The following is a 72089-nucleotide window of genomic DNA, read 5'->3' as shown; positions in this document are numbered from 1 at the left end:
TTCTCAGTGAATAATGTGTAAATCTTGATGGAAAAGATCTGGCATATTTCAGGGACTGATATCTACGATTGTTTGCAATTTGGTGCAGATCCAAATGGAAATCTGGATCTTGTGGATTTACATGTGGTTTCATAAGGAGAGTGTTGGCGGAGGTTTGCACTTTGCTGAGAACCATTCTAGTTAGTTGTATAATTGTAGAGTGTAGAAACCATTTATAGAACATTGCAGTAGTGAATTATTGATTTAGACTGTTAATGCTGCCGGCTGCAGAACTAGCTTCAGGCTCAGGGTCATTAAATCTCATGGATTTGTGTGTGTAAAGCATTTGTTTTCCAACACCGCAATATAGTTTCATAGGAGGATGCTGGTCTGTCCATGTTTTGAAATCATATTTCATGATTGATAAAAACAAACAAAACACTGAAACTAGAATAACACTTACCGTCGCCCAAGGACCAACAGATAATATCACCAAGCTCCATTAATTATTCACTGGAAAATTGAGAAATGTTGAGCATGTCTTGCAATGTTTAAGAGAATGAAAAAAGACTTAGAAAACTATGACAAAGATGTAATTTGGAACGACAACGAAATTTGAGCAAGAACAAAACACGTGATCTCCACAAAGGCATTTATTCGTTACGTCCTGCCCCCTGCTGTGAAACAGAATAAACTTTTAGACGTCCCCTAAGAATCGGCTATTTCTTGAATTGAAGCAGGATTCAGTGGATTGTTTGTTAAAGAGTCTCTGCTCATATTATTTTCCACTTGTGTTCATCGTCTCATTTTCTGGGAGCCTGCAGACAGCTGAGAAACTGTGGTGACACCTGTGCAGATCTCATCAAGATGTCCGGGCGAGGAAGCTGCTGACTCAGCGTTGACACCCGGGTCAAGCCCTGATGCTCTAAAGCCACAGCACTGCTGAGGACGTCTGAGGGAAGTTAGCATCCGGCACAGCTCCAGCTCTCGGGAGTCTACAGCCGAAGCTTTCCCGTCACGCCAAGATTGTTTTCTCATCATTGATCCCTGCTCGGGACCTCGTCTCATAAATCATCCCAAACTCCACGACTATCCGATGAAATTCTGGTGCAGTCGCTAATTTGAATTCCTTTCATTGTAGATTTCCTCGTAGTTTGTATTTCCCAAACACGATGTTTGGCCTGATGCGCACAGAGCGGCGCCAGGAAATGTGATCGTGGTCCTTCTCCACAGTAACGGTTTACAGAACTGCTCACTTTGTAAACTTTCATGACTTCATTTCCTCTCCTGGTGCATTGTCACTCAGCTGTAAATGTAATCAGTTGCTATTCCAATTACATTCAAGCGAGGCCTGTCAGTGTTGTTCGGAGGAACAGGGCCGCGGTTAGCCGGGACAGCGAGGAGACTCTTGGCTTGTTCGTCTTGTCAGCTGCTGCTTTTAATCGAACTATCTTCTGAACAGTATCCAGCCTGCGCCTGCACTCCCTCAACCAATCCTTTTATGTGTTGGCTGCCTGAGGCGCACGAGGAAAATCTCCTTGATACGCTCGAGCTTTCTCAACCTTTGCTCAAAATGTGGAGCGCAGATGGTCATTACTGGCTGTGAACCAGGTTTGTAGTTTTCTAACACTGCGGAAGGCCCAGAAGTTTAATTGAAATGCGAGAAGTTGGATGAATAAAAGAAAAGTGTGTAGGGGGGGGGGGGACTCAGCAGGATGTCTGCTCGTTTCATTAATTTATGTTGATTTGCTTAATCACTCTCACAGCCTGTCAGGCCCAGATCCCATCAAGATGTTTACAGCCGCCGCACTCAGCAAAGCGAGGTGTTATAGTCCTGAAGTCAGATAATTAAACCAGGGCTCTGATGTGTAATGGGGTTAAATTGGAAACAGGGAAGCACTGCAATCAATCCGGAATTGGCAGGTTGTGCCTCTGTCATCGATCCGAGCAGAGTCCTAAAGCCCAGCGTTTGGTGTTTGGCTGCGAGCGAGGACCTGAGGAAACCGGCGTCGCCCACTTCCTCATCAGGATCCCATTTAATATCGATTCAATTGATCGCTCCTTCCCGCGTTAATGCAGACATGCTCTCCTCCCATCCGCTCGTCATCTCCACTCACGATCGTCAATATAGCAGCGTGAGTGAGAAGCTGTTCTTCTACTACTCGCTGTAGAGAAGGGAAGGTATTTTTGGCGCGGCCCCCTGGGTCAGTTGCCAAGCATTGAAGGGTTTGTGTGGAGTCCTGAGCCCACAGGGGCTTCTGGTTCTTTCTCCTTGTGGCAAAAACCAGTAGAAGAACAGCAGCAAAGCCAAATAGAAAAGGAATTTCTTTTTTTCATCTCTGTGGAAATTTCCACAGAGGTTGTGGAGCCGACACTTAGAAGTGTATCACAGGAGCGCCTCCGGAGACAGATCGCCTTTAGTTTTCAGCAGTATAGGAGAATGTGTTATGGTTCAGCATCACACTGCTGCTGCTGCTGCACGTTCACTCTGATGTGAGGACTTCTTCTGAGCTACTACTCCAACACAAGAAACATCTGTGGTCTTGTCATGTTCCAGTTGATTTCTTGTTTCACAACAAATGTAATCTATAGAACGCTCAGCAGAAAAGATTTGTTGACAAATTTAAATCTGGCTCCAACCAGTGATTATTTTCTGTACCAATCATTCTCTTTCTTCTTTTTTGATAAATCAATTCCTTGTCAGAACAAACAGAATCAACACAACATCAATGCCCCAGATCGCAAGTTATTATTTCCTCTCAACAACAAAGTCCAAAGATATGAATATCACTGCCACATACAACCAAGACAATCAGTCTTAATATGATCAACAGATTTAACATGTAACTATTTTGATACGTGATTAATCATTTCAGGCATTTTGGATTTTTAAGTTTCTGTCATATCACTGTAAACTGAATATTTTAGGGGCTTTGAGCTGTAGTTTGCTGTGATTGGCATCTTCTTTTTTATTTTTGTTTGTTTATCTTTTACTTTTCCAAGACTGAATGATACAAAATAATTGGCAGATTGATTTAATACTGAAAATAATCATTAGCTGCCACCACATCTCCACGTGAAACAACAAAAGGCAGCTTCTCGGTTTAGAGTCTAGGTTTTTAATGTAATGTAATGAAAAACAAGAGGAAAATAAAATGTGAGTCTTAAAACCTTGTTGTACACTGGCACCCTGATTAAACATGAACTGATTTCCATGTCAACAAACGCAGCTACTTTTCCATGCACATTATTAGTTTTTAAAAAATAAATCTATAAAAATGATTTAAATATAAATATATAGCTATATAAAACATTTGATTTCATCATAGAGAAGAGACTGTAACCTTCCTCATATTTATACACATAATAAACGAGATCTCCACAAGGCCCTCGACAAATGTCACTGTATCTAATGACTAATTCTGACATCTGCATTTCCGCCCTGATTTACTCATAGGACATTAACAGAGTGATATAAGCGCGGCTGCTCCTCTTCTCGCTCCGAGCCAGGACATCGTGTCTCCGTCCAGCGATACGTCAGCTGGCAGCTCACAGCTCGATCACAGTTCTTTAATCTGATTAACTGCATCTTAGGAGAACATCTAAATGACTTTAAGGCAGATGACGTGGTTTAGTACAGATTTAATTGCTGTAACCTCAGTGACCCGGCCTATGGTAACTCCATGCTCGTTTGCTTGTAGCAGCTCAGCGGTGAGGCCGACTCCTCCGGCTCCACCTGCCAACTCTTTACTCCGTCTTTAACTTTGACCTTTGCTGTGTGTGGCTGTATCAACTTGAATGTTTTATGTGGATCTTTATGAGACGCTGCCTTTAAGAAAATGTCTGTCTGATGGTTGGTTGATCTTCACCTTGATCCAGAATAGAAAATAACTCAACTTCCATTGAATGGAGTTTTCTACAAACGCTCATGGTGCAAAGAGGATGAACCCCAATGACTCTGACCCCCTGACGTGTCCTCTAGCGCCACCAGCAGGTTGACATTGTTAGCTCTTAGTGAAATGTCTTGACAGTTACTGACATGGACAGCAATATTCCAACTGTTGATCTTACTACAAATACAATACCCCAGCTACAGCGATGTCAGACGTTAAAAGTGTTTACAGTTGTTTTGAGTGGCTGCCTTCGAGCCATGAGTGAACAGACAGCTGTCAAAGAGAGAAAGGAAAGGTGATGGTGTTTAAAGACGTTTCTGACTCTACACATTCTCAGACAGTCTCGCCGGGAAGACATTTGCTCTCGGCTGTCGAACATATAAAGTGCCACAAACAGCCTCTTCTTCCACAGCGCTCATCTGTGAATTTTAGAATAGCTCGTCTGCTCCACAGTATGAAGACTTCAGCTGCCAGAGCCACTTAAAAGCAGCCCGACCCTGGGTGAGGCGCAGCTCTTTGTGTGTCTCTCTTTGGATGAGAGAACTGTCTGTTGTTTGAGAGGCACTTCAGTCCGTCTCTCTAAAACATATTTGTGTGTGACGCTACAAAGAGCATGAGCCAGAATACGTACTCGTGTAGGTGCTAAAGCTCCACATCGTGACCCCTGAGAGGCTGTTGAGCACGTTTCCTCTCATCTGCTCGGGCCGGGAAGATGGAGCGGCTCGAGGAATTGCTCTGTCATTCACTAACAACCACTTGAACCTCGCTACCAAGGAGACCCAGGTACTCCCCAAATCCCAGTTAATGAGAGAAAGGCTTGAAGAGGCTCTTCTTGACTCTCGCTGTGACGGCTTAATTGTAATTTTGGTGAGGCCCCTCCGGCAACAATCTCTTGCACTTGACAGCTTTGTGCTCGTGTTGGAACCGACAGCCCTCCTTGCATATTCATTTAGTGACAACTGAATGCAGCGTAATGGTGGAACATGCGTCCACTGAGAGGATGCAGGCAGGCCACGCGGTTTTCAGGGAAGAAACCATTTTGTGTCTGTATTCAACACGCCTCCATAGTGGATGATTAGAGAGAATGAAGAGACATAAAAGTGATGCGTGCTTTTAAACCTGTTTATTTACGTATAAGATTTTTTATAGCCCAATAACAAGTCAGTTAGCATGTTATTGTCAATGTTATTAAACATATAAACTAATCTAATGTAAGGACAAATGATATCTGCATCCATGGATGTAAGCGGAAGCATTTTGTTAACCAATTAATCACTCCCACGTACTAACATCAATTTACTGATACATTTAATAATAATAATACATTTTATTTTCATAGTACTTTTAACACTTTAGCACTGTCTAAAAAGCAATTAAAAGGAAACACTAGAAATATAAAATGTACATCATTAATCACACATTTAAGGCACTAATGCTAGTATGCTAGCATTAGCAAGAAAAAAAAGTAGCTTTGAAAGCATTCTTGTCAAAATATTAATTTTAACCAATTAAAATTCAACCAGACAAACCTGATTCACAAACACATTTGTTTATTTAAAGTTATTTAAGTAACTGCATAATAATTATTTCGGACAGTGATCACACTGTTTAAGATTAAGATGCATTTATTCGTCCCAAAACATGCACAGACATGCAAAGGCACACTCATGCTGGTAGGGAAATTTAACCTCTGCATTTAACCCATCTGGTGCAGGACACACAGAGCAGTGAGCGACCATGTACGGAGCTCGGGGAGCAGATGTTGGGGGAGTAAGGTGCCTTGCTCAGGGGCACTAGACAGGGTAGGGAGACTCTTGGATTTTTGGACAGATCAATCCATGTTCGTCTTTTGTTGTCTCTCCGTGGAGTTGAACCAGAGTCGAACCAGAGACCTTTTCTGCCCATAGTCCAAGTTTCTGCCACTAGACCACCTGATGTGACTCAAATATAAAAATATCAAATTCTGTTTTTCAGTCCTCATCCAAATCCCTTTTTTTTTACCAAATTTGAAAACTTCGGAACCGAATGGTGGAAATAAACTGTAAAACATGGATCATTCATATGACGGCAAATAGATGATCCACTTGAAACGGCTCATTAGCTGATCTGCTGAATCAGCTCAGGAGCCACACACTGATTTATCTCAAGCTTTTACTGTATTGTACCATTATTTGTTCTTCTATTTGTGGTGTGACAGCTTATTAAAAAATAGCTTTTTTATTTCATTGCTTTTTAACAGCATAATATTCACTTTCACTGTGAAAGTAAAAACAGCAACTCGTAAAAATATATTGACGTGCAAAATAATCACATGAAACAAGAACAAATGCCCCCAGTGTGTAAAGACTGTAAAGATATAGAGTTCATCCCACAGTCGTTACTTGGGTTGTAAAGGCTTCTCATTGGGAGGTGGGATGAATGTTACGCTGTTGGATTGTGAAGCCACATGAATAGTTGTATTGTGTACTTAAATATGAATATGAGGATTTTGGCATATTCGTGTCAAATATTCATCTGAAGGAAAAAGACAGGACTTTAACTCAATCAAGTAAACATTTTATTATTGTTTGCAGTAGTGTAAATGTATAAGATCCTGACACCCTGCATTGTTTTATTCTTTATTACTGAACAACTACAACTCTGACATCAACATGTGACCAAAAACATGATTTGTGAGGCCATTGTGTCATTTGACCTCTGACAAACTAAATCTATATCATGTGCAACATCCTTGAACTCAAACCAGTGTAGATATACCATTATTATCAAACTGATGCATACATACCAGAATAGTTTTGACCCAGATTTGGCCCACACTGTCATTCGGCCCACACTAATGGCACCCGCTGTGCTCCTGTTGCCCAGATCTGTGCCACAAGTAAACCATAGCAATACCACGTATCGACCACAGGTGCCAAAGGTGGCCTGAATTAGTTTTGTGCTACTTTTTGTCGTATTCACCATTGACCACATGGGACACTCTAGGTTCACATCCAGATTTCAGTTTGCTCAGAGCCCCACACGTTTGCCAAGACAGCTCCAGATTTGTTGTGGGATATCTGGGCCATATTTGCTATTTTACAAGTGGGGCCACTTAAGGCTCACATCCATTTTGTCCGGGCCACAAGAAGGTCAGAAGTTCCGCCTCATTGCCTGAAGTGGCCCACATCCGACTGCTGTCTGGAGGAGCGAAAAAAAGCAGCAAAGTGCATGAACAGTTTTTAATGTTCATGGTAGAGTATTCTTCCTTGTATGAGTGCACTGGTTCTCACAGGATTCCTGCTCCTTATTAACATAATATTAGGTTTGACCCGACCGGAGCCAAATGCATTTCTCTGCATGAATAATGTAAGTGTGAGACATGTCGTGGTCCCCGTCTCTTTTCCACGCGGCTCTTCCCTAAAAGCCTTTCCTGCGAGACGGCAGTGAAGTGGACAGCACCGCAGAACAAACGGTTGTGTTGTTGAAAGAGGCAGAGTGGTGACAAATTATGAACAAGTCATTACACTGAGGTGGCACTTTGCAGAGCCGTGCAACACAATCAAACACAGAGGACAGATCTCCGGGGGACTTGTTGGAAGGTGCTAATAGCCCTCTGTCAATGACAAAATGAAATGCATTAAATTTCCCTTAAGACAAAAAATCTCATTAATACTTTACTGTGCTTCATGTTTTTGGATTATGTTTTTTTATGGTGATTCTGCGCCCTTAGATACTGTCCCTCACAACTTTAGAATAAAAATACTGAAGCTGAGAGATGAAATAAAAATATGTGTTTTTGTACTAAACCTGCCAAAAGTGACTTTTACATGCAACTTAGTAGTTTGTTTTTTTCTAATTCAAATGATATTATTTATTGTTATTATCTTTATTTAGTATTGTTACAAGTCTTCCTCAAAGTAATCAGTGTTTATGTCCTGCGTCCCACTTGTGGTTAGTCTCCTGAAACACTGACGATATGAACAGATCCTGGTTCTATTTTAATATTTAAAAACATGTTGTTTGTCTGGTCACTGCTCAAAATTTTATCAACACCACTCACACATCTGAGCCCCTATGGGTGAGTGGGGTTTAAAGTTTGTCGTTGTCCGGCATCCATCTGACAGTGAATACTAAACTCAACACAACTAGTTAACCTCAATAAAAAAAAAGAGCTGTCTGTATTTTTTTCTGCAATTTGTACAAAAGTAAAAAGTTTTAATGAATACAAAATAAGACATTTGCAAAATAAAGCCTCAACCATAACTTTTATTGTTGTATTTTGAATTGGTTGGTGTTAAGTTCCATGACATTCCTGATGTTCCTGATATAAAAAATCTTTGAGAGTGAAGATATGTCGGTGATGATGACAGAAAAGATGAAAACTATATTAATACATATTGCTTTAGGTGTTTCCTCACTTAATTTGCAGTTTGGATTATGTATTGTCACGGTGCTGTGGTGGTTGTGGTGTGAGACACTGTGGAGAGATGACCCCAGCGTAGAATAAGAATAAAAACCGTATAGTGGGGGAATGGTGACACGGGTTCCTCCTCTGCAGCGCTGTCATGGAGCTTAATCGTTTGCTTCTCAGTTTCCTCTTGCAGGGCTGTGGGGCGAAGCAGCGGAACCCTCCTCTCCAGCCTCTTGGATCGAGTTATCAGCTGTTGGGATGCGATGGTGTTAAAGAGAACCAGTGTGGCGGGCCAGCACATGTTTCCCTGGTGGCGTCATGAAATCCCTGCAGCTCGACTCCCCACTTTGCTTAATATCCCTTGTCAACAACTGCTCTGGGTTCAGTTCTGGCCTCTGGTATTCTAATCAGTCACTATTATGGGCTAAACAGCTACACTGGCCCTGAGGCTGGCTGCTGGGCATGTTTGGATATGTGCCTGCATTGCAGTGGCCTGCCAGTATGGGGGCAGCACACACACACACACACACACACACACACACTGTGGGTGAAAACCAATACACACTTCTTAACAACAAGAGGCCGCCTGGACAGGATTTAACTGTATTAATTTTATGTTGGCAGTAAATACATGACGAGTTGTGTTTGGTCAAACAGTGGCTGAAAACAAGCTCACGCTGCTTAAAGACCGACATTACAGGAGCTGATGTATGAGTTGAAAACTTGTGCCAACAGATAAAGGAGATGCCTCCTACTGAATTAACCTCCTGACTCACCGTAAATTACACCCAGCCCTTGGAACAAGGAGGAAGAAACACCCTGCGTCATGCCGCATGGCTAAGCACTTCACCCCGTGTTGACAGGTCACATCACACATGCTGCTGCTTCTTTAAAGACACGGTGCTGATTCAAGAGAGAAGATTCCAACGTTAAACCTGCAGATTCATAAGGATTTATTCAGACTGGTGTCTTCATCATTGTTTGATCATTTATTTATATTGATTCTCTGTTTCTCTAATGACACTTTCTTAGCTTTTTAAGGGAGACTATTATTGTACTATTGCACCCTCCGCCATTGGGGTTATGGTTTCACCCCTGAAAATTTTTGTGTTTATTTTCAGCAGGATTACGCAAAAAAGCTACTGAACGGATATCTTGGTGGGAGTTAGGGACATGGGCTCAGACAGAATCTGGACAAAGGTCTGGATCCAGTCATTTATCGTCACTTTCCTTAACATTATAGGATTTCTTGATGAAAAAAATCAGGCATTTTCAGGAGACTCACATCAATGAGTGTGTGCAATTTGGTGCAGATCAAAGTGAATCTACTGGATGTTAAATGTAACCTGTGACTACCACCAATGTGGAGCTGAGATAGTTTGGATTCAGTAGGATTCGATGTATCTTCCATCATTTTGAAAAGATGTAATAAATATCATATCAGGATTGGTGTGGAATTTTGAATGTTGGACCTCGTGGAGGTACGTGCTCTACTGTCGTTCTAGCGAATATAAACGTTGGAAATACATTTGCCATACCATCACCTTGATGCGGTGAATTTCGTGGCAAACATGCACTCACACATTCTGCAGGCGGAGAGCTGCATTATCATTCATTTGCAGTCGTGTTTCTGGACAACACTCGCTCTTCTTTCTTTTAGCTCCGGTCCACCAACTCCCGGTGGAAATATCCGACTGTTTAGCTGCTAAATGCTTCATCACATTCACCGGTGCGTCTTTAACTGTGTTTGTCTGCTGCCTGGTGCTGAGCAGACAGTGCACACTTCTACCTACGTGGCTCCGCGCTGCAGCTCTAAATGAGGCTGTGAGAGCGGTGAACAGTGTCTGTGCAGGAAACTAATCAATGAGCTCACACTGTCTAGCTGAGCTGCAGAATCAGGAGATAATTATCCGTAGGTTCATTGTTACACAAGACTCTTCACACTGTCACGTCTCCTTCATGTTGTTGTAATAAAAGGGACTATTCAAGATGACCAAAAAATAGTAGCACAATATTATAATCAGCTGATGAGACAAAAAAATATCATTACGAGATTTTGTTTGTGCCTGAATTGGAGACAGTGGATCACAACATCAGAGATTCATTCACACGAGCGAGTAGCTTCCTGCGTCTGAGCGACAGAGAGAGAGTGAACGACATGACGTGATGGGCAGTGGGCTGCGTGCCAGCCTCCGTGATAAGTGGACCACTGCAGAGTTATGAGTGTGTAGAAACCCGATAGCAGGATGGCAGCACTCAGCATGTTAGAGGTGAGGGAGGGCGGCACACTGACAACAGCATTACTTTTAAGTGCACACGGCTTGAAGATATTAACATGAGATGCTCCGTGTGTGTGTGTGTGTGTGTGTGTGTGTGTGTGTGTGTGTGTGTGTGTGTGTGTGTGTGTGTGTGATGAGTTACTGACACACAAAGCAATAGTCGTGCTGAGAGGAAATCGAAGTGGACCGGTGAGCGTTTTTGTTTTGAATCAGACAAAGACTCAGAACAGCCTGAACGTCAGCTGACTGCTGCCTTCACATGAGCAGTGCATTTATATCCCTGTGACGTCCTGTTCTCAGTTATAAACTAAAACTAGTTCCCACTCTCTTGTTAACAAACCGTAGATCGTATATGAAAATGGACGACGGGTCTCCACTTCCTCCTGTTGTACAAACGTATCGGTGACTGTGGAATCTCTTCAGTGTCAGCTGTCAGTCATGGTGTTTCAACCTGTTTTTAATTCATCAAATAACTAGTTAAAGCCAAACATACCAGAATAAAATGATCACAATGAACAGAAATCAGTGTGATACCTAAACATGATCTATGTCCCATCCACTAACATGGTGTAGATGGGATTTATAACTAAAAACACAACAGTAACTGAATGTTCGCACTATTCCACATCTCTCGATTGCGTATTTTTCTGATCAGTGATTCAGAGGTCGTGCTTGACACAGGAAGAATTCTTTTTTTGTTTTCCATTGCTGTTTGTTTCTTTGTGCAGAGAAGTTGTGGTGGTGTTGTTCGCGCCCTCTCTATGGCCTTGTGGCACCATTTCTGTTATTTAAAAACTACAACTAGAAATACTTTTAATTCCACAGGTCTGTATTTACTTATTTAACCATAATAAAAATGAGTGAATCAAGAAATCCAAAGTGTCCCTGTGAGAAAACAGCTGACATGAAGGCAATGTCTGGATGATGGGCGACAGAGAAACGAGTCTCCAGTCGGAACACGATGCTAAAACAAAATCTTCATAAAAATTCAGTTAACTTCAATGTGATTACATCAGTGATACTGTGCTTCCTCGTTCCAGCTTCTGGAACACAATATGAGAGGTTCTGAATTTATTGCAGCAGGCGGAGCAGAGTAATTAGAGCCATTGATCTGGCTAAACGATAGCCTTTGCCCAGGGCTGAAGGGCATGTGCTCAGCAAGCCCCAGTGTTATCTGATGACCCATGAAATCGATGACCTGGCTGCAATCTCCCAGGTGATTTACCTCATTCCATTTATCTCACAAGGCTGAGCGGGTCCACGTGCACCAAAACCAGCACACCAGGCCATGCACACGATTGCATACCCTCCATAAGCGAGCATATAAATACAACACAATTCCCCCCGAGGCAAACGTAGGGAAACACCTCATCTTACCTCCAGACCTGAGGCAGTGCATGTGGGGGCTTGTTCCCTTGGAAACCACAGTTTGTACTGGTCCATTATGAACTGGGTTATCTGGCAGCCTGAGGAGTGACTGATCAAAAGCAAGATCATTACATGGAGGAGACATTTGAAATGTCACCAGGATGTCAGGCTGCTCTCACATACTCACATTCCTGTTTTTCTGCTGAGGGACAAACTTCTGCCAATGAAGAACAACCTCTATTTCTTATAATGTAACAATTTAATCATGTTTGATGTTTTCTCAATTTAATCTTCTGAGATGAAGGAACAGATAATATCCAAACCACTATGTGAATTACAGAATAAAATATTAAAACTGAATCAGCTTCATCGGTGGAACAGATTTCATAGATTAACAGGTGAGAACACAGGGCAACAACTTTGTCCTCAGAATCAAGTCAGCTTTAGTGGCCAAGGATGTAAAAAAGCTCTAAATATGCTAACTTTTATTTTCACCTAAATTAAAATACATTTAAAGGAGAAACATGATGCTTTTTTTAAAGTCTGAAATTGTAATAGCTTATGTTAAAATTGATCCATGGTTTATTCATATAAGAACCACATTATCTCAACATAAGAGTCTGGTCACAATATGATAACAAATAGAAAATACACGTGTGCCCTCAGATGAACTGCTCTGCTCCTGTGGACCAAACCATGGCTCCTGCAAACTGTGGTTGAATACAACTGATCTGTAACAGCCTATATGTTTTAAAGGGATTATAATGCAGACCATATTGTGTTTTATTGAATTGTGTAACTAAATAATAGGATAATAATAATAATAAGGATGGAAATCATAATACTTTATTCATCTTTAAACTATGGAAAGGTTGTGGTCTGATTTAATATGGAAATGTCTGCGAGTAAGTTGATTCACAACACACAATGTAATTGTTACATTTAACTTAAACCACCATCCTTCCTTAACCTACACCAAAGTGCTTTTACTGCGTAAACCAAACCACAGACGGGATGGATGTGAACCCCGGTCTTTTGAGTCACATCCTGTGGTTTTCCCTCCGTCCAGTCACTCTGCGGCAGCACATCAATGTAGCGCTTCAGTCACTCAAAAGAATGTTGCCTGTTAATGTAATCCAGAGAGCGATTAGATTTGTCCGCACGACATAGTAGGGAAAACAGTACGGTAATGTAAAAAGGTCATTTCTCTGGGACAGGATTGTTAAACCAGACCCTCTCTTGTTTTCATCGGTGGTCGTAGCAGTGGTAGAAGTGGTGCTTGGCACCTCGCTGGATGTGTTATCAGTCACTTGGTAGAGTGGGTCTCACTGTCATCACTAGGTTCCCTTTCACTCTCCAGCTGAAGGACGGGATGAGGTCACAGTGTTGACCTGCCTTTTACAGCAGCCACTTGGATGGTAATCACAAAAAATAACACCAGCCCACTAAAGAGGCTCGCGCCGGGCTGGGCTGTGGACTCAGTCACAATGAGTGCTGACTAATGAGCTTATTAATCACAGACAGCACCAGAGGCAGAGTCATTCTGAATTCATTAATGCTCAGCAGAGCCGTCAGACAAAAGGCTCAATCCAGTTTTCAGTATCAACAACTGTGGACTCGTCTCCAATTGACACCGCGTCTACAACAAACACTCAAACTGCACGGGCGCTTAATATTATGTTCCAGGGCAGAAGGTCCATAGAACACAACAACACAACAATTAACCTGCATTTACAAATGAGCTTTTATTACAAAACTACAAAACAAAATTAAAAAAACACAATTTAATCAGAATTTTGTAATCACTTTAAAACGGTTTTTCAATAATTGATTTTTCAAGCCATAGATGGCGCGACAGTCGTGCTAATGAATACGTCTGAGCATCTGTAACCTGTGATGTGGAAGCTGGAAAAAAGTCTTTCAACTCAAAGTGTCAATGTCTCAAAGTTCTCACAAAGAGACGAGAACAAAAGCAAAATGTGTTGAGGCTCTTTGAGGAGCCTCCTGACTCGTCTCACTTCTTCCTCTTGTTTACCTTTAGCAAATTGCCCTGATAGACATCTGTGCTTTTTAAAAGCTCACTTGTCACTGGTTCTCTTAGCAGAGGATGTGCTCGCCTTTTAAAGAAGGATTACATCAAATCACCGGATAGGATTTTTAAACAAGAAATTCCTCAGGTCCTCCTCTCGGTGTTTGAAACACACGTATGTTATACCTCATAGCTTTTAGACATCTCACTCTGGCTGTGCTATTCTCTGCGGCCATTATAAAATGACGATAGCATCAGAGACTGCACATGTTCCTCTCCAAACATGCATCATGTTTCTATGTACATATATGCACACATACAGTAAACACACCAGAGAACAGGACAAACAAACACAGGGCCTCCAGCCACAAAAAGCCGTCACCTTTTTTGTTCCCTGCTCACGTCTGTGTTTGCCTGTTTTGATAAAGGCCCCTTTCAACTTGTTTGCATTGATCATTGATCACAGGCTGACGAGACACAGTAGCTTCTCCTGCACAGCCTGTTAAAGACAGGATGTTGTTCCCTTTTTTGTTGGTTCTGTATAAAAAGGGAGGTAAACAGGAGGCTGTTGTTGTTGTGCCTTTGTGCCGGGCCGGCCACAGAGCCGAGTGGATTCTGTGGTAAAGGACGAGCCGGAGGGACAGACGCTGACGCTGTTGTGTTACATGTCGCACCTCTGCTACTGGAACGTCAGCATGCCATGTAAAATCACACACTGCGGTGGCACTATGCCAGCGTGTTTGGATCAGTGTAAACAAGCAAAGAGGGCATAATGAGGGCTCTTCTTAACGGCAATATAGCGGGATCTGTGTATAAAAGGGGCTATTGATACACTTAGGGGCCCTATTCAAGTCCGCAGCCCCCGCGACACACACTGGGTCCATTGTGACGAGGAATGTTTCCTTTCATGGCCTGAACTCCCCTGTGAAAGCATGTCAATAATCCTGAGTCAGTGGGTGCTTCACAATACCGCTGTGACCAACCCACCAACCAGACCAGTATGGAAATAGGCCTCATTTTGTTCTGCACCCAAGGAGACGTAACTGGGACGGTTGAAAGTACGGACAGTTGAATAATTGAAGCAATAAATCTGATGGATGCTGATACATAAATAACTTCACAGAAAGAAAAAACTCTCATCAGTGTTAAGCTTTTGAAGAAGTATCCAATCCCTCTTCATTTATAAGTTCACATGCCACACCAGATATCTCCAGAACAGCTTTATGGCTTTGCACAGCCCCTCCTTGTTTTCACACCGCAGGTCTCCAAAAGGCGAGAGAACAGGGTTTCTCTTCTCAGGAAGGATCCAGATCCTTGAACACGGCAGAAGCAGGAACTAGCATCGGTTCACTCTCGGTACTGAGGGTTTGTTTGAGCAAAGAATGTGATACCATAAGCAGAGTAAATGGGATTTGAGTCTTTAGTGGCCACGAAGCTATTGAAAATATACATCAGTTCTATTTATTTTGGGGCTGGTGTGAGCTGGGTGGGGTGCGGTGGGTGGGGGGGAGGGGGGGGAGCATAGACTGCTGCAGGAATCCAGTGGACGAGCTCGCGCAGAGATGGGAGTGAAAAGAGCCAATCATTGCTCTGTGAAGAATTAAAACCACCTCTGCAAATAGCCCCAATATTTGTGCAGTGCCTCCGAGTGGGAGTTTCACAGCGTCTGGGTTTCCAGTGCAAATAAACAGTGCAGGGGTCTACAAGGGTAGAACCCCCCCCCCCCCTCGTCCCAGAGGTGAAGCCCACCCTTTGGTGCTCCCTGATCTAGGCCACTCACTATTGAGTAGGATGAAAAGTGGATCTGTGTGTGCGAGTGTTTACGTGCTAGTGTGTGAGTGTGAGTGACACATCCACAGTCCTCAGATGAAGCTGTATGATAATGTTTGTATGTGGTTCTTAAATCAGAGACGCGGGGGCCTGTGGAGACCACCGCTGTGTTTGCCAGTTCCCAGATAACCCACATCTTCACACTGCACCTACACATACCAGCGCCAGGCTCCTCAGCGAAGAGCAAACTGACAAATATCAGCACTGCTGACCAACAACTCTGCATAACCCAACAGGACCCACTCACTCCAGTGCATGATGAATAGAGGAGGATGTGTGAACGTGTGCGCCAAACTGAAATACAGTGTTCTGTCACTGCGGCGTAGAGGTCACAGAAACTTCATTCATCCTGAAGTTCACAGATTCACTGAGTTACTGCTTTAAAGAGCCAACCTGTCTTCAGCTGCCTTAAGATTTGCACTTAAGGGCTGTATGTGAGAAAGCAAATGGAAGAGCAATTTTTTCCAGGAACTCTAATGTCTCACTTTGTGTTTTTGGTTTGATGAGGGTTTGTTCTTGGGTCGTCTCAGTATCTATTCTGTCTATTCAGAGTGGGTCTGGCTGTCTCTTGGTCCCTTTCAGATTGGCTCCCGCTCTCTTTTTTGCAACATCAATTTATTTCTGACAGGTTGGGTTATTTTGGAGGGGGGGGGTTTCCACAAGCTAATCTCAGACAGGATCAGACAAGATCCGAAAGACGTTGCAGGGATGATTTTACTTGGCTGAGGATTGTGTGGTTCTTATTATGACATGAGAGATTATCTTAATTTTATTCCTTAATTTATTCTATTCCTTGTTTCTGAACAATATAAATCATTTTGTGTGAAGGCGACAGATAAAACGCTGTAAATACCTGAGTGAGACTCGTGTAAACAGTCAGTAAATATAAAACTAACAAACCATCTCAATGTCATTTTTAAGTACAGTGACATGGAAATGAGTCGGTTGAAATAGTGCCTTGGCAAATGACTCGCAACTTGTCATAAAATATTTAGTAAGCTGCTCTCACTGTAAACTTGGCAGAATCCCATATTTGAGGTGGAGGAAGAGGTTTTGAAGCATTGCCACTCTTCACGGACACTTCAGTCGTGCAAACTTTACAAAAAACACGGTGCTTGATTCTGTTTTTAAACAACCTTAAATCACACTTAGAGATTTAGTCATCCCAAGGGTCGCTGGGAATTTCTACACAACACACTGAAATGGAGAAGTTTGGTCCGTTTTAGTTTGAAAACTCCGGTGATGGTTTGACGCTGGATGTGCAGAAGATGTGATGTTTGGAAACGATGATGGAGACACACACACAGCAGCTTGCCTTGACTCACTGTGTCTTGTCTGTCATGACGTAGCACATGAACGTCTCCTGACCGAAAACAACTGGCTACTAAGACGGAACATGGAGATCTGGTTACAAGCGTTGCTGACCCTGTTGTCTTTGCCTACAGCTGTTGTGCAGTTAAATTCTACAACGACACAACCGCTGTCGTGTGTAGGAGGAAAAAACTCCTGTTTGGTCATGTGAGTGGTCATGAGATGTGTGTTTTCAGGCGTGTTAGTATGGACGGGGATTCAGAAATGATCCGGAGCCAAAATGCTTGTGTAGTCAGAGATCGTATTTGATTGAAAGAGCTGTTTTGGAATGAAAACCTTAGTAGTATCGATGAAGCCTAAGTCTGTCATGTCTCTGCAACATGAGTGAAACAAACCTGGATTCAATTAGTATGTTCTTCTCTTGTTCCGTGAACACGCAGCCTGAACTCATCCAACCGATCAACATTGTGTTCCAGGTCAAAGGTCAAACAACGGGGAGGCACAGAGGAAATTATTTCAGTCGCTTTTTTTCCTTTTACTGAAAGATGGTTGATAATTTGATTTTTTGTTCATAACCCCATATTGAACTTTTCAAACTTTTTTATTAAAAACTATCAAGTAAAGATGGGAAAATATCACCACATTATAACTTGGATTATGTTGTTAACCTTTGTGAAAACGTTCTGGTCTGATTCCATTGTTTTTGAACGGGTCTCTGAAGCCTCGTTGGTGAAGTTTATATTCCAGCACATCCTGAAACTCAACCTGTGACATGTCTGCAGAATGTCCTGGAAATCAAAAGTGCATCCTTGGTAAGGAGAGACGAAGTCAAAAGGTTGCGCACAAACATTTCATGCATTTTTGTGATTCCCCTGAGACATTTGGATGTATTTCAGCTTTATTTTGAGGCAACAAGGACATTTGAAAACACCTTTATTAGAACTGATGCCATAATGTGAAAGGTCAATGTGTGGAAGACGGATTTGTCAGTGTAACTCCGGGATTATTCGTTTTCTCAGCTGCCAGTAACAAAGTTCCCTGAAGAGGTGCAGCACAGAAAGTCTGATTACATTCAAACTACTATGATTATAACGAGGACTATAAGATAACTAATCATTACAAGTTCTGTGTGACAGACCTGTAAAGTCTCCCAGAGAGTGTGTAGCTTACTGACATGTCCTCAGAACATGAGTTATTATCCCAAATCATGTCGGAGCATCTGCAGGAGGGATCCATTTGTTGCTAGGCAACAGCTCAAGCTCGCAGCACGCTAGCTACACAGTGATGTTTAAAATTTGGCTTTTTGACTTTAGGGCAATTTATTCTGCTGTAGCTGTGGAATGTACTAAACATGATTTTTTTAGGTTTTTCTAGACACCAGACATTTCATCATATGTCACAATTAAACCTGATTAATTAAAGCAAAACCAAAGGTTAAAATCAAATGAGGAGACACAAACTGGTGTCAATACAACATATGTAACACAAGAAATGTTACAACCTAAAACCAAAATAGTTGCTCTGGCTAATGTCACTGACTTATTTAACATCCTGTATCATGTTATTCACAGGCCATTTTAGAATCTTCTTAACTTCCCTGTTTACATCTGACAATATGATATGCATGCAAATAAAAATACATCACGCTTAAATCCTTCTTAAGGTAAATACATTTTTAAGTCATAAAAAATACTAGTTAAATGATTGATCTCTTAACTTAAGGCGATATAACTACCGGGCCTAACATTTAACAACTCCCTACTAGATCAAGTAATAAAATGAAAAGGTCGTAGAAGCTAGTTTTAGTCTGGACGGGCAGAAACGGAGATGTTTTGAAACGATGACGGAGAAACTCAGCAGCTTGCTGATTGGCTCTTTCCGGTCATGACGTGGCCTTTGCTGATTCGTCAGGTTCATATCACATGACCCTCTTCCCGAAGAAAACAACCGGCGTTAGCCTCGGCTACCAGAGTTGAGCCCAAGTGAATAATCAGTTCGAAAAAAAAAGGAAATACTAAATGACTGATCTCTTACCGTAAGGCGATTTATCTACCGGCCCTAACATTTAACAACTTCCTAATAAATCAGGCAGTAAAATGATAATGTCTAGAAGCCGGTGAAACCCGGTGCACTTGTTCCTGGGAGAATCTGAATTTGAACGTGAACGGACACAAAACAAACCAACATATAGATTTTTCAGATGAAGATGTGGACAGATGAGTGAAACCATGTTTGATGGAGGTAGAGGCTTTGTTTTGCAGCACATGTTTTCATGGGGGAGGGTTTGGGGGAGGGGGGGGGGGGGGGTCAAACTGATATTTAGCCCCTGCTGGCTCTTTCTCTTTTTTCCTTTTGTTTTATGCACGGCTCTTTTTACCACATGGTAGTGACAGATTGTTTGAGCTGAAAGGAAAAGCCATTCGAAGCTAATTAAGCAGCCATTCCGGGCTCTGTTCGCAGGCAGGAGGGAGAAGCGCAGCCATTTGTCAGCGCCCGAGACCAACGTGGCTTTAATTGACAAGCGGGGCTCCTGACTGACAGCTTCGACGGCGCTCGGCCAATCGCGGGCCGCGCAGGGAGACAGCTGCGACGCCATTGGCTGCAGAGCGGCGGTGGGGGAGAGGAGGAGCGAGGGAGGGAGGAAGAGGAAGGAGAGGAGGCGTGGTGGACCCACGTGGGGACGGGTTGCAGCCGACAACACGTGATAGGCTGAAATCCTGGAGCACAGACGGGTGGTAGTTTACCTGCTGATGAAGACGAATTGATGAAGATGGTGATGATTAAGGTAATGATGATGAAGAAGAAGATGAAGATGAAGATGATGATGATGATGCTGCTGCTGATGGAGATGAAGAAGAAGAGGCTTATAAGGATGATAATGAAGATGATGATTAAGATGCTGTTGATGATGATGAAGAAGTGTGTAGATGCTCCAGGTCTGGTTGGAAACATCTCGATCCATTCTCCTCACTCAAAGGACACGAAGGCTCTTGAATGAACATTTCTACGACCTCCTGTTATTCTCAGATCACATTTCCTTCTCTAGATATTTAACATGAGAGCAGGGAGTTTTATTTTCTGGGTTCAAACACCAGAAAAGCTCCGGATAAGATTTGATCTCATATTAAACACATTTAAATCTCATATTAACACAGTGGATCCTCTCTAGCCCTGACGATGTTATTCCTCTTTAAAGGAACATGTAGTGGGTTTGAATCATCTCAACTTTATTGATAGAACTAAGTGTAGATGTGCACAGTTGGACACAGGCTGCTCCAGACCAGCTTCACGTGTGATTCCCTCACATGTGAACAACATATAAAAGGTCATGTTAAGATGCAGAAACTGTCTTTTGAGTCATTTCTCAGTCTGAATGAACCGGAAGTCTCATTTGAAGTGTGTTTGACTTCTACTTGATGAAAGTAAATCACCGACGTGCACAGATGCAGCGCGAGCCTCCAGAAGTGATGGTTATTTGAAGAAGCTGCAGATCCAAAATGGCGAAATGCAGGAAGGAGGGTGTGTGTGTGTGGGGGGGGGTGAGTGAGGTCACGGATCGTGGACCAATCGCAGCGTCGCGGCAGAGATGGCCCCCACGTGGGAGCACCGCGCAGCGATTGGCCGGCGCCGCCGAGCCTGTCCGAGGGCGCTGATTGGCTGCTCGCGCTGTGGGCTCCTCGTGCCAGGGAGCAGTGTGTGTGTGGTAGCGCGAGCGGCGGAGGAGCGGGTACGAGCTCGCGCTGTGTTTCACCGACGGACGACATTTTCTCTCAAAAAGCGTCGAGGAGCGTGAAAGAAGCGACACCCGGATCCACCGGAGGACTGCGCCGCCGCCGCCGGATTAACGCACGCTTTCTGCGAACTTGTCCGCGGGCAAACAACTCGCCCTGCGACCGAGGGACTTCCGACGTTTCAGCCGGACGGAGCCGACGCTCTTCTCCGCCGCGGGTCAGCGACTCTCCCGAGGAGGAGGAGGAAGAGAAAAAGAAGAAAGAGACGCGGAGACGGACATTTTTTTTTCTCCAGCTCCCTTCGAGAGGATATTAAGTTTCGTGTCTGGATTATTTTCTGTACCTGAGACAAAGGTAAACACGGAGCGAGGCGCTAACGAGGCGGGAGGTGCGGGTGGAGTAGGAGGAGGTGGTGGTGGATGTTGTGGCTTCATGGCAGCGGCTCCTTGTTTTCTGATCTTCCCGGACACCGAAACACCCCCCGTGTGTGTCTGTGTGCGTGTGTGTGTGTCTGTGTGCGTGTGTCTGTGTGCGTGTGCGTGTGTGTGTGTCTGTGTGCGTGTGTGTGTGTCTGTGAGCGTGTGTGTGTGTGAGCTCCTGTTCGTGGAAGACAGATTTTACGAGAAAACCCGTTGTTACCGTTTGGATCAACCGTCTAAACTTTGGGGGATTTATCCGTTTCGCTGCCATTAGTTGTTTCTAGATTAAGACACAATTTTTCTTTGATTAAACACTTTAAGTTTTTCTTAGGATTTTTTTTGTTATAGGTTAAGTTTCGTGTCGGAGTCCGGCTCCTCAGCTGTGCCCCGTTTCTCTCCGTGTGTTCAGGTACAAAAACCAGGTGATCGCATCCAGCGGTCGGGGTCTGAGGGGCGCCGCCTCGAAGCCGAGAACAAGGCTTTGTCCGCCGCCATCGTGCGTGTGCGGGGGAGGGGGTGGCGGTGATTTTCCCGCACCTTCACTGGGACTACACGCTGACACTGCGAGAGCGAGCGAGAGAAACCACGCAGATTATCTCGTGTTAAGGAGCCGACATGTATCCACAAGGCCGGCATCCGGTAAGTAGCTGTCTTTGTCACTGTGAATTGATGCAACCGCACCGCCCTTCACAACAGCCTAATTAGCTCGTCAGAGAGGAGCTGCTCATCCACACCTTACTATTTATGGTGTGCACCGCTGTGGCAGCGCACAAACTGGGAGATCGTGTTTTATTGGGAACAAGATCAACATCAGATCATATAGAAACACACTTAATTCCTCTTCTTGTTGTGCTGTTGCTGCATGTTTTAGTGCGACAAGGTTAATTGTGCTTGTTGCACAGCACACACCGAAATCCCACAACTGTGTTTGATTTAAAGTGCCCCCCCCCCCCCCCCCCCCTGCATGTTTCTCCTCTTTTCACTGTGTAACATTACTTTGAGGCTGGATGAAGTGACCCTCCTCTCTGTCATGGCACATGTTGTTGAGTGAAAGCGGCTCCATCCTCCGCCACTCAGGGCTCAGGGGAAATGTGAGGACAAACCATCAAGAGAAAGAAAAGAAAGGGGGAGAGGGTGGAGGTGGCAGGGGAGACAGATGAGACTATTATCCCGGCTGTGATGGCGCTACTTACACCTGTGGTATTTCCAACCTTGCACTTTCCAGGCACCTCATCAGCCAGGGCAGCCTGGCTTCAAGTTCACTGTGGCCGAGTCCTGCGACAGGATCAAAGATGAGTTTCAGTTCCTGCAGGCCCAGTACCACAGGTAATGACCCCCCCCCCCCCCCCCCCTGTACACAATGCTGTCTTCCTGGAAAGAATAGGAAGAGGAAGCTGCCTCTGTCTAGTTCCACTTTACTCACCAATTCTAAACTAATGAAACGCAAACATATCTATGTTCCATATTTAGTTTTTCTCATCTCCATAAATCAGTGGGTACACTCTGTTGTTAAGCCATCACCAAAAACTAAACACAGCTCTCCTTCTTTCTTCAGCCTTAAAGTGGAGTACGACAAACTGGCCAATGAGAAGACAGAGATGCAGCGTCACTACGTCATGGTAAGAGCGATCCTCATAAAGCTGTGAATCTGATTTACTAGCGTATCCGCCTTTTTGCCTCAGGTGAACAGTCACAGGTGGTGCAGCCCCGGTGTTTTACAAAAACCATGTTAGCGTCTGTTCCTGCTCAGTGCTGTTGACTCACACCTGTGTTTTCATTGGATAAGGAGGTGGAGGGTGGGGGTGTGCGGAGAGGCAGCCGAGACTCTAGCATGGGGTCAAATGTCCGACTATTGATTGTGTGGTGTGACGACCCCCTCCCCGTGGCTCTGGCTCAGGGGTCCTCTTTATGACCCTCCGCCGCCCCTCCCTAACACACCCAACATGACCCACTGGGGGTTAATGACTGGTCTGCTGGCTTTGCACATGAATCAGAGGGTTTCCTGTACTCTTTTCTTTTTTCTTTAATTTCTCCTAAGTTGAACCGTGCGCTCGCTCAGACACTTTAGACACACCCAGGGGTTCTTAGATATTAGGTGACTTATGTCTTTTTCTCCAACCATAAAGATAACAAAGTGCTTTCTGGGGCCAGGCGTTTTCTCCTGATAGGTGTTTGATTTCCATCAAAGCGGTGTGGCAGGTTTAATGTAAAATGGCTCAAAAAACTGCAATTAAATCATATTACATTCAGTTCAGGGCTCCCTGGTGATAAGACAGAGACACTCAAATCTGTGCATGTGCAACGAAATCTCAACTCAAAGGTTATTTCTGATACTGGAAAAGCTGCATTGTGTGCACGGAGAAAAGATCAGCCTTTATCTTACAGGTGATGTGGCTAAGAGCTCACTCGTAGTTTGTGTACATGTGAGCTTATCTTGTTTGTACATGCAAGGAATAACTTTGCACTAACCAAGCGCAACAGTACGTTTGTTAAATATTATTTTCCTTGTGAGAAAGCAGAAGGTGGTGGGAGTAGCTGTAAAAAATGGAAACTGTTTAGTGTGTGTTACATAAACAAGACAAACTATTAAGACTCAGTTTGCATCTGGTGGTGGGCTCACAAGCTTTTGGCACTCGGCAGCAGATACTGTTGTTCTCAATAATAGCATTGGCTCTTCTCTTGGTTTATGAAGCCATAGACAGTGCTCGTGCTGGGAGACGGCAGCCAATCGCCTGTTTGCAAAAAGTACATGAAGTTTTCAACCTCTTTGTATAATCAGTCATTGTGTTGTTTTTTTCTAAAGCTTCACTCAAGTGCTGCAACATATAGTCAACTTTTCTTTTGTTATTAATGTCACCACCAAGTTTTTTTATACAGCTTTGATGCACTAACACTCTCTGTTCCTCAGTCCACAAAAGTCAGATTCCTATTTTGTGTTGTACATGCAGTGTATCATGCAGCGGCACATCTTGCCTCTAATTACTTCTTTGATTCAATGTTCAAATTATCTGTTTGGGAACATTTGTTGACCGTTTTCTCTTCTGTGTTACAGTACTATGAGATGTCCTATGGGCTCAACATTGAGATGCACAAACAGGTATGTAGCCATATCAGAGATGGTCTGTATAAATCCAAAACAATGTTGTTTTTTCCCCTTAGTGATTTAGGAATATTTACACACCTACTGACACACATCGCTGACCTTAGTGTCTGCCCTCATCCTTAAATGCCATTAGGAGGGATACACATACCGGCTTCCTGTAGTGAAAATGCTGACAGGCTAAACAACACGAAGGGCGCGTTGCCTGATGGGGATGGTTTGATAAGATTAAAGTGAAGTATTTGGCAGACAGTCTGAGAGAATGTTGTTTTGTGTGGTTTGTCCTTCTATGTGTGTGTGTGTGTGTGTGTGTGTGTGCGTCTGTCTGCGTGTGTGTGCGCGCGGAGACATGTCTGCACCATTGTGTGTCTGCCTCCCCAGTGCCAGCTGGGCTAAAAGCTCATTAGTTCAGCTGCCACCCAGCACTGGGCATCACGCTGCAGTGGAAAGACTTCTCCTGATGAACAGGGCTCAAATACCACCACACCCCCAATGAGTAGTTTCAGGCTACATCCATACTAATAGCTTTTCGTTTTATCACAGTGTTTGAACAAATGTGAAAGTAGTAAGAGTGATGCATTTAAAGACTAAAATGTAGTCGTGGGGACTCAGCCTCAGTAGACTGGAGGCATGCAGTCTTGATTTTTCTTTTGTCTTAGCATAATCTTTTGTTTATTTAAAAATAGATTAAAACTATTTCACGATGTCCATCTTATCTTTGACACGTACATATCCATTCTCTCAGATTCCGTGAGGCTTTCTGTTTCCCTCGCTCCTCCTCAGTTCTCCTCTCCCACCTCCTCCTGGTGCCCTTATGTCTTTTCATTATTCCCCCCCCGAATGATGGCCCTCGTGTCATTAGCTGTTTGATATGATGTATGAAAGTGGGAGTCTGTCAGAGAGGGAGAAGGCGAGACAGAGAGGTGGGGCGGAGGCGTCATGGCCCTCAGATCAAGAAGGTTAATGGCGTCAGTGGGAGGGGAGCCCAGTTGGAACAGGAGCATGCTGCACAATTCATCAGGTGTAGAGGTTTTTTGTAGGGATTGGGTATCCATGTGGTGCTGCTATGTGTGCTAAGTAGATGTGTTTTGTGTTTTTCATGGAGCTCGCTGCGACTCAACCCCCTCCCCATTCTTGAGCGTTTTCTGCCAGGCACTTATCACCAACAAGAAGGCTCAGGCGATGCTGGGTGGGGGTTGAGCTGGTTGTTGTGTGTTGATGCTGGTGGCAGTGGATGAGACAAGCGGGCAAACAGGAGGGATGGAAAACAGGAGAGGAGTGAGAGGCTTCAGGGTAAATGGGTTAATCGACAAGTCCTCTCCCGTGCATCTTCTTTGTTTATCAATAAGCCCGGTGAAGTCTACGGAGTCCTGTGAATAATGCATGATTCCTGCCACCTCCCTCCCTCTCTCCCATCCCTGGTGAACGAGTGGTTTTGATGACATCAGCGAGAGGTAAACCGACAGCCCATAGCCGTCCCTGTTATTGGTAGGAAGAGAGGTGGGCTGGATTATTGGATGCAGGCAGGCATATTACTCTGCTTGTGAAGAAGATTTATTGCAGTGAGAAAAAGACGTGATAAACTCATTTTGTGTTGTTATAGCTACAAATCAGGATTGAAAAGCGAGGGAATGGGCACAAACACACACGTGCATATGAATAAATACTCACATCCCTTACATGGTAGCACCAGTTGTGACTTTACACAAACATTGTAATTCAAGTTCCGACAGACACAGCATCCTGCTGATCTGAATGGTTTTGCTAGCACAGGGATCTGTGTGGCTGCTGGGGGGGGTAATTTGTTTTGACAGTGTCTCTTATGATGGCAAAGAGTGCAGGGTGGAGGTAATCACCCTCGGTTGCTGTCAATAAGTGATTTTAATTAGCGCAGCTCATTAGGCTGCCTCAGCAACGTGCCCTGCTGACTTTCTGGTGGGGGTTGCTTTGTTTTTCACTCCCTCTCTTCTCTGTTGTGGTCCCAGTTTATCGCTTGCCTTCGTTTTGATTCCAGCTCTCTTTGGTGAAAGGAAAGCAAAAGGAACATGAGTAGAAAAAACATCAATCCAGGCAATTAACCATCAATTGATCATATTCCTTAATATGCTTCTTTTTTTTTTTACCTTTCGGTAGCCATTTTGTTAATTGTGTTATGGATACCCATTTTCTCACCTCGTTGACTGAATGAGGTAAACCGAGAAAGTGCCTCATCAAGGAGTCATGTCCGTTTCCTGGATGGAGGATGAGGATGAAATGAGGAACAGGGGGAGGGAGAAAGAGAGCTTGTGCAAATGAATAATTTATACTGGATTCCTGGAATTGTTTGCCAAGGTGATGATGGCCGACCTCTCTCTAAGCCAAAACAAACTGACTATGAGAACACACACAGTCTCTCAAGGGAGGTTGACGAGGTTACTGGAGGCTCTGAGACACGCTTTATTTTGATAGCCAGGCTAGAGGGGCTGGTAGAACAGAGTTACACAATTAGTGTCTGGCCGTGCGAGTGTGTACTCAACCAGCTGATGATGGGTTTTGTGTGTCTGTGTTGATGTAGTGAAATGGAAGTAAATACTTGTGTGCGAATGTCAGGGCATTTGCATAATTCAAAACAAGAAATATTGTGCATGTCATGAGGATTTTAACTCTTAGTGACATCGAACGCAATCTGTTGGAAAACGGCCCATTTCCACTTGCTCCCCCTGCAGAAGAGGATGTCACTTCATTTCTGCGTGTACCAGCTCAAAATAGAATGACATGCACATGCAAAATATTCTTCATGCATTTGTAATGAACCAGATACCTCTAAGTGCCTCGTTCTTCCTCTGCCCTGGCTGGGAAGATAATTCCCAAACAGCCAGCTCTGCCCTCCTCCCATCATATGCCACTTGTTTTCCTCGCCAATTGAAACCTCGTCAGAGACTCTGCTCTCCACTTGGGGGCTAATGCCTGGAGCGACAAACAGCCAAATGGCTTTCATCGCACCATAGACAGAGGGATGCAGTGGGGAGAGAGTGAGCCTCTCCAAGCTCTGGTGCTACTAGAGAACCCTGAGTACCTGTAATTGTGGAGCTGCAGTGAAAAGCTTCTGCTGGTTTAAAGGCTTCTGTTTTCACTGGCTTTAAGTGTCAATAAACTCTTTCCAGTGGCTGTGTCTGCACTAAAAGCTCTGTGAAAAACAGTGCCTCCAAATTAAAATTGGAGTCGTTGAGGAATGCTGCAAGTCATTCGATTTGATGTGTTATCTGTATTTTTTCCCTTCAGTTTAGCTGTCAGAAGTTCATTTAAATAAGCCATGTGTCCATTTGGTCTCCGTCACACGTGTGAACTGTGCCTGAACAGAGCGGAGTGACTAAATGTGAAAAGCAAGGACAAGATGTAGCTGTGATTCAGTTTAGAGGTTTGACTGTCTCTCAGGTTGGTGTGTCTCTCATGTTTGGCCTCATGTTCTCTGAAAGTGTTGCTGAGAAATGACCAACAAAAAGTCCAACATCAGCAGTACAGTAGTTAGAGCTCAAACAGGATGTCTGCTCTATTGTTTTATTTCCTGTCTTCAAAGCAATAATTTAACTTTGGGGGGAATTTTCAAAGGAATTCAAGAGGTCGGGAACATTTAACCTAAAAAAAGCCTGGACCCGACTCAGCGTGGCCTCGGCTCCCGAAACACCTGGTGCTGCAGCTCGTCTTTCAGAATGAACCGCTGAGTGAAACCTGTGTTTTTAGCACAGTGTACCTGCATTCCACAGATGCTTTTGGCTTTAAGTGATGGCTATGGAGTGACGATTGGCTACGAACAATCAGACTGCTTTCGTTTGGAATTGGTTTGTGGTGAGGGTTTGCAATGTTGTTGTTCTAATAGCCGAGTGTATCAGCATACCACTGTTTCCTACAAGCCCCATGTGGCTCCCCTTGCAGCCATTTCCAGAGAAGTGGTGTGATACTGAAACAATCTAATCCTACTGTGTGGCATTGTATCCAGCCCCCGCTAATGATGATGGTTTATGAGTCTCCATAGAGCTCTCTCTCTCCCTCCCACCCTCTCTCTCTCTATGCGTCCCCCCGTGCAGCCTCTTCCCCACTCCCAGTTATCCCTCATTAATTTCCCGTGCCGATCAGATCGACAGGCCGAAAATTCAATTTAATGACCTGCCTCTGTGCTGCGCCTAATATGATTTTACAGGCTGTTCTGGTCAGGGCCCCAACCCAATTTACATAACGATCAGCCGTGCCAGATAGCGTTGCCCCAGCAACAGAGGAGGGGGAAGATGGGGGAGGAAGGAGGGAGGGCACAGAGGAGAGTAGTGGAGATTATCATGGAGGGGTGTGAAGAAGGGTTTGGAGAAGGAAGGTGGGGGGGGGGGGGGGGAATGGAGAGAGAAAGCAGAGTGTGTCTAAGGTCAGGCAGGAGGTTGTGAGATAGTTCCTGACAGGCCAGTAAGGATCTGTCCCTCTCGTCTTCTGTCCTTCTTTTCCTGTCTCACCTCCTCCAAAATGGACAGAGTGACACAGACGTTGTGCAAAAGGCTACCGGCACCTCCCTCTCCTTTTCACTTGCTTCCCCCCCCCCCCCCCCCCCCCCCACCCCCACCCTTTCACAGTCAAACAAGGTTAGGGGAGAAAATGAGTGGAATGCAGCAGCGTATAAAACGGCGGGAAAGACCTCTTCACCCCACACACACCTGCTGGGCTTTCACCCCTAATCTCTCAGAATCAATTAGTTCACCTCCCTCAGTTCAGTCAAACCACATTACCTTAGTGTCAAATCACAGGGTTTCACTTCACCATTCATCACCCCCACACAGCCCACCACCCCTTGTCCTTTATCCAGCTTTCTACTTTTGTGTGCCTCGTTTTTATGCCTCCCCACTCTCTGTGGAAAGTACAGATAAAAAAAAAAGGAAATGGGTTTGGGCAAAATGTCTTGGGACGTTCGATCGCAGTAGACAGGCTGCATAGCACATCCATTTGTCCAAATCGAGCACAGTAAAGTGCTCGCTGTTTGTCGAGGCCTGTGGTATCATCTTACTCTCCCAGCTAATATTCCGTGGTCGATACCAAAGATGCCTCTGATAGATAGGGCCAGAGAGTTAACCTGTCTGCTTCAGCATTCCCCACCCTGCTCTCTGTGGGCTGTAATTATGAAGTATGGACCTCATTAGGGTCTCTCCAGCCAGATGGCATTAGCATATTTCAGCCTCCTAATGAAATAAGACCTAATGGAAGCAGGAGAGAGGGAGGTGGATAGGGGGGGGGGATTTGTTCTAAGGCCATCCTATTTTAGTTAAGAAATACATGGTCTACCCAGATGGACGGGGGGGGTGTGTGTGTGTGTGTGTACACAAATGCGCCCTTTTGAATTATAGGTAGTTTAACTGCTTAATTACAGGGTTGCCCGTGGCATGCAGTACACTGAAGGACAATTATTCTAATATGTTCTCTCTCTCTCTGCCTACAGACTGAGATTGCCAAACGTCTCAATGCAATTCTGGCTCAGATCATGCCATTCTTGTCACAAGAGGTGAGTGTCAACCCCGCTAGCAGCATTTAAGAATGTGAATGAGATTCATTTCATTCATCAAGTGTCGTAACTGTACAGGAAACTGTGAAAGTGGCTTATTGTACAGAGACCCGCCCAATGACATATTAGATAAAGCAAGACATTCATTATTGCTTAATAGCAACAGAAACTGCAAATGTCTTAATGATGAAATGTTACTGAATCAAGGTGAAGCCGCAAAACCAAACTAACGTATTGGGATCATAAATCAAATAAAAATGTTAATTAGTTTAATCACTCACAATTATTAAAACATGCAGCTCCCATTTGGTCCCCACCTTATTTAACCAGCTGCCAAACCAAGTACAAATATTTGTTTAAACATGCAGTGACCTAAAAATGGCCGTACCCATTTCTCAACATCAGAGTTTTTATCAGTCTTAAGTTATGAATGCTTTCCCATCAAGAGTCTCATCTGTGTTTATGTGTCCTGCAGCATCAACAGCAGGTGGCTCAGGCTGTTGAACGGGCCAAGCAGGTGACAATGACTGAGCTGAATGCGATCATCGGGGTACGTGGACTTCCCAATCTGCCTCTCACTGTGTGTATACCCCCTCTTCTTCCTTCATTTGACCCGAGGTCGGGGGCAATACTGCATGCATAGAGGAAAACGGCATATAGGCTATTCAAGCAAGCTACATTACGCTCACGGGCTTCAACTGAAGTGTTGTAAGTCAAGTACAACCTGGGAAAGGGCAATAGATTCCAGAGGTGATAGGGGAGAAAAGGGGAAAAAGAGAAGCTTAGTTAATTAATCTGCTTCCATTTTCCTCCTCCTCTTCTCTGTGGCATTTGAACATTCATACTGAATACAAACTAGCAACGTGCCGCGTCCTCCCTCATGCAGACTTGCCCCTGTCTCCAGTGGTTTATCATGTTTTTATTTGAGTTGACAATGTTTGTAATGTGCTCTCGATGTGTTCAATGCTGTAATTCCACTGATTGTTGGCTATAGGCTGCAGTTCCTAACGGCTGCTCCGCTCTGATTTTCCCCGTCTCAGGCGGAGTCAAAGAACATCTGATACAGAGTAACACAGTCCAGGCTGAGATCAGATCATGGTGTTTTTCACGTTTCACTTTGGCTGCACTTTAATTACATAAAAGGTTCCAGCCAACAGGCTTACCTCTGCCTCTGACCAAATAGCAAGAGGAATTAGAGCTTTCAGGTTAGGACAAGCATTGTGATTGCAGCAGCGATTACAGCAGCATGGACTTCACAGGCATCGACCGTTTGTGAGGTGTCGTGGAAAAAAGATTCAGGTCGGATTCAAGCAAAGTCGTCAAAGTTGGAGGAACAGGAGAATCAGAGTCTTCCAAAAGTCTAAAATTGAATAATCTGAAATTTAGGCCAATAAAAAGTCTTGAATATGTTCAAATATTGTGTGTTAAACACGTTACGATTGTTCTTCTGTTGCCCTTTAAAGAGCAATTTTCTTTGAGCAAGTAAAGTTTGTAACATCAAGTGTATTGTAGTTTTTTTTCTCAGCGATACAGAAATTTGTATGCTGTAATAAAAACTACAAAAAGACCAGCATGGAGCTCATAACTGATCCCCTACAAACACTTAATCTGACTACACTCAGCTTGGTTGTAGGAAAGACTATGGATACCTACCGTCTCTGCCTTTTAACGTTTTAAGCCTTAAATTTCATTCATTATGGTCTCAGAAAGAATTAAATTTAACTTGTTGAAACCTGCAGAAACCCTGTGATAGATCATATGCTCACATTACTCCATGATGGCGTTGAAGTCTCATTATTTAGCCAGGCTAAATGGGCTACTTGTTTCCGTCACGTATTGTTTGCTTTTTTATTAACGAGTGAAACTAGACATTAACAAACACTGTGGTATGTAGTCCCTTTTTAATTTGGCCACCTATTATTGTCAATATTGGATTTCATTTGCATGTAACTGTGCACTTTGCAATTTCGTTATCTGTAGTCATTATGACAAGACTGTTGTGAACACTTTTATTTACTTTGGTACTACTCATCATACTCAAAATGAAGATGTGAATAATGTGGCATCATGTTTGATCTAATTCTCACCAGTTCATAAGGTTTCTATCGCTAAGCTTTAAACTCAGTATCCTTATAATAAAAGTTTAATGTCCTTAATTTGTAAATTTCATTTGAGAGCATCTGTGGCAAACTAAACTTTATTAGAAGAAGCACTTCAAAATTCAGTTCCTGACCTTTTAATTGTAGCCATAACCCTTGAACACAAACAAACTCCACTCTGGCTAAAAATACTTTTTAGTGATTTCTTCCATCTGCTTTAGTTTAAAAAAGAGGGAGAAGGTTAGCTGCTTTCTAATAGCCAGCTTGGACCCAGATGGAGAACTGACCCTTTTGATTAGCCCTCTGTAGCAGAGGTTAGTTAGCAGTTAGCTTGTCCCAGTGGTAGGGGGTCAAGTCTAATGAGAGGCGGATATCGAAATTCGATTAAGGTAAATGAGCCAGGAGCACAACCTCCAGTTTTCAAGGTAATTACTTCCTATTTCCTCCTGCTTTTTTTTTTTTTTAAACCTGGCTCAGTGAGACTGTCTACAACAGGAGTGACCCTGTCTCCATTAAGGGTTGGCAGGGCCAGATGCACATGCACAAACAACCACACGGGAAGACATGTGAAGTGATCAATCTCCAGGTCCCCACGGTGTGAGACTTGTCAGTAAAGTCTCAGGCTACATCCATAACACTCCGTTTTCATTTGCGTCGTCAAACTTAAACAGACGTAAGTGTTTTGGCTCTGTATCAGTTTTAATCCCTGTTCCCTTAACCTTATTGAAATGACTTGACCACTAATTTAACAGAGAAAAAGTCACAACCCTATGTTTATTTTTTAATAAAGCATTTGTACAAAGATTTGAAATATAGTACAATCCCTATAAAAAATCTACCTGAAGTGAAAAGAAAAGGCAAATTCAAAAGTAGGTCCTTGTGAAAATCTATTTACCTGAGGCAGTGACGGTTAGTTGCTCCCTGGCATCAGGACGTATGAGAGTGTAATTTCACAAGTGATGCACATACCAAAGTAAACAAGTAGTTAATGCCATAATTTCATTTTTAGAAATGTCAACAAAATGTTTGCCTGATATAATAAATTTCCCCAAAATATTGTCTATGACCCCAACTGAACTGAGCACAAAGACATCGATGCAAACAGGCGTCACGCTCCTGCCCTGGTTTCGCCAGAGGTGAGACATGAGTTTGATTTGACAAGTGTCGGGGCTGTCGTCTCATTTCCATAATTTCCACACGGGGTGAGATTGTGCTTCGGTAATGGTTAACGAGTCAGTTACAGGTGGGGGGCTGCTTATCACCAACCCTTGCACAAATGCTAATCTGTAGAACACAGCTTTTACACTGCCTGGTTTTGTCTGTGATGTCACTCTGCTTCATTTCCTCACAGTGATCTCCTTTGTGAAAGAAAATTTGCATGTGAAGCTCATATTTCCATCTGGTTTGAGTGTGTCTACAGAGTTAGATTCATTTACATCCACACGTTTGTTACCAACAGTTTGCAGTTCCCCTTTTCCCAAACAGTTAATTTCCAAGTAAAAAGCTGCCTCCACCGTATAAAATGTTAATATTGTTGGTTTTTCTTTGTCACTCTGAATATCTTTGGTGATCTAAATGCTTCACCTTTTTTTTTATAAACAAAATAATCAAAAGATCTCTGAAGAAAAATGCAGATAAAGTGTTGAAATAACAGTTATAATATTTACTACCCTTGGCTTGTTGCTTGTATAATTTCTGGCTGAATCTCTCCCTCTCTTCTCTGACCCAGCAGCAGCAGCCGCCGCCTCATAGTGCCTATCCAGCCTTCATGGTCAGTGTTCAGGGATGTTACGGGACATAGAGGCTACATCCACATTACTGCGTTTTTAGTTTAACAACACATCAGTGTTGCTACATTTGAGTCCATCGCCTAAAACTGAGAAGTTTAAAAACGCTGTTGGCCCCATTTTAGTTTGAAATAAATGCAGAAAAGCTCCACCTAATTGTCGGTTCATGAATATTAATCCCTTATCTTACTTCTCACCATGTGGTAACCACCAACTGCAGAGTAGACATCTACTCTCTGTTTTCACAGACTTGCACATGTGCATTATATGCAAATGGGTATGGGCATGTTTTCAGACATGCTAGTGGCGATTATTACTGATGCGGAGCTGATACGCTCAAGTGGTTGGAGATCAAAACAGAAACGTATTAGTATGGATGTAGCCAGAGAAACTCTTTTGCATTGCTTGCTGGCAGCCTAACACACGTCTTTGTGAAGGGAGTTGATGATTCCCCTTGAAGACCACAACTTGGGTGTGTTTGGGTGTATTTTTGGCATCTTTGTGTGTTATCTGTCTTACTCGGGGGTCAGACACGTGACCGCGCGTTTTTTAACCAACGCCATAGATCGAAAACCCATCATGTCAATCCTACTCCAATACTCAGACGAGTCAGCTCGGTGTTTAGCAGAAGGTTGTTGTCTAATCTTTCTCGCAACGACTGAAGAGAATGTGTTTGAGTACAGAAGACAAGTAGGTAATGTGCCAGACTTATTGAGCCGGTGTGCCAGCTGGTTTGTGCCGCGACTGTTGATGCTTGTTCCACCTGACAGTACAGTTCTGCAGGGAGCCAGCTTCGCCTAGTTAACTTTAATTGCCTGTTTCCTGTGGAAGTTGCCTGAGCTGAAGCGGCATTTACACATAATGAAAAAAGATAAGTGTGAAAGGAAGCCAGCTCTTTATCCATGAATATTGAATTGGAAGCAATTTATTTTCTGAAATTCTCTACCCCCCCACCCCGCTACCTCCCCTTCCCTCGTCCCTCCTCGCTTCTCTCCTCAGCCAAAGCTTGCTAATGAGGCTTCTTGATAATGATCCCTGCACGCTTTTCCTCATTAGGCACACTCAATAGGGACGTCCCTGCCTCAATCCCTTGCTCGCTCGCTCTCTCTTTCATTCTCTTGTTATTTTTTCTGATTCTGCCGCTCCCCCCCCCCTTCTTGTTCTGGCTGCCCCCTTTCTCTCTTTCTCCTTTTTTTTTTTTTTTTTTTTTGCTCGGTTTCCCTTTAACACAACAAATAGGCTGCCGGGCACACCAGCACAATATCGATTAACAATGCCGCCCCTCGGTTGCTTATATCCATTGTGCGATTTCAGGTCCAGCTCCACATAATGAGCTGACTGAGTAATGGCCAGCTGCTAAATAAACCTTTAAATGTGCTAAGCCACTACATATAACCTTGTCTGGTTTTTTCCCCCTGTCGTGTAATGAATGTATGGATGAGGTTATTGAAGTTCTATCTAGCAAGCAGAATAGCAATCATGTTTTTTCTCTTTTTTTTTAGAGAGGCAGTTGATGGATGTGCTAAGTGTTATTTAACCTTGTTTTAAAGCACTTGCTTCCCTCTTGCCTGAGTGGCTATTTAACTCCTGTCTATCTACTCACTCCTCTCTGGTTGCCTCTCACGCAGATATTCATGGCCTCTTGGGAGGTGTGTGTGTGAGAGAGAGAGAGACTGTGTCTGTGCTTAACAGCGTTTTGCTAGAAGAGTGGGAATGCCTGCTTGCTTGGTTTTCCAGAAGGTTTTCAAATATAGATCTATTGATTTAGATTTTTTTGTAACAGTTCCAGCTATGATTGAGGCGCAGAGTTTGGGGGAAAATGTTCCCTATCATTTCTGGCGACCAGGGGGAGACATGTCGTCAAACACGGTTGTCACATGAAGGTCTTGTATCCGCAGTAAGAGACAACAGGCAGTTTGTAGAGCAGCAGCGATGAGTGTGGCAGGGTTGTAGTGAGTGAGGTGTGATATGAGAGGAGAAACACATCTGTCATTTAAACCTGGAGGCAGTGTTTCATAGGCTCGACACTGAGGAGCATTCATGTGCAGACGTTAGCTCAGAGTGGTGTCAGTCGACCATACTTTTATTCAACGCACAGAATGAATCTACAACAGTTTAAGTTATTTATTAACGCCTTATTCTTCACTGTGAGAAAGAAATGTGACCTGGCCCTATGATGTGTTAATGATGCAAAAACAAATGCTAAAGATGATGAGAATGTGCGTTAAATTAAAGACTAATACCAATTAACAAATGCATTCTACTGTTTCAGTTAATCCAGCATGTTGAAGCAGATGATAACTACACTGTTTATCTGCAGACACAAACTGAATCAGTTCCTTCCCTCAGACAGTGACTGAGCTGGAACAGCATGTTGGGAGTCGTCGTCATTCGGCTATTATGCATAATCGCTTTGGCCTTGGACTGAATATTGTCAGATCCAGCTGTAAAGCTGGAGTAGAGTGCGACCATTCACAGATTCTCTTCCCAGCCAACCCATTTCTCCTCTGTCTTGTCTCTTGTCTCTCTGCATTTGTTTATAGCAGCAGCAGCTCCAGGCCCAGCACCTCTCTCACGCCGCCCACGGCCCCCCGATCCAGCTGCCCCCTCACCCCTCAGGCCTGCAGCCGCCTGGCATCCCCTCTGTGACAGGCGCTGGCTCCGGCCTGCTGGCTCTGGGAGCTCTTGGCAGTCAGGCCCACCTGCCTGTGAAGGATGAGAAGAACCACCACGACCTGGAGCACCGAGGTGAGGAGCACAGCCAGCCGCACAAACCGCCCGAAGCATTTTACTGCTGATTGTAACTGCCAAGAACAGGTTTTACCAGCCAGACACATTTATCATAAGAAACATGTCACTGTAGGTTTTGTGTTTGTGCACAGAATTACTGGGTGAGGAAATATTTATAAGGGTCATTTTATTTGGCTTTAATATAATATAGGTTGATGTGAAAATAGTTTATACCAACATCACGAAACAGGAAAGAAGGACATTTTAGATGTTTGCGAACTCGAGGATAAACACATTTTAATAGCATGCAAAAATAGACAGTGTAGAACTGTTCAGTTTGGATGGTGATAGTAATGTTGGTTTGATTCAAATAACAACCTGTATCTATATTTTTGTCATTAAATGTTATGATACCAATTAGTGAGTCAACTTTTACACAGGAATTTGATGTTATTAAACATTACATAAGCGACAATAGATAAAATGTAAGTAAAGATTATCAACTAAACCTGTGTAACCTTCACACGTGCCATCAGGTCAGCTGTTTAACAGAGAATCAACTATAAATGGTCCTGTTTGAGTCATCTGTAATGTTTTGGTTTAAATCAGTTGCAGTTGTAAATGTACATCTCTAAACGTGGACTTGGTCCCGCAGTCTGTACCCAGACCTCCAGGGGTCAACTTGTCCGTTCACCCGATGAACTGAAAACCTGATAGAGATAACGTTACTGAGAACAATCACCAGGTTTTTACAGCCTTTCAACCTAAAGCCAAAGTTCATAGAGATATATAATGCATGAACTTGTGAACTTATGAAAGATATAAAGTGGTAACAACATGAATGATGCTGAGCTGCACATATGAGAGCTTTGTTTAGCCTAAATAATAATTGTCATGTGATTGAATCTCTCATACGTGGTGACACTCGTACTAATTTGTGTTTTGCTTTTCTCTCTCCTGGACCCTCATCTTTTCACTCACCTCTGGCCATTCCTCTGAAAGAGCGCGAGTCGAGCACGGTATGTTGACTCTGCTTCTCCTGTGTGTGTGTGTGTCTTGACTTTGTCGGCCCCCGGCTCTCTGTGTTTGGTGTTCAGGTGTACTTTACAGACCTCAGCTTCACTGCTCAGTAGAAATGAATGCTCTGTGCATAAGAACATACACATTTTTGTACTCCGGGAGGTATAAGCTGACTGAAATCAAATAATTAAGTCTGGTCGAATAAGCCAGTGCCATCTAATCTTGGTGGAAACTGATTGCGATCACTGGGTGCGGATTAATTGTCGGCTACCTCCTTTAATTTCAGCACAATTAAAAACGACTTTGACTCCTTTTCTTTCTTCACCTCTGTAGAGGATTTACTGTTGCATGTGTCTGATACCTGACTCCTTTTCATCTCTTTATCTGCCTCTCTCCTTTTATTTAGCGTATATCTTTATTTTCTGCTCTCACTTCTTATCTCTTCTCTTATCCTCTTCTGTCCCCCCCCGTCTCTCTCTCTTCCTTCTCATGTTAAAGTCTCTGTTTATTGGACTGGCTTAAAGCTCTCAGTTAGCTGGAGCAGAACGCTCTGTTGGATCTGGTCGACCAGATTGAGTTCCCATTGACTGGCCGTCCTGAATAGGGCCACTCATGTCTGAAGGGAACACAAACTCTCATCTCGTATGGTGACGAGCGGCTGCCAACTCTACCTCACCTAATCTCTCTCTCCACCGCCGTCCCTCCTTCCCAGTGCACACACGCAGCGTCTTCCTGTCCTGTTGTCTCAGGTCATCTGATACCGAAGTTGGAGACAAGTGCAGGGTTATTGAGTCCAGGCAGCCCTTTAAAGGTCACAGGCGCCGATTCATAGTCGGGCTGTCATGATGTCAGAGATTTCTGTCGGTCTGGCAGCTTCGTCACATCGAGCTGCTCAAGAACGGTTCTTGTTGCTTTCTTTTCCACAACTGTAGCTGAGTAAATGTCAATATTTTGACTCTGGAGGAACAGGGTGTGAAAAGGGCATAAAGCTGCGAGGCCAAGGCAGGGCCAGCTACTGAAGGGAGTGCTATTAGTATGTGTGTGTGTGTGCCACTTACTGCGCAACCACAGTGTTGTTTTTTTAATTGTGACTCTCCTTGGCTCGTGAAGTTTCTTTTAACGTCATACTTTCACTCAGGCTACAACATGGATAATCACTTGCAAGCTTATAAGTTATATTCTTCATTTTACAATGATATATCTGCATGTGTAGGAGACAAGCTCTTGTTTAAGCTGACACACAAATGCTTCCTGTGTAAGCGAGAGGTCACATGATATGCATTCCCAGGCATGATGGTATGAACAGGGATTCAAACGGATACTGAGCCAAAACGCTTGTGTGGACAGAGACTGTTTTGCAGTAGTGTGGATGAAGCATAAAACTATTCTTGTGGCTTTTCTTTTTTAACCACAACAGCAGCTGAGCAATTGTCCATATTTTTTGAAGGAGGCAGTGTGGAAAGGGCAGAAGGCTTCTTGGTTGGCTGAGACCTTCAGGAAAAGTCTGACTCCCAGTGTGGAGGCAGGGCCAGTTTCTGAAGGGGGTGCTATAAGTATGCCTGTGTGCCATTAACTGCCCAACCACAGTGTTTTCTTTTAAATTTGCCTCTCTCCACTCTCCTTGGCTCAGGAGGTTGTTGCTTTTTAATGTCACCCTTTCACTCAGTTTTCAGGCTGTTGCCTTCCTCTCCTCTTCTTTTCTCTCTCCGTTATTTGCAGCCAAGATGTCAAACATCTTCCTTTTCCCCCTTCACCACATCTCTCTGCCTCTGAAGGCAGGGATTTGTTGAGCTGCCTGACATTTTGGGCAGGTTTCAGGGTTTGCCTCCTACCCCCCCCTTCCCCATCCCTGCCTCCCTGCCTGTTGGGCTGGTTGGTGGTGCCACCCCACCACACCAGTGCCCAGACTACAAAAACCCCCGTTTGCTGTTTCTGAGATGGTGCCAGCCTGTGCGGGCATTCCCACTAGTGGGGAGAACTCATTGCCACACTGCTACGCTCTCATTGCTTGCCAAGTTCCTTTCCTGTTTTGCGCTCTTGTCTTTCTTCCTCTTTTTTTTTTTTCTTATTTTCTCACTCTGCCTCTTTCATGGCTCTTTTCTCCGCTGGCAACATCCTCTTTGTGTCTTCACATTGCACACTTGTCCAGTTTCCCTCAAAGGCGTCTTTCTGTCCTTCCTCTTCTTCATTCCAGTTGGTTTTCATGAACTTTTCTGTCTTTCATTTTATGCTGTTTTGTCCCTGACCTGCACAGTGCTCACACACACACACACACACACACACACACACACACACACACACACACACACACACACACACACACACACAGATCTTCGTCACTGTTGTTTTCATTTGCATGTTGTCTCGTTTAGTCAGGAATGAAAGCTGTTGGGTTAAATGTTGCTTCAAGTTGGTCTGACCTTAGGCTCGACAACAGGATCCAATGTCACGTTTTTCATTTATCTGTGTTTATATACACCAAATATCCCACAATGCACTGGGCTTCCACCTCACATATTCTCTTATGTTCTGATCAATCTCTTTGCTTTGAAACATCCGGGGTGTTTTGTCTTCAATGGTGAGTCTGTGTGTCTGTCTCTGTGTGTGTGTGTGTGTGTGTGCTCAGCTGTCTCGTCTGTTTCCTACTTGCTCCACTGCCACGGTGGCAGCAGCGGGGCTAAGCTGTCCCAGAATCCTCTTCTGTCCGTTCCATCCTAAATCAGTCCAGTTCAGTCTGGGAGCATTGTAAGTTTAGCTGTACAGTCAATATTGTCACTGCTCTGATAAAGGAAAAGGCTCCAGAGTCATATCTGGACTTAAACACACCATTTGTCAGTTCCTGGCTTTTCTGGTTTCTCAGGGTTTGACACGTTTAAACCTCAAAACATTCACCTGACTGAGAGAAGACATGTCTGGACAGTGGCAGAACTATGCTTTGTTATTTTTTCTCACAGCATATCACATCACATGACATTTACAATAATGGCCCACCCTCTTCCTCACATTAACACGATGCAACACTCATGTTCATGGATCTTGAAGCGTATCAATGTGCACTGCAGGGTTTTATATGAGTTAAATATAAAGCAGACTCTGGGAGCTGGACACTCATTGTGTGGTCTGTGTGTGTTGTTGTTGGCAGAATAACTCGGTGTCGCCGTCAGACAGCCTACGGGCCGCGAGTGAGAAGCACCGCAGCTCTTCAGATTACGGCCATGACTCCAAGAAACGCAAAGTGGACGAGAAGGACAACATGAGCAGATACGTGAGTGTTTGCCTTCACTGGTTCCTTTTTAGAAGCTGATCCTGAGCATGTTTCTGTTTGTATCTTTACATCGATTAACTCTGTAGCTTCATTAGGCCGCTTCAAATGTTATTTGAAATTATAAATATTTGGAAATAATTAACCGGTAAAATATAGACTTACCCAGTTTCACTGTATGTCTGGTTACAGTATTCAAAGTAAATAATTAAACGCTACAGTCGAAACCATGTTAAAGATGCCGGGTTATATTTTGATCCACCAATATTAAAATGCACTTGTTCATGCAAACCTAGTTTTTAACACCGTTAGTGAACGACCAGGAAACTCAAACCTGTGACTCCTTCATTTCAGGACAGTGACGGAGACAAGAGTGACGACCTGGTGGTGGACGTTTCCAACGAGGTGAGACTTCCTTTGAACTGAGCCGTTCAGTCACATTCCAGCGTGAACGCTGCGTCGAAACCAAACACAGCTCTTTGTCATTTGTCTGCAGAAACCTCAACACTTTTCACAGCGCTGCCAAAAAAACTCTGTCACAATATTGGCTGTGTGCGCCATGAGTGTGTGCTTACCCGCTGTATTTCTTTTGCCGTTCATGCGGAAAGTAATAAGACAAAGAACACAAAGAGAAAAGGGAGTGACAGGTGAATGAAAAGTGTGTGTATGTATGTGAGGGAGAGAACAAGCACGCATGAGTATATTTATCTGTGTTTGCACATGAGGCCCCAGTTTGTTTGACCCACATGTACATGCCGGTGGCTTTCCTCTGCTCTGTTTGCTCAGTCTTGCTCTCCGTCTGTCTCGTTTAACTCTGTAGGATCCGGCCACCCCTCGAGCCAGCCCCGCGCACTCACCTCCAGAAAACGGCCTCGATAAATCACGGGGCCTGAAGAAGGATGCCGCCCCCAACAGCCCCGCCTCCGTCGCCTCCTCCGGCAGCACACCGTCCTCCAAAGCAAAGGACCACGCCCATGTGAGTGCACTGAAAGACAAGAGATGTGATGAAATAAGGAGGTTACAGTGGAGAGGGGGGGGTGATGGGTGAACTGACAGCCCTTCACACAGACGCCCACTCCACTTGACAAATGCCCTTTAGTCTAATACGCAGACGGCTTAGCAGTCGGCTGCTATGAAGGGTCTTGAAGGGGCAGAGGGTGGATGCACTCTCAGGAAATCAAACGCTGTGGCTCACTCCTCTCAATCTTCTTTATGGCTTACCCAATAAATGGTCATTTCTTCCTCGGCCCGAGGCTGTAAATAACCCAGAGACACAGTGACCAGGGAACTGCTGTCTCCTCCTCTTCCTCCATCTCATCTTCTCTCTCTCTCTCTCCATCCCCCATTTTCTCTCAGACACTAAAGCTCTTACACACCAGGCTGAAACAGTCCGCATGCATTGGTTCTACATAACGATTGAACTGCGGATTAGGGTTGATTTATAGTCCGTATCACCCCCCTTCAGCTCCCGTGCCCCCCAGCGTGACTCTGTCCCTCAACCAGCTAAACCCTCGTGTCTCTAACTTGATCTGCAAAGGAAGGAGATGGATTAATTATGAGAGGAGTGGTTGGGTCACCATCCTGCTTGTCTAGCCACTCTTAACAAGCTTGACTTCTAAGTAAAGGTTTATACTTCTACCCCTGACGCACGCACGCACACACACACTCACCATAGCTGTAATGAAGTGTCAGTGTTAGATTGGATTACCTTGAGCCGTCCACTCAGATTGTCACTCTGGATTTTCCTGCCAGTGGGGACATTTTTTTTTTTTTTTTAACGCTGACATGGATGCTGTTTCGTTTCCGTGTGTGTGGCTGAGAGCGTGGGAGGAAGTGAACTTGAGTGTTTGAGTAAGAGGATACAAAACAAGGCTGCACACAAAGGCTTAAGAGCATCTTTCTGCTTTAGAACGACAAGTCGTCCACGCCGAGCCTGAAGTCCAACACGCCTACACCCAGGAACGAGGCGCCGACACCAGGAACCAGCACCACTCCAGGATTACGACCTCTAACACTGGGCAAACCCCCCGGCATGGAGGCACTAGGTATGTCAACGCACACAATGTACCTCAACATCACACTGGTTGATTGATTGACAAAAGAGTAAATTTTAAAGAGTTTGGAACCATATTTTAATATTTCTGAAGCTAAATTATTGTCTTGTGTCTTTTCTGTTCTGTAGCTGCTCCTGCCCTGCGCACACCGCTGTCCATCGCGGGTTCCTATGCCACCCCGTTTGCTATGATGAGTCATCACGAGATGAACGGATCCCTCACCAGCCCCAGCGTTTATCCGGGTCTCATCTCACCTCAGATGAGCGCTGCAGCTGCTGCCGCCTACGGACGCTCACCAATTGTAATTATTCTCCCCTCTATGAAACATTTTATGAATGAAAATGTTTATTTATTGTTTACATATCTTTCGAATTAGGTCTCTGCAATGTTAAGAATTTAATGATCAGAAATGTAGACATTAAAAAGTCTTAAATATGTTAAAATATTGCGCATTAGGTTTTGAATGTGTTTAGGTAGGTCTTAGCTACTCGGCTCGGCTCAGGGAAAGACTCGTGACTGAGGGTTATTAAAGGCTACTTCAACTTTTCTTCAATTATGCTCAAGTACAAGTAATTATCTGATAATTACATGTAATTGACATAGATCTTTAATTTAATTTGACTTGAAACCATGTCACGTACAGTATACATGTTGTATATTCCATCTCCGTCTGTTTGACTCAAAGCCGTCACCAGCATGTGTATGAATTATCCAGCTTGGCCGTGGGTTGTAAAGTATGAGAAACTTTGGTATTCATCGTGTATTTTCCAGAACTCATTGTGAATATTTCTGCTCGGCTGGCTGCAGCATGTTGTGTAAACATAATGAGTACAAAGACGAGCCGAGCTCCTTCTACTTTGATGTTACTTCGTTAGCATTCTAAAGGCTCAAAGAAAAAAGAGAGACTCGCCCCCAAAATGCCTCTTGTGCATGTTTGAAAATCTCCCAGGCTTTCATTAGCATTAGCAAGTGGGATGTGGGAGCCTTGTGCAAAGCTTCCCTGTTTGCAATGAAGCTGAATTTGCACCTTTTTGAAGGGATTTGCTTGGAAACGAGGGTTCCTCAGGGCGTTAGCAGCTTAAATGAAGCATCATTTTCAATTTGAATATTAGTTTAGTCTTGTTTATCTTTGCAGGTTATTGACTGTTTAACTCTTGTTTCTCTGTGTGTGTGTGTAGCCGGGGTTTGACCCTCATTCTCACATGAGAGCTCCGGGCCTGCCAGCCAGCCTCACGTCCATTTCTGGAGGAAAACCGTGAGTCTTTGTTTTTTATTTGAAATGTGTGTTTAACTAAATTTGTATTAACAGATGACTTAGTTTAAACTGAACCTTTCTCTCTCTCTCTCTCCCCCCCCCCCCCCCCCGTTCTCTGCAGAGCTTATTCTTTTCACGTGAGTGCTGATGGTCAGATGCAGCCCGTGCCCTTCCCTCCAGATGCCCTGGTAGGCCCGGGCATCCCACGCCACGCTCGCCAGATCAACACGCTGAGCCACGGGGAGGTGGTGTGCGCTGTCACCATCAGCAACCCCACGCGTCACGTCTACACCGGCGGCAAGGGCTGTGTCAAGATCTGGGACATCAGCCAACCGGGCAGCAAGAGCCCAGTGTCCCAACTCGACTGCCTGGTAACGAGATGTTATTGTTTGTTACAAGTCACAACAGTTTTTTACATGTGTGTTATCACTGCAGACGGACATGATGTTCTCGTGTTTCATTAGACGACGGTGATTACCTTCATATGTTGCCCGAGTCCACTCTTCACCTTAGTTTGTCCCCCAGATCCCAGCAGATAGAGATGTAAATAATTCAGTTAAGTGTCTCACTGCTGCACTGAAATAATCCTTAGTGAGAGGAAAAAAAGCCTGCTGAGTAATGATGCTCCGACTGGCCTACCCGGTCTGCTATTACCCAGCTCATTACTTCCTCCCAACTGTCTCCCATTTCTCATCCTGATGCTGTGGCTTCATCCCGCTCCACTCTTCTGGCCTCCAACACCCTCAAGGTGTGTCCAGAGTGCAGCTGGGTCTTATAAAGCCGTCAGGGTGCTGTTTTAATTCGACCCAGCGCTTCCACAGTCCTATTGATCTGTCTTCCTGCTCTTCTGGAGCCTGGCCAACAACTGCTGCCCTGTTCCCTCTTTCCCCGAATCTCTCGTTAAAGCTGACATCCACATCTTCACTGTAACATGAAAGAGCTGCAGTCTGAAAACTGCACACGTTAAAAAGAACAACTCCTCAAGAGTGGCAGAGGAGACTTGAGCTGCTCTCAGACATACACTGAACACCGGATAGTCTCCTGAGAATATCTGGAGGGGCTGTGTGCGGGAACGCAAACGTCTGGGTCAGTTGCTGGGGACATTCTCCGGAGTTTCTCCTGCTAGATCCAGAGTAGAAAAAACTCACATGCAGCAGGAGATCCTCAGGAGGATTCACAGGGAGAGAGTGGGGTTGGTTGATGAGGTTCATTACACGTGACAGACATTAAACTGAAAACAGAGAGAGGATGAAAAGCACATAGAAGACGCAAATCAACAAAAACACGCTGTCTGTCTGAAATCAGCTCTAGATACACAAGTATCCTGTTAATCTATTGGTTATTCTACAGAATTGTAATTGAGTTTCCTCATGCAACTATATCACATGAGGGAAAACTGTACAGGTAAATAAATTAGATCCACTTATCCTGACGGCGCTCGTCCTTTTTGTTTCCCCTGCAGAACAGAGACAATTATATCCGCTCCTGCAAGCTGCTGCCTGACGGCCGCACCCTGATCGTGGGGGGGGAGGCCAGCACGCTGACCATCTGGGACCTGGCCTCACAGACGCCCCGCATAAAGGCGGAGCTCACTTCCTCCGCTCCGGCCTGCTACGCACTGGCCATCAGCCCTGACGCCAAGGTCTGCTTCTCCTGCTGCTCCGATGGAAACATCGCTGTGTGGGACCTCCACAACCAAACCCTCGTCAGGTCAGTGCCGAGCAGCGAGGAGTTTGGAAGCACGTTTCAGGATTAAAACATTTGACCACCGGCGTGAGATGTAAGAGCTGGGAAGGTTTCCTGCCCTGTTCCTGACCTCATGTTTGATGTTGTGTTATTCCAGGCAGTTCCAGGGCCACACAGACGGAGCCAGCTGCATCGACATCTCCCACGACGGGACCAAGCTGTGGACCGGAGGCCTCGACAACACTGTCCGCTCCTGGGACCTGAGGGAGGGACGGCAGCTCCAACAACACGACTTTACCTCACAGGTAGAGACGGAGAGGGACTCAAACTAACCTGCTCTTCATTTTCATGTTACCCATAACAAAGTGGACAAACTTACATTTCACATTCAGTCCAACTGTAGCTGCTACAGAAACAGACACAAATACATTTCCTACGATGCAAATGAACCATCTGTTCATCTCATTGGGCTCTAAAAGGAAAAACATTGCATCTGGAGCTGACGTGTTAATTGATATTTGGAGTTTTTAAGATGATGAAACACTGTAAACACTTGTTGAAAGAACGGTTTCCTCGTTGCAGATCTTCTCGCTGGGCTACTGTCCCACCGGAGAGTGGCTGGCTGTCGGCATGGAGAGCAGCAACGTGGAGGTGCTTCATCACACCAAGCCCGACAAGTATCAGCTGCACCTGCACGAGAGCTGCGTCCTCTCACTCAAGTTCGCCTACTGTGGTGAGTAGCAGGGACACACACACACACACACACACACACACACACACACTTGTCTTAATGCACTCACGAGCAGGAGGAATACAAGTTTGATTCCTGCTGGACGAGAGGGTTTTTGTCTGGTTTTTGTCTTGTTGTGATGGGAATTCAAAAAACCTCTGCTGGAGAGTTTGGCTGAATTCCGGCATCGATTAAATGTGTTGTTGATATTCAAGGTTGTCACATGAGGATTTTGTCTATTTGTCTTTTCCACATCAGGCCAAAAGTTTCCTGGAATTGACACGTGACCAGATTATACAGTTCTGTTGCTGTTACTGACACTGAAGTTATGACCTTTCCAGGAATTAAGAGGGTTTATTTCCTAACGGTTTATTCACATTCAGCGACATTAATATTTCACATTTATTACCTGTATTACATATGTCCAGTATTTGTTTGACTAAATATCTAAACCTGTGGATTTTGGGGACTTTCAGACGAAGTTAAGGAAATAAAGTAGGTGTGAAAGATTGCCTTAATAATTTAAAAATATGGACGTGTGAGTCCATAAATACTTAGGAGGGTGGACTAGGAGAGTGAGTGGTGGTTGTGTTGGATTAAAATCCCCCCCGCTGTCCGGAAATGTCCCTGAGGCCTGTGTGGTGGTCAGATGTTTGAAGTCTAGATTAGCACAAGCTGAATCTCCTGTGTTTGACTATTTTCATTGGTTGCTGGTCGGTTCTGCTGCTTAATGAGGGAACAACAGTTTCTGTAGAAGCTGAACGGACTCAAACATCCAGTGACTCGTTTAATAATTGTGTGTGTTGTATCTCAGTTGAGATCATTGTGTGTGTTGTATCTCCGTTGAGATCGTTTTGTGTGTTTGGCAGAGCAGCTGGTTTTAAATTTAAAGTTCACACAATTGAAGTTTTACAATCGCCTCAGTGACATTTATCCAGAAATGTCAGTTTTAATTTCCCCCTCAGCTCGGTCTCATATCTCCACCACCGCACAACTTGTTCATTCAAATGGCGCCGGCTCTTTCCTCAGAGCTAAGTGTCACTAATTAAGTCATTACCAACTAGACGGTCGGGTAATTAATAAGACAGTGATTTAAGTGATCATCACAGTGCAAATTTGTGAGTCTCCTTTTTTATGATGTGCTTTTTTATTGATTGTTAATGGGATGGCATTTTACCACCTTTAGTTTTAATGGACATTGATGAGGTTATCACATGTCCATCATCTCTCAGGTGGATGAGGATGTTTCTCACTCGACGTGTGTGTGTGTGAGACAACGCACGTGTGTTCAGATTATATTGTCATGACATTTGTTTCTCTGTTTGCAGGTAAATGGTTTGTGAGCACAGGGAAGGACAATCTGCTCAATGCATGGAGGACTCCTTACGGTGCCAGCATATTCCAGGTGACTACGATAAACACACACAGACACACACTTGCCTCAAACTGCATGTGCTCTGACACAGATTCATTTTAGATTAATAAAACATGCTTCAGATTCATGACAGTATAAAGAAAAAACTGCTAAGCATAATGAGATGAAGACATAAATAAAATGTGTGATAACCTGGAGCACAACGGGAGGATTTAATGAGTTTTGTGTTTTCTTCCCCTCAGTCGAAGGAGTCGTCCTCCGTCCTGAGCTGTGACATCTCAGCAGACGACAAATACATTGTGACAGGATCCGGTGACAAGAAGGCCACCGTCTACGAGGTCATCTACTAAAGAGAAGCAGTCGGCTGCTCGGCTCCAGCACCGCTACTGAGACGACTTTGACTTTTTCTCCAGGCCGAGACGAACTGAGGATCTAAACCAGTGGAAATCAATGGATCTGTTGACCTAAGGATGTTTATGCTCGAGAGGAGTGAACCTTTTTTTTGTCCTTTTTGTTTTGGAGGGTTCTTTTTTTCCTCAGAGTATTTGGGTGCGACCCCGTGAAGCAGCGCTTCATTTCAGAGAACCTTCCTCAGACATCTTGTGAAAAGTGTAAATATCGGATTAAATAAGACATTTTATATATATTATAAGAATATATATTTTCATGTCCTGGGTGTACTTGTGATGATTTTTTTGGCCCTCTCTCTCTCAGTGACGCCGGGGAGAGCAGAACCTACTGTAGACTAGAACTTTTTAAACAACGTTAACTCTTTGATTTTCTTAAAGCACATTCTCTGGGCTGACCTTTTCACAAATCAAACAGAGGGGCGTGAAACATGAACCAGGACATTTTGTGGAGATTTTTAAAATGGCCTTTCGTCACTCCATAATCTCTGACATGGAGCCCCCCCGACTCAGGCAGAGCCTCGGCTGGTTTGGACCACTGTGGGACAGAGTGGAAAAGAGATGGATGTAAATTTAATTCATATATATATAGACCTTTTTAAAGTGTACTGCTCTGTCTGTGCTATCTTTCTCTGTTTGTTTTACCTTGTTAGATGACGGGAGATGGGGGACGTTTAATGTTTAGCCTAACCCTTGGACCTCAGTTGGCAGGAGATTCACTGCTGCAGGCACAAACTGAATGACAATGTGCTTTTTGCTAACTTGACGTAATACAGATGTTGAATTGCACCATTGGTTTCTTGGCTACAGACTTTACTCAAACAGTCCAATCTGCACTAGAATCCTGGCAGAAGGAATCCTTCTGCCCTTCGGCATCTTATCGTTATTCCTGGAATATGTTTGGCTGGTCGTGACGGGGGGGTCGTGACATTTGTCCTGATTAAACGCAGAGATCAGTCTGTCTTAATAAAACTGTTCAGTGCCTGTAAATGCTCTTGAGGACCGAGGGAGTGGCACTTCATGTGAACTCGAGAAAAACCCACCGTGAGTGAAAATGACGTTAACGACGACAGTGGATAATTCTGGTTTCTACACTGTGCTCCGGATCAAGTCAGCATTTCCAACAAGATAACTAACGGGGCGAAATGCGCTCTTCCCTCTGAGTCACACCAAAGTATGTAGCAAATGCTGTCAGCACTGAAAAAGAAATGTACAGTTGTTGATAAATAAATAAAACTGTTTTTGTAGAATGGCCCATGACCTTGTGATTGACCTACTGCTGATATTGTTGTGATGTTCTTCTGAACAAACGCCTTCAGTTAAACATTTTGTTTTACCTGCAGCTGCTCAGACCTTTCACTGAACTCCAGATCATCACCTGAAATGATGCAGATAGAACATAATGGTCTGAGTCTTTGGACTAATAAAACAAATCTAAATATCTCAGGATGAAGTGGAAACAGTTGGTTGCCTCCAGTAACCACTGCGGTTTCCGTCATTTTTCTTTCCAATCTCATTTTCGAGAAGCCAAGAGAGTGTTTGGGGAGTTCACTGTGACCATTTGTCCACCGAGCTCTGACCCAGTTCATCCTTGAGTGAGCATTTGTGCCAGATGTAATGAAATTCTCTTAATATATCACATTCACAACAATGTGGGGCAATTGAATGTTTCTATCAAATTTGAAGATCTGTTTAAGAGAAACATAAAACATGTTTTGTGAGGCCACTGTGACTTTGACCTTTGGCTAACTAAACCAAATCAGTGAATCCTCGAATTTTATTTGAAATGTTTCCCTCAAGGCTTCTTGAGATCTATCGTCTTCATAAGAAAGCAACAACGATGAACTAGTGAACTACCTGGAAACATAAAGTCTCCTTCAAAGAAGCAGGAAATACTGATCTCTGTGCAGATCTGCGAAAATCTGCACAATGGGGAACTTTCTCTGGAGTTCATGTCTAAAAATTGTAATGAAAGGTTTGAAGGTTTGATTTTTAGCAGCTGAAGGGGAACTTAACATCAATCAAGGAAGTTTCCAACGATTAAAGTGAAATGATTTACTGAGAGGCGGTGGTCTAGTGGCAGAAACTTGGACTATGGGCAGAGAAGGTCTCTGGTTCGTCTCTGGTTCGTCTCCACGGAGAGACAACAAAAGATGAACCTGGATTGATCTGTCCAAAAATCCAAGAGTCTCCCTACCCTGTCTAGTGCCCCTGAGCAAGGCACCTTAGTCCCCCAACATCTGCTCCTCGGGCGCTGTACATGGCTGCTCACTGCTCTGTGTGTCCTGCACCAGATGGGTCAAATGCAGAGGATAAATTTACCTACCATTGCATGAGTGTGTTGTGCATGTGTTTGGTATAAATAAACATATCATAATTGTCATAATTGTTCTTGCCGATAATCACATGAGATGGTTGATCCCAACACTTCTGCAACGTAAATACAAAGCTACATCCAGGAGAGAGTTAGTCTAGCTTAGCATGAAGACTGGAAACAGAGGGAACCTGTGTGCGTGTATGACCTGAATGAGGGGGGGCAGAACATGAGCTTGATTATCAAAGGGCCTCAAGTCGCCCTGGACTCGTTGTCCTTTGTTCTTACCGCTGAGAAGAACCTGAGGTGTTTTATTTTCCTTAATGGGAAGTTGAATGTCACGGCTGGGACACGCTCCACCGACCTCATTCGTCACCGCACACGCTCACATGGAATAAGTGAAGTGTGACAGAGGAGATGGGAACTGAAGGAAAAGGTGTGAGAGAGACAGAGACGCTGTTGTGAGTTAATGTCTTTGTTTCCAGACGGGATGAGTTGTGGTTTCAGTCCTGTTGACAGGAGCAACGGTGGGAGGGATGAGACACACAACTCCGGATCAGTGTGTCCTGCCAAACCACACACACACACAACACACACACAACACACACACACAGAGACTGAGTGGCTATTCTGTTGCTTCACTCGAATCACAGACACATTCAGCCGCACTCGTATTTCACACACTCCCACTCGTGACTTCGAGAAAGATAAACTACTTTGGGAACTTGCGGCTTCAAGACGATCTCGGTGATGATTGTGAAACAAGATTTGTTGGAATAAACGTGTCACAAAACATGTTGTGTTGATAACGATCAGCATGCGATTACGAAATTGCAAATCTTGACTCTTTCTGTTGTGTATTTTTTTGCGGCTGCCATACAGTTACTCGTGATGTATGTGTCCTGTCAGAGGGTTGGGATGCTGTTCTACTGACTCACCGCTCTGAGCAGTTGTCTTTCCCTTCGCTCCTCTGTCTCCCTCTCCCACGTCCTTTCCCACTCTCTCGCTCTGCGCCCACCACAGGTGGTGAGTGCTTTCATTTTCACATTTGTGGGGGTGCTGGCTGTGAGGCTGTGATTTCTGACTGAGGATGAGAGAGAGAGAGAGAGAGAGGGAGAGAGGGTGGTTAGGGATGCAACACCGGGGGATTTCTCTGCCACACATTTCACCTCCCTGTGTGGGCTGGAGGCTCGGTGCATATGGTGGAGCTACGAATCCATACAGGCACATATTCTGCTCAGATACTCTAACATCAATCGTACCAGCCTGAGGAGCAGTTGTCCTCATGTCACCCGTCTTCTGGAAATCATGTTTATTTATGACTGTGGGATTTTGCTTAATATGTTTTGGAGGAAACGATTGCAACTGCGTATTTCTACTGTGAGTCATCGGAGACAGATTGTGGTCTCAGACAAAAAAATCAACAAGAGTTTGACTTTTTAAAGCTAGATTTGTATTCTGAGTATTCGTTGTAATCTTTGTTCAGTTTAATCAATTAGGCCAAGTCTGGCCAGTGTCTCAGCCGACGAGTTCAGAGATCAAGTCGATGTGCTCACAGAGAAAAACTTATGAAAAGCCTCATGTCATCAGCTTTGCAATAAGTGAAATTTCACTTTCTTAGAACAGAGCAAAGAGGAAGCGTGTACTCTGTGATCCAAAGAAAACGGGCATAAAAATGGAGCCTTGGGGTGCGCCACAATAAATTGCTGCTGACTGAAACTGATCTAAAAGCCATGAATGCTGACTACACAGGTGGAGAAATGCAAGAGTAATGGAAAAGTCAATTTAACAGGGTGGGAGTGGAGCATTCACGAGGCCGGACATGATGTATGAATCTCGTTTTTGTAAAGCACAGTGTTTCACTTGACAGCACATCAACACCAGAGACTCATCTTCTCCGTCTGTGATTGATCTTTTTCATCCTGACATATTTTCATTCTCAGATATTTGACTTGGGCGCTAGCAGAAGTTCTGGAAAATATCAGAGCGACTGACTCGGACATGTGTGTTCTCTCATAAGCTTAAAAAATTCCGGAAAATCTTCGGACCTCCGTTCTTTACTTTTGTAGGTTTTATATTATTGCCACATATTTCAATACCTTACCGAACAAATCCTCCATTTAGGAGCCATTTTCCCTCGGTTCATAAAAACATTCTCTCTCAATCTCCGCTAAAAGCCGACTGTGCTCCAGTGAAGGCTCCTTTACAACTTTGAAAGGCTCAGCCTGTAAAATCCTGATGAAAGGTGTTTTTGTTCTCTTGACAGTCCCGAGCGTCGGCTGTGGAGGAGAAGTGATGCGGGGGCACTCTACGTCTCTCCTCTGCGTTTTCTCCTCTCAGCCCATTTCAGCGAGGGAGGCAAAGGTTTTACTCTCCTCTACCTGACAGCCGTCTGGTTTCATCTCTCTTTCTTATGGCACCACGAGACAAGACGGAGAGCAGAATGATGAGACCTTTCTCTCATTTCCCTTTTCTCTTTTCCAACCAACACAGCCTTTTATGTTTTCATCTGCCACTTCCACCGTCTCCTTTCTTCCCATCCCATTTTCAGTACTCTCCCCCGGCCTCGTCTTTCTCTCCTGTGTGTCTCCTGTCTTCACGTCTGTGCCTCTGCAGCAGCGGCGCTCACAAACACATCGTATTAGCCCGGAGAAGAAAACCGAGAGGATTGTTCGAGGGTGCCGTGTTTCTTTCAAGAGAGCAACAAATGTGGAAAGAAAAAAAAACTGGATCTCTCTCCTTTCTTTCTCTGTCGCTCACTTGATAACCAAGTGCGTGTGGAGAGCAGAGGGAGATTAAAGGGAGCTTGAGTAGAGGCAAAGAGAGCTGGTGCTTCAGCTCCCAGAGGTCATTTGGGCTCCTTTGATAGCAGCGAGGCCACACTCCATCATCTGACCTGTCCTAAAGATGAGAAGCTTTCATCAGTGTCTGCCAGAAACAAGAGCCCACTCAGAAGCAGGGGCTCAAATTAGAGGACTCTCTGAGTGTGTGTGTGTGTCTGTGTGTGTGTGTGTGTGTGTGTGTGTGTGTGTGTGTGTGTGTGTTTCAGATTCTTATGTATAATTCAGTGCTTTTACTGTTATAAAAGCATTTCTTTTGATCTTTGATCACACAGACTCGGGAGAACAGTACTTAAACTGGATCTTCTAAATTATTTGTCAGGGAGAGATTTGCTTTGAAAGGATTTCAGGTAAAAAACAAGACAGTAAATGAGGCTGTAGGAAGCAGACTGTGTCCTGAGTGTGTCCCGGACAGTGTGTCAGCACTGACTGGAAAACAGAGGAGGACCACAGTCACAGAGACATCACATTATAATGCAATCCAATGGATCCTTACCATGATCCTCTTCTCTTATTCATTCCTTGTTGAGGAGGTGGAAAGAAACGAAGCGGAAGGAAAATATTTTCTCCTCCGTTTTATTTGTTTGCGTTCTTCACAGCAGCCACTTTTACTGCCAAGGTGAACGGGGGGGTTAACAAGCTCAGCAAAGCAAATAATTGGTACAAATGTGTCATTAGCACCGTGGACAGGCTCGGATAAAAAGCGAAGGAGCACTAATTGAACATGATTACAAACTTCCTCCTCCATCAATTGGCGCTGTAATTAGGAGGTCCTCAGAGATAATGAGGTTCACAGGGCAAAAGTGACTCGGAAACTCAGAGGGAGAAGAGTGAGACAGAGGAAGACTTGATACCACCACACACACACACACACACACACACTCATAGCAACGAGAGTGAATACACAACCTTCCTCAGTCCGCCCTTCATCAAAAAACATTTCTCCAAACAGACGTAGCTCCTGTCGAATGTGCGTGCATGTGATTTCAGTGCACGTGATTGAGAGTTTAAGTGTGTGTATATATAGTCAGGTGAACATCTGTGTTCTCATTCATTCAGTTGACCCATTAATCCCTGTGTTGCTTTTATAAGCTGGAAGTGGGTAAACATGTCGCTCCTTGTAGTTGTTATGTTTCCTGCAGCTCAACTGTAACCTGACTTCCAGTTAACACACTCATTCGTACCTGACAGTGTTTTGCAGGAGACAAATGTGTTTGTGTTAATTTTATGCCCAATTTGACTTTGCACTTTACAATGTCTGTTTTTTAACTTTTAACTCAAACAGGAAGTTATTTTTTCACTCCTGACCATATGTTTACTGGTTTTAAGGAAGATAAAAGCAAACTGCAGGATGGATTACCACTAACGACCACTAAACTCGGTGGTAGGATGTGGTTAGTGTCATCGTTTTTGTTCTCAGAGAATAATTCATGAATCTTGATGAAACAAAGCAGACTTGTTAAGGGGACTAATCTTGATGTGCAACTTGGTGCAGATCCACATAAAAATCTGGATCTAGTAAATCTAAATGTAGTTTCTTAAGGAGATTGTAGGAACATAGTGTCGCAAATTTATTTTTAAAACTGGTATTGTCTTTGCTTCTATGTTTACTGTTTTTAAACCGGGGCCAAAGTACATGATGCTTGACTTGGAAATAGAACAGGTGTGATTATGGACGTTATTTAAAGTTCCTTCTAATAAAACGAACGCATCCAACATAATTAAATCAGTTTTGACTCATAACGAAAAGCAACCAACTTTCAGAACAAAACAATCGAAGAGGAAGGAATAAGAGGAAGGTTGGAGGAGTTCACGGCAAAGAGGAAGAAGTGAAATGAAGCCGGAAGGCTGACACGGGGGTGGGGGCGTGGGCGGGGGGGTCATTGTGCTGTATGAACAGGTCATTTGTTTGGGTGGTGCACTGTGGTTAAAGAGCCAGAGGAAAGTGAGGTGCCAAGTTAATGTGACAGGAGGAAAGAGTGTGAGCCTGTTCCTGGGATTTCTTTGGGCTTTGTGCAGCGACAGAGACAAAAGGAGAACAGCTCATTCAGAGCAGCAGAGGAAGGAGAGTCCGATCGGAAGGGATTCAAAACACCACACTCAATAAATTTAGAACTGGATTCGGTTTGAAAATCCATCAAACATTCACCTCGTTCTGTCGCTGTCGATCAACCCTTTGAACTCTTTGAATTCTGCAATATGATGTGAAATCATGTTCCGGTGTCCACATCCGTGTTTTTACCGACTGTGATTGTGTCATTTCCTGAATTAATACTTCATATCTCTGAACAACCTGAGATAAAAGATTAAGTAAGTCAGTAAACCATGGTAAATGATAAAAGTACAAAAATTATGTTATAAATTAATACAGAAATCAAAAATCATCAAATTTTGCTTAATAAACACGTTAAATATATTGATCAAAAAGATTTCTACACTTAGAAACACAAACAAAATGTTTCCTAATCGTTTCAACTCTCATGTTGTTTGTTTTCGACAAGTTTCAACAGAGTCATGCAAACTAACATCTCCCTGGAGGTCGGGCTGGAGAGGTTTAAGGTCTCTGAACAGCAAATCCCTTCTTTTATCATCCGTCATCCGATAACAAACCATCATGAACAGGAACCATGCAAACTGAGTCCGATGTTTTTTATTATTCTATTCAGGAGGAGATAAAAAAGCAGTTGAGCAGTGAGGATGATTTTGTGTAGAAATAGAAACATTGGATGAAACATCCATCTGAGAAGACAAGAATTTCATCTTCTGATCAGGGAGATGTGAAATTATTCCGATCATTTTCAAGTCCATTGCAGGATATCAGTGGTCCAGTTTGAGACGCTACTGGCTACACTGGGATCACACGTTAAAAAGAAGAAAACAAATTCATCCAATTGATAGGACTGAATCTACACAGCAAATCTCTGTCAACACGTGAAGTGAACTGACCACAGGAAACAGAGTCACCTCTGACACTGGGAGGACTGGAAGCGCTTAGCGTTGCAGCTCCCAGCCGGCCAATGAGACGGAGGTGTTTCAGCTTGGCTGTGATTCACAACGCCACAGAAAGACAGTGAAAGAATCTGATAACAAATAATAGACTGCTGAGCCATGACGCTCAGGACTGGTCCACGCTGGTGGTGTCCTGAACTGAACCTCACTGACCAACAGCAGAGTGGAAGTACAACTGCACTGAAGAAGGAGGCGGCTGCAAGGTCATAGCCAATGGAAATCAAGATCCTTTCACTTATTGTTGTTTCCACCACCGAGAAGATGCTTTCACCTGTTCCTTTGTTTGTTTGTTTGTTGTCAGCAGAACATGAGCCGAGACAGATCTGGACAAAGGGAAAGATCTTACACAGATCTTAGAATAATTAACTAAACATGGTGAAAAAATAAACCTGTCATGTTTAGGGGGCTGATGTCTATGAGTGTGTGTGATATGGAGATTTCAGGAAGGAATCTTTCATCAGATAAGGTTAAGTGTTCAGTCTGAGCCTCAAGTTAGCATTTGCTTGGATATTGTCCTTGACTGAAAGATGTGAGATGTGAGCATACACGCAAAAACACATAGAAGCTCAGGGACAGACATGGTGGACGTGTTCCAAACCCCAACAGAGGGAGACAAAAAGAAGGATGCTCCAGATATCTTAATAACATATGAAAGTTTACAATTAGAGTCTCTGCAGTGGTTTCATGTTCACGTTTCAGTCGGATTCAGGGGCAAAGAAAACCCTCAGATTTTAGAGGTTTTTCTAATAATAGGTTTAAGAATGATTTAGTAGAAACTGTGACGAGTGATGTTGTGTTTAATCTTTTTTCAAAATTACTGTAAATACAAAGTTTTGACCTGAAAATAGTGCTCATTGTAACGTCAGAGGCTTTTTCTGATTTATTGTGGCTGAAAAAATAAACAGAAATATAACTTGATGTTGAGGAGATAAAAGCAGGATAAGGAAATAGTGGTATTTTAACAATAAGGTAAAAACTAATGAGACAAACTTTGCAATAAATAAAACAGTGTTCACTCGACTTCTAGTGACTGTGAGTAGTGATCCTTTAATGATCTAAATGGATGTTGTAGAGAGAGATAGAAGCCTTCATGTGAATAGAGAAACACTAGTTCACACATGCAGATATAAATCTGTACATGAGGACGTGTTTAAAAACAGTGATGTAAACACTAACTCACAGTTTGTTCTGCTCGTGACCTGGTGTCACTGAAAACACGTCATTTCTAGAAGTGCAGAAGCAAAAAGCTCTTCCTCTCCCTCAGTGACTCTTCTGTTTCCCAGTCTGAGTTTCTCTCTCTCTCTGTGCCACACATGCACAGCGTATTGCCTCTCCCTCTCTCGACCTGTCTCACACACCATTACCCCTGTGAGGCGAGGAGACAACCCCGGCCAGGGGAGAGGGGGAGGAGGGGCGGCATCATGGGTAATGTCAGTAGACACATGTCAAAAGTACAGCCCGTGTCCTGAAAAAGCTGTGTGCGGTGTGACAGCGGTCCGCCCGCCGCTAACCCACTCGCCTGCCCCCCCCCCCCCCCCCCCCCCCCCCCCCCCCCCCCCCCCCACTGTGACTCTCTCCAGGCAACACAAAAGCTTCCTGTTTTAGCCCCTGGAGAGAAAGAGAGAGAGAGCCAGAGAGAGAGAGAGAGAGAGCCGGCAGGGAAGGTCATCAGCACTACTCCACCAGGATAAACGCTTTTCCTCTTGCAGTCTCACCTCGCTGCACAGCTATTGTCCTCGGGTTGAGTGCAGAAGGGTTTTGTGTGTCTGTCTATGTGTGTGTGTGTGTCAGGGAAAGGCAAAGCATGCACAGGTGTGAATGCATATACAGGTTGTGGGTTGGAGTATAGTTTACCACTCAAATACTCACACACCACAAATTGATTCTACACTGGCACACTATGTGGCCAATAGTATGTGGACATCTCACCAGTGGGCTTCACCTCCACTCTTCTGCTTTCCGGTTCTCCACAGTGTTTCAGAACAAGGCTGCAGGGATTTGCTCTAATTTACCCACAAGCATGTCAGTGAGGTCGGGCGCTCGTCTGGCTCAGACTCACTGAGGCTCCGTCTGACCAACTACATCCTCATCTGCTGCAGATGAACACCCATACGATTCCAGAGATACTAAACCTGGGAAGTTTGGAAATGCTACCTTCACCGATTTAGTTTGAAAACTCCAGGTATAGACACGGTGACCACAGAGCTAACACTGGGTAAGAGACGACCAACGGTTCAGGCTGCCGTGTTGCAGGCGGCTGATTCGGGATCAGAGTTGAACAATGGAAAAGAGCTTAATTTTGGAGAGCGCCTGTATTTCTGAGAAGTGCTCGGATAAAAGGAGATTTGTTCATAGGACACGACACTTATCACAGTTTAATTTGAAGAGATGATTAAATATGACACTTAAACTAAAATACATTGAGAAGCTGTTTACGATGATGCTGTGTGGCCTTGATCATCATGTGTGTCAGAGACGTATACAAGTTTTCCACTTTAGAACTAAACTTGACTCAGTTTCGATCCAAACCACTTAAAGTGTCTTAATGTGCAGAACATCTGAGAACATGGAGGCTAATCGCTGCCTCCAAGGTCTTTTCCCAAACAAACGTCCACAAACAACATCAGAACTTCACTTAGTAATGTCCCTGGAAATCACTCTCTCTAACCGTGTGTGCATGGATACCAATAATATAATGACAGAATTTTTCTAAAAGTATATAATTAATTATTAATTAATTTTCACAGCATGTTGTGACATCGACATACGACTGCTTGATGTCACATGTTCTGGGGGTAAACAAGATGGAAAAATAAACAGAAGTTGGAGCTCTTGCAAAACTAGAAAGATAACAAACAAAATGGTAAATATATATTTCAGGTTGCGGTGGTGCAGGCAGAAGAACGTAGACATGAGGCATAATAACATTATGCTCTGTAACATTCTATATTGAAAATTCTATGAGCAACTCGTGTAAAAACCACAATTAAAATAAATAATTAAAAGTCTTATTCTGAATAAGGTCAATAGTAGGAATATTAGTCTCCGTGTAAAGTTAGTCAGTGTTTTTTTTTGCTTCTCAAACATTTAATGGATCAACGTATTTCTTACAAATGACTTGTTTTGGATTGAAAACAGCGATTGTTTCCCGAAAGGCAACACGAGTGAAGATAATCAGAGAGAGAAGGAGGCATAATTAAATCTGTTCTCCTGTTGAATACATAGACCTCTGTCACTGTAACATCATATATAAGATGAGAAGTGTAATCATACGTTCTCTAAGCACATTGACACTTCTCTTTAACTTGATGCAGCTCACTGATTACTGTACTTGTGACTATATATGGAATGTGGTTACATGTATATCACAATTTGACTTGTATGACATTTGACAGTGAATCATGTGCAGTACTTAAATCAGGATTTGCTGAGTGTCGTCTCAAACAACTTGTATTTATCTCCGAGCTCAGTCTCCTTCACTCAAAATGCAAATGAATTCCAATGTGCCACTCTGCTCCAATTAAGAGGCAGCATCAGAAATAGCAACAAACTGATATGTTTACCGGCTTCATGTTCCTGGTCTGACAGTAACGATTCCTATTCACCAACACTTAAACATTTAAGGTTTAAAAAAAACATCAATTATGTTATGTTCATTCTCCAGCTCATAAAACAGACTGAGACGTATGGAAACAGAAATGCTCCAGTTGCCTTTTCTGTGTCAATTCATGTGTTTACTGTTGAGCTCTTTAACATTGTATCCTCCTACTGTGATGTCTATAGCAAATGTTTGCACATGTTGATAAAGAGCTGCTCATTGTGGGAACTGCTCTGTTTCTCTATCATGTTTAAGATCTTGACCTTCTATGCAAAGCACCTCGATATAATGTATATTTTGATTTGAAGAGAAGTGGGTGGAGAAGCTCTCACACAAAACTTTACAGTGATGACAAAGTCTCTCTATGTTTAAATCAGGTCGGGTTCACCTCGACCTGATGATCCTGGTTATTCTGTCTTGACCAATCAGAAAGCGTGCGTCATGACTTGATGGAGAGAAGCTGTACTCGGGCAGCAGCCCTTCGTATGTTTCTTCCTGCCTGTCCGCAGCCAGATGACAGAGGACACAGGTAATTGCCATCATTTCTTCCACGGACAAAAAGCCAATGCTCCGGCTGCTCTTAAGTAAACTGCTGAGTGCTGGTCAAGGATTATTCAAGGCTGGACAAATTGCATGGCTCTGTTTGTTCCGAGACGACTGAGTTTCCCCCGTTTGAAAACCCTCGGATTGACAGATTGTTTTGGACATATTTTATTTCATTACCTTCTTTTTTACTGACTGATTTTAATATGCAAGCATCTTGCTTTTCTTAAAGAAGACATATTTTGCTCCTATTCAGATTGATAATTTTAAATTTGATCATCACTTGAAAGTGTTTAAAAGCTCTAATGTTCAGAGAACACATCACTTTACTCAGTGTCCATCGCTGCAGCTCCTCCTTTCAGCCTATGTCTCAAACACTTGGTTTTAACTCCTGTCTCTTTAAGGCCCCCCTCCTGATAAAGCCCATTCTACTCTGATTGGTCAGATGACCCACTCTGATGTGAGTTTTCAACAGCTTCTACCATGTATATTAAATGTCGGCTTCAACTCTCGCTTTAGTGCTTGCTCTCACGGATACTTCAGCCGGGCCACTGATGAGGTGGATCTTCAGGTGGAGTGTTTTCAGGGGGGAGAGGAGCTTCCTTTTTTTTTTTTATGCTTTGCAGAACTTCAACATTCACAGAAAACTTGACAAACTCACAAGAGGACCCAACAATCCACAGCAGATGACGCATTGCAGACGGGAAAGGAGTTTTTAAAATCTGTGAAAATTATGAGAATGTCAAATGTCAAATGACAAATACAGATGTGCAGGAAGACTAGAGACAAACTTTTGGAGAATTTTGAATTTATTTTGTGTTGCCATTGATGTGAGTCCCTGCCTATTCAGACACATAACTTCAAACATACACAACGGTGATTTGACTGACACAGGAATCTTTGTTTACCTTGGTTAACAGGTGGCACTTTCCTTCCCTTTTGGACACAACACTTTACAAACTAAACAAAAAAATAATGGTTTGGATGGAAGTCATTCATGCAAAGTGCTGTTTTCCACCTGTGTGAAAGGGGCCTCAGAATAAGGATGTGTAATTGTAGCTGTTTGTCACTTTAGCTTTGAGCAGGTGTTTAGAAGCTTGTGTGTGTTCAGTCCAACAACATCAGACCAAAGTCACCACAGATTGTGAGCTCGTGCTTTGACGACCCGACCCATTTAGGGAATACAGAGGGTATTAGTTGGAGATGTAGGTCCTAATGAATGAGTTGCCAAGCCACACACACAAACACACACTCGCACACATGCACAAGCCCGTGTCCTCATCAAACGCACACACACTAATCCTTCAGTGAATTGTAACCAAGCATTACTCTCGCACCGAACCCTTCCTCCTGCCGCACACCACACACCAGCTCATGAGACACCATCTGGCCCCCCCCCCATTCAAAAATGAGGACTTATCAATCCAGCATGAATAAACACACAATGCAAAAAACCCAAAGGACAATAAAAGGATCCAAAAGCCAACTGAAGATGAGAAGCCCAAATATTTCCCCATTACTCTTCCTCTGACCCCAAATGTGATGTCCATTATAGCCCAGCAACCACCGGGGAAGAACCGATCCTCACCCAGTGCCATTTGCATGTGAAAGGCTGTGGCCTCAGGACAGAGCATCCAGAGAGGTGGCTCTGGCTCTGATTTCAAGGGATATTTAGCCCCCTATTCAGCCTCCAACAAAGGACAGGCATTCAGACAGGCAGGGAGGGAGGCAGTGCTTGCTGAGCTGTCACAGAGCTCATTTGTTCTCTTCTGTTTACTTAAGCCTCCCCCCTCTTTTTTCCCCCTCTCTCCCCTCCAGAGGCTTCAAGCACGGATGGGTGGGTGATTGGGAACCCTCCTTCCACGGCTCCATCCCAGTGGGAGAGATAAACAGCAATTTAAGTGGACGTCTGAAAAAAAGGTTTTCATTTGCATGAATTTATCGGTCAATCAGCGATGCCGACAATCATTATCAAACTGTCGGAGGGCTGTTGAACACAATTATTTATTTATTTCAGCTCATTCTTCTTCACTCTTTTGTCCCAGTTGTTAGCCTTGTGTGTATCTGGGAGAAAGAATGTACTTTGGTGTGTGTGTGTGTGTGTGTGTGTGTGTGTGTGTGTGTGTGCGTGTGTGTCCATGTACTGTTTAAGTGTCTTTAGTCTCTGATAGGGGTACACTTGATGAAGCTGAGAGGCCTCCTAATCTGATTTCTGCCACCACCCGCCTCCAGCCTCCTGTGTGTTTGCTGGGAGATTGCTGAGATGTCTGAGGGGAGAGGTATTTGTAATTATATAGGAGGATTAGGGGGGGGGGGGGGCTGAAGGCCACATGGACTGGCTTTGTCGTGTCTGAGAAGTAGGTGAGGTCAAGTCGTACTACACGTCCCTCAGGTATTAAACGAGGTGCTGGAGAGAATAAAGCATCAGCTCTGGATAAGCTCAGTGTGGTGGGAGATGAAGTGAGGACAGGGAGGCAGGTGCCTCACACTGACAACAGTCTTACTGTGAAATGTATACAGAGGATTGTTACAGCAAATAGAAGGAAGCTGGTGTTTTAGTCGTCTAGAAAAGCCTGAACTATAATGGATTATGAACACATTGATACTGATATTGACCGATTTGTATCTAAAACACTCTTGATCACAGATATTGTTACTAATTGATCAGTTTTAATCCTGATTCAAACGTATGAACCACTTAATAACTTTGTTTTGAAAAACAACATGAGCACAACGTTTACTATTTATCATTTTGATTGACAAAATATACAAATCAACAAATTGTATCTCTCCATGTTTTACTTTTGATTTGAAAACATGCGTCATCATTGGAAACGCATCACTGCTCAGCCAAAGATATAAACTAATAACTGTCTCCCAGACACACTGTTATAACTTCCATGCATGGATGGATGCTGAGAATGTAAGATTCATATCTCACTAAAGGCTCGTACTCTCACTGAAGTACTTCTTAGTGAAGGAGAGGCTGGTGGTTATTCATGGATTAGTCAGAAACCACAACATCCTGACACATTCAGATGAAGTATGAGGCAACTTTCTAAGAAATTATGGATTCGTCTTTAAACATCATCTCTCCAGTAATCAATATCTCTTCAGTTCACTACAGTCACAGGGCGTCACTCATTATTCTAGCTGTCATGTGAGAAGACTGTGGATGACCTCAATGTTTTTATACACTGGCAGGGTAAGAAAAACCTGTTTAACCCATATAAACAGTGATTAAACACTTAGTCTCATACTGGCCTGAGGAGCAGATTCCAGTGAAGCTCCTTTGTGCTGTAAAATTCCCAAAACAGACACGACTCCAAATCTACTGTTTCTGGTCAAGATTTTTATTTTGAGGGATTATTGGCAGATATGTGAACGTCCAAAGAGGAGAGAACTCGACCACACGACATGTGCACCCTTTCTGCGCTGGGAAAATAGGCACTGTCCAAGGTGCTGAATGAGTTTCCTCTGCTATGAGAGATGAGCATTGAGTGTGTGTTTGTGTGTGTGTGTGTGTGTGTGTTTGTGAAAGAGAGCTTTATAGATTGTGCTTACCAGGAACTATGTTTAACCAATAAGCAAGTAAAGGTATGAGTATAAATCTGACGTGAGGATGTTTTCAATTTAACAAAAGCCCGACCCAGTGTCTCGACTTGGGAGCAGTTGTTGCTCAGGCGGTCGAGCGAGTTGTTCACTAACCACAGGTTTAACCTTACATCAACAATAGTTTAGAATTCTTTTTTTTAGAACTAAGACAATCTCCATCCACACAAGAATCACTGTACCATGTCAGTAGTAAATCCTGTCTGTACTCACACACCTGAAAACGCAAGACATGGTGGAACTGACACTTGTCAAGTGAATGAATTGTTGATTCAGAACGTCTGCTCGTCAGTACCAGAACACAGCCTGTCACAAGCTTTTCCAGACTTCTCCATTTTGGGCGCACAAAAAACTATAAAATTGTATCAAATACCAAATACAGCCCTTCCCTGAATTCTGAATTACATTGTGAAAAAAAAACAAAAAAAAAAAAACACTAACAACTTTTTGAAACTAACACTTTAGTAGCACTTAAATGGCACTTACTTATAGCACTTTGTAGTTTTGCTTTATTTGAAGAAATTGTACTTTCTTGATTCTTGTCGTCCTTGGTATGTACCCTCGGGTTTGAATGCACTTATTGTAAGTCGCTTTGGATAAAAGCGTCAGCTAAATGAAATGTAATGTAATGTAATGTAACATTAAGTATGCACACTTGTATTCCACAGTGTTCAAACTGAGAGCAAACAAGTGAGAACCTTGTGGCAAAGGGTCGATGTTTTGTAGTCAAGCCTCTTGTCTCTGTGCTTCAATCTCTTTATCCCTGGACTGAGCTGGCCATAGACCGGGCCTGTTCCCAGGCTGTGTGTGTGTCTTTATCCTCCCAGCAGGGAGTAATCTGGGGGTAAAGGGCTCACTACTGTTTTTACATAAACAAAGACTTTGGGATGAAAAAGAGAGCGCGTCATGGCCAAATCCCTGTGCCTGGCTGTTGGCCTCTGCGTCATGCAGGTTTCACCTCGGGCACCTCGTGGACGCCACACTGGTCCTGGTAATAAAGCAGCACAGACAGGCACCGTGATTAAAACAAAGAGAAACCGCAGAGCGAAGTGGCGCCATCGCACAGAGCGCTGGTCAGAGCATCACTGAACTGTTTCCATCAGACTTTACTTCAAACAGCTGATTACACCATAGAAGTGAAAGATTTAACGTCAAGACGTCTGCACAGGAAGCTTCAGGTACAGATCGAGTCCCACGTGTAAATCACAGCTTTAATATTTAATAGTATATTTGAAAAACAATAACTCGCTGTGTGATTTCTCTGTGCTCTGTCCCTGCTGGGAGAAAATTCATCACTGATAGTTTGTGGGCACACAAATATGAATTAGAGTAATTATAAGAAGGCAAATATTCAAACTCCAAATCTACAGACTGAAAATCTTCCAGCTCTCTGCTTCCATCTGAAAACCTGCTCACTTTATCTTTGTTACATAATCTTCCAACATGAGCCCGATGTTTGTCCGAGCTTCAATTTTCTACTTTCAAAATCATTTGAGTGTTATCTCTGAAAAGAGATTTTGAGATACGAGTTTTAAATCCACAATATTACTCTAGAAAATTCCCTTATTAGGATAAAGTAGAAAGTCTTGCTGAGAGCAATGATCCCTTCATTAAAGAAAAACGTGGTGTGTTTCAGCTCATTTTCTACAACGATTATTACTGGATTATTTTGTAGTTAATGGATTTTGATGGAAAAGAGAAAATAACTTCTGTTGCAATCAACAGTGTAAAATTGGACCAGGATCATTGGAGAGTGTAATGGGGAAATGTGCTTGTTATTGCACCAAGTTAAAAGATGCATCTAGTGTTAAAATACTGTTGATGAAGGAAAACTGTTCACACTGGTTCCCAGAACAACCACAGTCTGCAGAGCTCAAACAGCTCAAGCAGCCAAGGGATAAGTGCTTTGCCCAAGGGCAACTCAGAGAGGGTAATGAGAGGGAGGCTGTGAGTGCTGCTTCAGATAAATCCAGTCCAGAGATTGAACTGGCATCCTTTTGGTCACAAGCACACTTGCTCAACTCTTAATGTTTTAATGACATTAATCAACAGTGGAGTCCACAGAGCTTTAGTTTCACAATGACCTTGATTTTTTACTGATGAAAGGTTTAAATACTAATAAGTAAGGTTGATAATAATAAGGTTTAAATAATACATTGTGCTTCATCTCTTTTTTTTTAAGTGGAATAATATGGGATTGATTATAATGATTTTGGACATGACCCCCGATACATATCTTCCAAGAAATGCACATATCATTCTACTGTAGTGACGGTCTACTTACAGTTCAGTGATAAAATCCAGTGCCCAGACTAGCTGCTAAGTGTGCAAGTCACAAACGAGGGAAATCATCACGTTACATCGTAATTCCCTGAAAGTATCAGACTACTGAAACCTACATAACACACGAGGAGAGGAACACTGAAAAGAAAACATCACATGTCTCCTCTCCCAGTCGCAACACTAAATTAACAGCATCATGCCGAGGTGCATTATAAAGGAGCATGTAAACTGTGCTGCGTATATATTCAACAACCTCTGACTGCGGTCACAGCGGTTCTCCTCCCGTCAGCGACGCCCACACACGACAACGACTGGTGAAGCACAGTCCTGTCAGCTCCCTCCCACTGAGGGAATGATTGACATGCTTCTGAGGGAGCCATGGAAACCACAGAGGAAAGATTGAACCAATAATAAAAATGGCTGACATGAGTGACTCTTAGTTGGGGGGGGGGGGGGGGGGGGGGGCATTGTTCAAGGCTGTGTACCTGGTGAAAGAAACTGTCTTCTCTCTCTCTGGGGGTCCCACTGTTTGCTTGCCCGTCTGTGTTTGTGACTTTTCTTTCAGCGTGAAGCTGTCAAACATTTATTTGCAAAGACCCCCCCCCCCCCCCCCAAGCTCACCCACACACACACCTCAGTTCCTGCATCAGTGTCACTACATCCTGCTGTATTTAGTGGTTTATGTGAGGATCTACCTGCAGCCACCTGCTACCTATGCAAATAGAAGTGGCATGTGTGTGTGTGTGTGTGTTCATACCAGAGTGACTGTTTGTAGCCGTTGTAACGTTTAAAGTAGAGGATGCAAATGATGGAACTACACAAACGATGGATAGCCCTGTGTCCTGGACACTGCTTATGTTCATTGGAGGCTCCACTGAGTTGACTTTATTCTGATGCAACATTTAGAAAGCTGTGTGTGTGTGTGTGTGTGTGTGGGTGTGGATGGATGTCACTGTGATGACAAGATAAGCACAGGTAGAACAGTATCTTTACAACCCACATTTATTTTAACAGCAGATGCTAGAAAATTTAAAATGAGGAAGTTTGAACAGGCAGTTCAATTAAATTTAAATAAAAATTGTTATTTATTTGCTAGTAAGAGAGCGAGAGTCGTCCTCCACTGTAATATTATCATAGGCCAGTTACTGTGTCGCTAAGTTTCACTTTTGTATGAAGATCTGCACACGAGTTTGATTGCAATCAGTTTTATAGACCGATGTAAGATCAATAACTCTTACATTCAAAGTTATTATTTAAATTTTGATCCTCAGACCTTCATTAGATCAAATTATACACACACACACACAAACACATACACACACACACACACACACACAGCACCAGCATATATATGTAAATGTAATCAGGGAAAAAACTCACCAATCAGAGAGTGACTGCAGCAGCTCCCCGACATTCACATTAATCAAGGAACATAAACAAAGTGAGCAATGATTGACACTTTGATGATTCTTTCTGTGTTTTGTTGCTTTTTGTGTTGCAGTTTTGCTTCAGAACACAAACAAGGACACAAGGAGAACAGATACTTTTTACTCTATTTAGGAAAAACACAGCAGTTGTCCACTTGGAACTGGATCCTCCTTTTCACATGGTGTTTGTCTGATTGTTGGTTCTATAAGGTGTTTGAAGGAGCTCTCACACGACCTCATCTGAAGCTTTGGACCTTTTCAGTTTAGTCTGAACCAAACTAAAAGATGTGAAAGAACCCTCGGACCAAAGTCTGGACCAACGGACCAAAGTTCACTCTGACCAGAGAAGGACGTCTCAGTCCGGATCAAACTGAACCAGGATTAGGTTCGTTGGCAGTTTGTTGAATTGGTCAGACTTTCGTACCAAATGCAGGAAGTTGTGACAGGATTAAACAATAGAATAAGAATAAGGAGTAAAAGTTTAATGTAATGTTGAGTCCTGCAGTTGGAGAAGTTGGTGGTAATAACATGATGATACTAAAGTCGTAAATTAACTAAATGAACTGGTTTGTTCATGTTCTTCCTTCAAATGTAAGACTAGGACAAAATCAATGTCCAGTTTTGGGAGAAGTGTCATATCAACAAGATCGATGTATGTCATTCTAAATTCTTCAGTGCACTCCCTGAATTGTAATGTGCAACCAAAACTAACCAGATCAAACCTCGGTCCACACTTCAAATCAAATCAAGTCAAAATCATCACAAAAAGACAAAAGAATTCATTTGAGTGACACCGAACACGTGAAAGACTCCAAAAACTACAAACTCCAAAATATCAAAAGGCACCACTTCACTCCCCGATTAAAACATTTCTGTAGTTTTATGAATATGTTTCAAAAGGTTTTTGACTTCTGCTCTGGAATCAAAATGATTACAAGCACTCTATCCCCAGCTGGTCTCTGTCAGGGGATAAAAATAACAACAATGACAACTCTGAGTTGAACGGAGATGAGGGAGTACTTTGTGTTGTTCTGCCTTGTATATGACTAAGTCGTCAAGGTTACACTGACATCCCTAAACCACTTACCTCAAAGCTGTAATAACAAACCGTCTCTTCACATCTCATAGCTTAGACATTTAAAAAAATATCACATTCAATTTGACTTCCATTTATCAGGCTGCAGTCCTCGAGGCGTGGGTCAGAAATCACACTGTTCCTCTAATTCACTGGTGGCATCTCCCCCCCCCCACACACCCTTTCCCTGGCAGATCTTGTTAAATTAAGTGTGATTTTCTTGCAAAAAGGAAAAGAATTGAACTGTCACTCAGCTTCCGCCTCTTTGCAGCGGAGTGCTATTATGTGGGGGCGCGCGTGTGCATGTGAATAAATCCACGAATCTAAGTCTGTGATTTCAGAAATGCGTGAGTTTGTTTCTGCGGTGGCTAATGAGCATCAGCAAACAATGACCACTTAACCTGACATCTTGTAAACAAATGCTCGATGCGAGGCTACACACACAGACACACACAAAGACACGCACACAGTAAGTTACAAGGTGCCTCTGCAGCTAAAGTAAATCCTCTCAGCAGCTAATCGCTCACAGACAGGCTGCGAGTCAGTGGCGACTCTCATCCATGTTGTAGGTTGCTCCTGACATGAGGCCGACTGGGAAGAAAGACGACAGGATCTATGGTTAAAAAGCTCTTTAAGGACGATTCTCAGTCCAGAGACGCTAGACAGAAAATATCACACACTACTGGTGAGAACACACTGCCCCCCCCCCCCCCCCCTTGTGTTTTCTTAAATCTCCTGCCGACTCCTCTTGTCCACAAAGTGCGACAGAAAGAAGGATCCAGGGGGAGTACTCGTCTCTCCACCGGCTTCTCCGGCCTGCAGTTGATCTCTTTCACACTTGTTTGTATATTCCGCCTCACTCGTATAACTAAGATGCTGTTGGGTGAAAGTCTCGTAACTACAAAGTTTGCAGAAGCACATCAAAGCCTAATTTGGAGTATAACACACAGAGCAATATTCAATTTAACCACTGGGGATTGAATGGTTGTAGTAAGAGTGGGGGGCATTCTGAGTATGAGATCTTTCCTCCCAATGGACTGTGGAGAATATCTGGATTCAAACCAGCTTCTGGATTCTTCTATATGAATCATTTAAACATGATATTAAAGGTTTATTAGGAAAGGATATTAAAGGTTGATCTCACTGCGCATCTAAGGAATATTAAATCTCATGTTGTCTGCGGCTTTATCCTCAACAAGGTAGAATGTGACCAGCTCAGTCATCTCTCTCCATGGCTTTCTACCTTACAAGCATGTTTTCCACTGCTCTATTGTGTCAATGATAACTGTTTCTGTTAGACATGTCATTTTGTTTTGAGAATATCTGGCCGTCTACTGACCTCCAGCTCTTGTTTGGCCCCAGCTTCTTGTCTTCTCTGCTTCTAGCTCACGTTACGTTGTGTTTTAAATACATCACACGTTCAAGACCTGCTGAAAGATACACATGTTGTAACGTGGCCAATCAGCACAGCCCTCTGAAAAGAAATCAATCTGCTGGTGAGAATTCTGCAGGAAACTGCGTTTGAAGCGTGCACAGTTGTCAGCGGCGCCACCTACCGCTTGGGAGAAGACTGCACCGAGTCAAAGTATGAAAGGGAAAAGGCGTTTACTCAATGTCAAAGTTGATGGCTGCAGTGCCCTGAACAGTTTTCTTACCACCTCTGGCTTTTCTCCATCTCATGGATGTTTTTCTGAGGAGCTGTATCATGGTGATTTTACAGAGGATCATCTTGATCACCCTCAACGTGATGGCTTCAGATACAACAACAGCAGCATGAGAAAAACACTGGAATGCGTATTCCTCTCCTCATCCGGCAAGACATGAGGAGCTTCGGCTGGTTTGAATCCCTAATCTGGGGGTAAAATAATCTGTCTCAGAATGTAATAATTCACATGGTGTGTCTTTTGATTTGGATTAGTGGCCTGCAATCCTCTTAGCCCAATAGCTCAGTGGAACTTCTCAGTGACAAGTTCACAAGTCCACATAGCTTGCATAGACTCCCTCGCTTGGCCATTAACTCTCACAGCTTATGTGTAATCTTCTTATATCTGGCTCGGAGTGTTTTAGGTACAGTTTGGTGTGATGTTGAAAAACAATTCCACCATGATGCTTGCACAGGGTCTGCAGGAGGTCAATCTTACCTTGTTTCAATGTGTTGGTTTAACGGATCTACATAGATGCCTTCTGCGATGTGAGCAAACATCTCAGCACACACACACGCACTAAATGTCCCTTTTCCTTGTGTCGACACTTCAAAGTTGTCAAAGGGATCAGTGACACTCTGGGATTAGTAGCACGTGGGAAATACTTTACACTTTAATACCCATGAATCAGAACCCAGCCAAGGCCGGGTACGTCCTTAATGCAGGTTTGTACTTAGAGGGGAGAGAGCTCCATGTGTAAAAACAAAGTCTGTCACAGCTCTTGCCTGCTGCCATCTTTAAACATGATCCAGTGCTATCAAATAACTCGCACTAAGACAGGAAGGAAAAAAAAAAACCTGAATCATTTAAATCCTCGACTCAGTATTCTTTATCTTTATCCTTTAAGGTTCTTTATAATTTAATAAACAGGATTAAAGTCATTGGGTAGAATAGAGCTAAGCGAGGCTCGTTCCACATTTTCTGTTTTAGCCTGCACTCCGCATACTGAGTCTTATTAAGCCCTCGCAAGATTACAGGGCCTTAATCTCTGGGAACACATGTTGTGAAGAATAAAAGCAATTTTATTTGGGAAAGCAGAGTCCAAGTTTAGCAGGAAATGAGCTTTCTCCAATAATCTCATCTTTTGCTTTTTTTTTCTTGGGTAAATGAAAAGTCCCCTGTTACGGAACTGAGCTCCGTGTGTTGAGGAATTAAATGTGTATTGTGTGCAGTGTGATGACTCTCTCTAACACACTCATGCATAAACGCACACACGTGCACACACACATTGCCAGTGTGCTCCCTGGTTCTTAAATACCACAGCAGTCTACCAGGTTTTACTCACCGAGGCGGCTTTGATTCCTGAGGAATGTAAATCCACCTGTTTCTGAACGTATTTATTGTCACCGTTCACCCCCCCCGCCCCCCTGCCACCACCACCACCACATCAACATCTCTCCTCACCCCTCCCACCCCCCACCCCCTTCCTCCTC

The 72089-nt window shown here is 43.6% G+C and overlaps 1 protein-coding gene across 17 annotated transcripts; it reads left to right on the top strand.

The window, feature by feature from the left end:
* The first annotated feature begins 20764 nt into the window (after positions 1 to 20764).
* tle3b (TLE family member 3, transcriptional corepressor b) lies at positions 20765 to 49504 on the top strand. 17 transcript variants are annotated; one of them, XM_062402657.1, is made up of 22 exons: positions 20765 to 21167; positions 21642 to 21871; positions 22458 to 22558; positions 22788 to 22851; positions 24285 to 24329; positions 29785 to 29847; positions 30323 to 30397; positions 33679 to 33717; positions 36280 to 36482; positions 37425 to 37482; positions 40626 to 40748; positions 41100 to 41150; positions 41566 to 41721; positions 42655 to 42790; positions 42928 to 43100; positions 43978 to 44054; positions 44176 to 44425; positions 45517 to 45764; positions 45898 to 46045; positions 46323 to 46473; positions 47799 to 47875; positions 48088 to 49504. In XM_062402657.1, exons 2-22 carry the CDS (start codon positions 21848 to 21850, stop codon positions 48193 to 48195), a joined length of 2370 nt encoding a protein of 789 aa, XP_062258641.1. In that variant the 5' UTR covers positions 20765 to 21167; positions 21642 to 21847; the 3' UTR covers positions 48196 to 49504. The 17 variants fall into 17 exon arrangements, with proteins under 17 accessions (XP_062258641.1, XP_062258470.1, XP_062258555.1 ...); XM_062402486.1 differs by having other exon boundaries at positions 36277 to 36482; XM_062402571.1 differs by having other exon boundaries at positions 33676 to 33717.
* The last annotated feature ends 22585 nt before the right edge of the window (positions 49505 to 72089 follow it).

Source organism: Platichthys flesus, chromosome 1 (assembly GCF_949316205.1).
Source record: "Platichthys flesus chromosome 1, fPlaFle2.1, whole genome shotgun sequence".
Taxonomy (NCBI): Eukaryota; Metazoa; Chordata; class Actinopteri; order Pleuronectiformes; family Pleuronectidae; genus Platichthys; species Platichthys flesus.
The sequence above is the reverse complement of the archived record's forward strand: the minus strand, read 5'-3'. Positions and strand labels throughout refer to the sequence as shown.

What these genes read in the sequence shown, in the direction of transcription:
- tle3b (XM_062402086.1), top strand. Translation starts at nt 21,848, where the DNA reads ATGTATCCACAAGGCCGGCATCCG. An exon ending in TCCATTTCTGGAGGAAAACC is followed by an intron (nt 44,055 to 44,175) that starts GTGAGTCTTTGT and finishes CGTTCTCTGCAG; the next exon opens with AGCTTATTCTTTTCACGTGA. An exon ending in TGTCCCAACTCGACTGCCTG is followed by an intron (nt 44,426 to 45,516) that starts GTAACGAGATGT and finishes TTTCCCCTGCAG; the next exon opens with AACAGAGACAATTATATCCG.